Source organism: Citrus sinensis, chromosome 4 (genome assembly GCF_022201045.2).
Source record: "Citrus sinensis cultivar Valencia sweet orange chromosome 4, DVS_A1.0, whole genome shotgun sequence".
In the NCBI taxonomy this organism is placed as follows: domain Eukaryota; kingdom Viridiplantae; phylum Streptophyta; class Magnoliopsida; order Sapindales; family Rutaceae; genus Citrus; species Citrus sinensis.
The window spans coordinates 13,567,549-13,639,637 of NC_068559.1; the positions used below are offsets into that span (position 1 = coordinate 13,567,549).

The window sequence follows — 72,089 nt, forward strand, 5'->3', positions numbered from 1 at the left end:
AAAAAAGATAGAATTTGTGAAGCATGTCAATTTGGTAAACAAATCAAAACCTCGTTCAAAAGCAAAAATTATATTTCCACTTCAAAACTTCTTCAACTACTTCATATAGATTTATTTGGACCTTCAAGATATGCTAGTCTAAGTGGAAAGTATTATGCCTTTGTAATTGTTGATGATTTTTCAAGATACACATGGGTATTTTTCTTAGTTAATAAGGATGATGCTCTTGATATTTTTAAAGTATTTTTTAAGAAAGTTCAAAATGAAAAAGGATATGGTATTCCATGCATTAGGAGTGATCATGGAGGAGAGTTTGAAAATCATGCATTTAAAAATTTTTGTAATGATTTTGGCATTGAACATCAATTTTCATCACCTAGGACTCCACAACAAAATGGAGTTGTTGAGAGAAAGAATAGATTTATTCAAGAAATGGCTAAGACCATGTTAGATGAAAATGCATTACCAAAATATTTTTGGGCCGAAGCCGTCAACACCGCTTGTTATGTTTGAAATCGAGTGTTGATTAGACCTCATCTCAATAAAACTCCCTATGAGCTTTGAAAAGATAGAAAACCCAACATTGATTATTTCAAAGTTTTTAGATGCAAATGTTTTATTTTGAACACAAAAGATAATCTTGGTAAATTTGACCCAAAATCTGATGTTAGCATATTTCTCGGGTATTCAAACTCAAGCAAAACTTATAGAGTTTATAACAAAAGAACTTTAGTTGTAAAAGAGTCTATGCATGTTACATTTGATGAGTCTAACCCTTCCTCCACGTAGAAAGTTATTATTAATGATGATGCAGATGAAAAGCCTCAAGAAGATTCATCAAGGGATAGCTAAAAGGATGCACATCCTGAAAATCAAGAGGAGCAACATGAAGAAACAAATGCGGAGGAACAAGAAGGTACCTTTTAAACACTCTCCAAGGAATGAAGGTATGTTTCTTCTCATCCTAAAGACTTGATTTTAGGAGATCCCTCAAGTGACATAATAACTAGATCATCATTTAGAAATACTTGTGAACATATTGCATTTATATCTCAAATTGAACCAAAATCATTAGGGGATGAGGAAAATGATGAATCTTGGATTATAGCAATGCAAGAGGAGTTAAATCAATTTGAGAGAAATAATGTTTGGGAATTAGTTCATAAACCAGAACATCAATCCATTGTAGGCACTAAATGAGTATTTAGAAATAAAATAGATGAATCTGGTGTGGTTGTAAGAAATAAAGCTAGACTAGAGGCTCAAGGTTACATCCAAGAAGATGGAATTGATTTTGATAAAACATTTGCACCTGTAGCTAGACTAAAATCCATTAGGATGCTATTAACATTTACATGTTATAAAGATTTTATTTTATTTCAATGGATGTCAAAAGTGCTTAAATGGGTATATTATGGAAGAAGTGTATGTGAAACAACCTCATGATTTTGAAAATGAAAAATTTCTAAATCATATTTATAAGTTATCAAAAGCATTGTATGGATTAAAGCAAGCACCTAGAGCATGATATGATAGGCTTACGAATTTCTTGTTAAATAATGGTTTCTCGATGGGTAAAGCGGATACCGCTCTCTTTGTAAAGCATAAGAACTAAGATATACTTGTTGTTCAAATTTATGTTGATGATATAATCTTTGGTTCTACTAATGAATTATTGTGTAAAAAATTTTCATCTTGTATGAGTAAAAAATTTGATATGAGTATGATGGGAGAGTTGAAGTATTTCCTTGGGCTGCAAATAAAATAAAATGAGGAAGAAATTTTCATAAATCAAGGCAAGTATGTGAAAGACCTACTCAAGCGATTTGACATTGATGACTCAAAGACCAAAAGCACTCCAATAATCACAACAACTAAGCTTGACAAAAATGAAAAAGGCAAAGAAGTGGATATCAAAACGTATTGAGGTATGATCGGATCTTTACTTTACTTAACCACAAGTAGACCCGATATCATGTTTAGTGTATGTTTGTGTGCAAGATTTCAATCATGTCCTAAGGAATCTCATTCACTTGTTGTAAAAAGAATTTTCCGTCATTTAAGTGGAATAATAGATCTTGGCCTTTGGTATTCTAGAGGAACTCATATAGATTTAATATGTTATTCGGATGCAAATTTTGCTGGATACAAAGTTGATAGGAAAAGCACTAGTGGAACTTGCCATTTACTAGGTCATTTACTTGTTTCATGGTTTAGTAAGAAACATAATTCTATTGCACTCTCAACCACCAAGGCTGAATATATCGCAATAGGGAGTTGTTGTGCACAAGCACTTTGGATGAAACAAACATTTAAAGATTATGGCATTAATCTTGAATAAATTCCTATTAAGTGTGATAACACTAGTGCTATAAATCTTTCAAAGAATCCCATTCAGTACTCTAGAACCAAGCATATAGAAATTAGATATCATTTCTTAAGAGATCATGTTCAAAAAGGACATATTGCATTAGAGTTTATTTCCATGGAAAAATAATTTGCCGATATTTTTACAAAACCTCTTTGCGAAGATCAATTTTCAAAAATTCGGCATGAACTTGGGATGATGAAATTTTCACATTAATATTTCTACTCATGTTATTAAGTCTAATGAAATTGTTTGATCGATGATTTGATGATTTTTTATGACTATGAAGTGTTTGAGCATGATAAATAAGTGAGGTGTTTGTATTATTATTCTTTGAATGTATGTATAAATTAATTGTTTAAATACATGTACTTTCATGAATTATGTATTAAACTGGTCCTTAAAATATTTTGGATCAATGAAATGATCTTGAAGTTTATTATTTGTGGCCAAATACTAAAATAAATGTGTGAAATCATAAGTTGTAGAAAACAGATTGCCGTTATCTCAATAAACGACTAACCGTTTTCAGACAGAAACCTTGGCAAGCATTCTGGACGCTGTCGGTTCGCCGACATCACATTAATGGCTCACTGTTTGAAAGAAAATTTTTTTGGGATGCTTCCTGGAAGCTGTCGGTTCGCCGATATCTCTATAATGGTTCGCCGTTATCATGCGATAAGTGCACAATGACCAGTCTTCTTCTTCATTTAGTTTTTGAACCGTTTTTCTCTCTCTCTCAACCCACGACTGCAACTTCTTTTTTCTGTCAAATCCACCATTTTTTCCTGCTCTCTTTCACCAAATTGAAGCATTACAAACAATTTTTATCCTCTTAGAACCTTTCCCACCGATTAAAACTAGTTTTGCTTCAAAAATTGAAAAATCCCCTTTCTAAAACCCGAGCACCCACAGAGTCATTCTTGCCCAATTTGACCTAAATTTCTTCCATTTCCCATCCAATTTCAACTTGTAATCACTCTCTCATCTCTTAAACTTTATTTCTACCGATTTAAATTCTTCCAAAATAATTAATGGCTTCACGACCGGGGCGTGTCTGAACCAAGCAAGCAGTTCCAAGCAATCCCAATTCCTCCAGGCCTCTTTCTCAAGATTTTGACAGCCTACATTTTCTAAATGGTCAACTGGCTCAATGATTTCACGAGAACTTCATAGGAAAAATGGTAACTTCGTCATTCTATATTAATATTGACGACTTCTCTGATATTACTATATGTGCTAGAACTTTGCCTCAAATGCTAAGACAATGAGACGAAGCCTTAGGCATTGAAGAACGAGTCTATGAAAACTTAGTTAGGGCGTTTTACTCTAATATAGAGATTTCGGTTAATAAAAAAGATAGGGTGATCATGACACATGTTGGAGGTGTTAGGATTGAGTTTGATGTGTTTGAGCTTAGTCGTATTCTCGGAATCTCTAATGAGGGGCTAGACCTGTATACTTCCAGAAAAGAGCTTTATTTTAGCCAGTTTACTCACCTTGAGGGCGTTAGGAATATCTGTAGACGACTTGATCTCTCTAATGAGGTTGCTCATTGTCCTTTTGGTCTCAATTGTTACCATTCCTGGTCAGTATTCTTCACAATATTATACAACACATGATTACACCTAGGCAAGGACATAGTGATGATGTGACTAGATTATATGTTGGTTTACTTTACTCTCTCATCCGAGAAAGGAAAGTGGACCTTCCATTCCTATTATGCGTCACATGCTCTCTACCCTTGTTGTGTCTAACAAGTCTCTTCCATATGGTAGTATTATCAGTAAGATTCTTAGACACTTTCATGTTCCCTTGACCGAACCTGTCTATGTTGAGACCAAAAAGATGGGTAGGGAAATAATTTCGAGGATTGGTTTTCATTGGAGGCAAGGCAAGTGCATCAAGATTAAATCCTCTAAGAATAAGGATACTTTGGTAGCTCCGGATGATAACCGCACGCTCAATGACGTTTATTCCGATGATAAGTTACCTGACTTTTGACTTGGAGCTAGACCTCGTGCCCCTCGACGAGCAGCGGGGCTGCAGCAGCCCCGTCTTAGGATGAAGAGCCAGCCGAGCTAGCTGTGCCTCCTGCAACATCTTCTGTTTCTGAGGACCGCCTTCAGCAGTTCTTCTACAAAGTGGATGCACTCTCCCAGCAGCAACATCAGCTTCAATCCGACTTTGTGACTTTTCCGCAACAGATGTTAGATCAGCAGATGGAATTACTTGTTGGACAACGCCGTATTCTTAGTCACATTGGTTATGATCCCGACAGTTCCTCTTCACCACCCTTATCTTAATTTTCTGCACCTATGCATTTCGCACAAACATTACTCATCTCATGTAGTTGTTATAATACTATTTGGTTTTTTATTGTGCTTGTGATGCCTTTATGATGATTTTGTTGGATATGTGAATTTTGTTTATGATTGAGTTGATTTTGATGACATGTTTGGTTTTTGCTTATGACGATGTTGAATTTGTTGGTACAGAGGTTGGTTGCTAAATTGGAGTTTATATGGGAGTGTTTTAACTACTTTGTCTTTGGGGATATGTTCATTTTTAAGGGGAGATTCTGCTGAAATTTTTTTTACGACATAAGTAATCTCTGAACTTCTCTTTTTAATCTCTTTGGGTTCATTTCTTTTTTATGATGAAGGGAGAGATAATTTATATATAATCTGTTGAATAATTTTCTATTTATTAAATTTATTTTTGTGTGGTTAAAAATAGATGGGCACATATTTAGGGGGAGCTAAATTCTACAAATATTTTACTTAGAGGGAGCACATAATTAGGGGGAGCAAAATTGCACAAGCATTTACATGAAACGTTTGTCATCATAAAAAAGGAGGAGATTGTTAACATAAATATTTCTTTAATATTAATTTTGATGATAACAAACTTGATTAAGATTGATTTAAAAGATCAAATTATTCTTTCGTATAGTTTTCATACTATAAAGACTTTATATTTAATAAAAAGTAATTTTATGATTTTCATGTTAATGTTTTAAATTGAAAAAGTTTTAAGAACTTTGAAATTAGCAAATATTGCTTAAAATTCTGGAAATAGAATTATTTGTCAAGATTTATAAAGTTTTGGGACATAGTATAATTTTATGAAGTTTTGGGTCAAACTGTAAATTTTGCAAAAATAGTTCACTGTAGCAGTCACTATAGAAAACAGCGATCCGACATCTTGATAATGGCTAGCCGACATCGAACAGAATTGAAGATTAGCCTCTGGACAGTAACGACTATCCGACATCCTGATAACGACTAACCGACATTGAACAAAATTGAAAGATTGGCCTCTGGACTCTAGCGACGATCCAATATCTTGCTAACGGCAATCCGACAATTTAAAATTATGTCCAACGGTAACTTAGACTAGTGAAAACAGTGATCCAACTTCCAGATAACGGTGATCCGACTTCGTGCAGAAAGTCAATAACGGCTAGTTTTTCAGCTCCAACTATAAATAATCTCATTCAAATTCAAACAAATGTTTATCACAACACAATCATTGAACTTATAATCGAGAATACAACCTTCATAGAGTTTTAAACACATTTTTGCTTCATTTATTCACATATTGGGCATTGATTTGTAATCTTAAGTATTGTGTAAGTGAAGAGCAAATTTATAATTTTTGTTTTGAGTGATTGTAAGTATTGTGATACACTTGGGTTAAGAGATTGGAGATAATCCTCTTATTGTAAAGGTTCATTGACACCTTGGAAGTCAAGTGTAACCATTTGAAGCATTGGAGGCTTGCTTAGTGAAATCCTCGAGCCTGGAAAGCTTGGAGGCGTGGACATAGGCGAGGTTGGCCGAACCACGTAAAAATCTCTGTGTTTAAATCTCTCTTTCCTTATCTTTTTATATTGTGATTGATTTATTTGTTATTGCTTTAAATTCGTTGTAGATTTGCATTGAGTTTTTTGTTTTAGAATTGAATAATTTTTAGAATCTCAATTCACCCACCTCTTGGATTGCATAACTAGAATTTCAGGAATGACCTGGGATTCAGAATTGAGTGGAATTATAATGGGCTGGAATGAGAATGAGGAAGGGGAATCAGAATAAATAGTTTACTTTAGTTGTGGGAATCATAATCATAATGAACTCTATTCTCATTGATGTATTTATTTTATCTTGGAACCAAAATGAATTGTTGTAAGTTATTAAACTGACATTATCTAATTATTTTCATTATTTTTAATAATAATAATAATAATAATAAAGCAATGATAAAATGAGAATTTCAAAATTGAAGTAGGGGTAATATGGTCACTTTAAAGAATGAGATTATCATTCTCACCTCTCCATGGGAATGTGAATTCTAGTAATCAATCGCAATATTAGATAGGGCCCACCACTTTAATTCATATTTCACATTTCATTTAAGTAAGTAAACACATCATTTATTCTAATTCCTTAATTCCCATTTACATTCCCAATAAGTAAACACACCATTAATCTATTTAAGATTGATAAAGTCTCACCACTATCATTTCAAGGACCACAAATTCATCAAAAAACAGAATATAAGAATAATTACTGAACCACTGACCCATCTAAAAACACAAGCTAAAAAAATTCATCTTATTTATCTTGTCAAATCAACCTTTTAGTGAGAATCTTCCGACTGACAAATAATAAATAATAAATAATTTTACACTTAGAAAATAATGCAAAATCTACATTTTAAAAAATAAAATGTTTTTAACAAGTTCATGGATTAGCTTATAGGATATTAGGGGTTTAGTCTAACTGAACGCCGAATTATAAGGGCTTAGAAAAGCCAAAAATCAACCCACTCCATATAGATTAGAGTAGTAATATTCAATCCCCATATTTTATGTCACAAAATCCCACTTTCTTTTATACCCCATTAATTTTAAAAATTACCCTCTTATCTAATGGGACTCCACTTTCTTCCATCATCATCTACGTCTAAATTTACTTATATTTTGTTAGAATTATCTTTCTTTCTTTCTAAAGAATTGTATTAGCGTACTTAGAGCAAGCCTATCATCCATTATTTTCTTCTTTTTTTTTAATTATCATCTATTATGTAATTGTCTATTAGAGGCTCTTTTAGGCAAGTAAATTTCTAAAGTTCAATATTTTAGACTGAAAGAGAAATTAAAAAAGAAGAAGTAAATATGAAGACTAAGATTCTATTGTATTTCACATCAAATCACTATAGAATGAATGCATTATTTTATTTCAAAAAATAAAAATATTTGACGCTTATAACATGCAAGTAAAAATACGGAAGAGAAGAGATGCTATGTTAATAGATTTGATTGGAAAGTAAATACAACATAGTAAATACATCACAATTTTTTTCTTTTATGGTAATTTCAATATTACATGGATCTCATGAGATGAAAGTTGGGGCTTAATAACTACACTTATAGACTATAGAGTGTGGAGCCATTGGCATCCTTTTGAAAAACTCATAAAACCCTTTTTCTACATAGACAATTATAACCTTGGATGAAGTTACATAAAAAGATAATATATTTCTTTCTCTTTCTCTCTTTTTCTTTTTGGAAAAATGGATATTCATTTAAGAACTATAGAAGATTTACAGATATCTTCCAGAACATCCTTCAGCCATATTCAAGGGTATGTTAGCCATATTATGAGCAGCAACATTCCAAGATATTGGAAAATAGAGCACTTTAAATTTTATACTATCTTTAATTCTCTTAATATTTTATAAGATTATATACTAAATCTCCTTAAAACTGCTCATCTTCCTTAACACACGAGTCCAATATAAAACCAGGTGATACATGGGCCCCAATGGACTTTTGAAAAATTTCAAAGTGTGATTTTAAAAAGCTTTGGGGCCCGTTTGGTATTGTTTTTGAATTTTTATTTTCTGAGAATAAAAATGAAAATGAAAATGGTGTTTTGCAGTTACTGTATTTCAAATTTAAGTATGCGTCTGGTATTATTTTTTGTATCCTGTATTTTAAAACTGAAAACAGTAATATGCATTCGGTAGACACAGTTGAAAATGATAAAAACAGAGAATATGCGTTCGATAATACTTTTTTCAAAAACAATTTTTACTATTAAGAATTTACTGTTAACATAAATATTTCTTTATTATTGATTTTGATGATAACAAATTTGATTAAGATTTATTATTAATCTTTTAAAAGCTCAAAATAGTTTTCATATACTTTTAAATCATCATTCTCACTTTATAAAGGCTTTATTATATATTCTATGAAAATATTTTTTGGTTATTCTCATGTTAATGGTTTCAATTGAAAAAGCTTTGAGATTTTTGATAATAACAAGTATTACTTAAAATCCTAAAAATGGACCTAATCAATAAGTTTTATAAAGTTTTGGGCCATAGTATAATTTTACAAAGTTTTGTGGTCAAATTAAAATTTTACAAAATAGTTACTATAGCAGTTACTGTAGAAAACGGTGATCCGACATCTTGATAACGGCTCGCCTACATCTAATTGAAGATTAGTTTCTGGACACTAACGGCGAGCCGACATCTAGATAACGGCGACCTGACAATTTGAAAATTCAGCCCAATGGCGATCCGACAAATACAACATAATAATTTAAAACAAAATTATTATAAAAAATTTACATGATAATAAAGTTTTAGAATTAACATTAATTAAAAAAAATTACATTGTCATTGTTTTTACATCATAATTAAGATATATATTACAACACATGATTTAAACAAAATAATTATAAAAAAAATACATGATAGACATTATACATTACGTATGTAATCATGCCACTAGAAGCTGCAATTCTATCTCTTGTAGCACTCATCTCGGCGACACTTGCTGGAGATAAATCAATATTAGTAAGTGGCCTACTAGTGTCTCCTTCTTCGTTGGTAACCAAATCTTGCACATCAAAATCCCCAAATAACCTATCACTTGCATTTTCTTGTCGAATAAAGTTATGTAAAGCGCAACACGCAATTGGAATTAGACGTTGCTTACGTAAACTATAATTATGCATATCCCTTAAAATTGAAAATCGCGCTTTTAAAACACCAAAGCACCGCTCAATTACATTACGCAATGATGAATGTCTATTTAAAACACCAAAGCATCGCTCAATTACATTACCGTGTTTGAAACAGGATCCCAACCAAATCCAGTATGAGCTACTAAGTCAGAAAACTCTCGATGTTTTTTGCGCAACCTATTAAACTTGGACTTAAGTTGCCCTACATTGAATCTTTTTTGGCATTGTTCTAACAACTCATCACTTATAGTGTTCCAAATTTTCTTAGTGAAAGTTAATGTTTGTAAATCACCCTTTTTAACATGGTCATGTACAATACGAATAAAAACGGTTTCGGTCCGGCTAGACCAATCAGCCTTATCCTCAACATCAACATCATGTGAATCCATATCTTGAAAAATTAGAAAACATAACACATATCAAATAATGATCAAATTCAACATAACATATACATATTTCAGCAACATGTCATACATTAAAAACTGAATGGTACCCGAAAAAATAAAAAATCAAACATATATCAAATATTGATCAAATTAAAAACACTACTATTAAATTTTTAGATATAAACATACAATTTTCAGTACATGCTATTAATCCCCCACTCAATTTTCAGTAATGTAATAACCCCCAATACGATTAATCTACAATACTCTAGTTTCAGTACATGCTATTAATCTACAATATCATCGTATTAAAAACAATTAATTAGTTGAACAAAAAAAAAGAAGGGTGTTTCGGAACCTATTCAACCCACGAGTTCTATCACCAGTCATGACCAATTCCTTATTTTATAGGGTAATTTTTACCATATTTTATTAGAGAAACTAAAGTGAGATGACAAAATAATTGAATAAAAATTAAAACATTTTCCATTTCGTCAAATACGCATCATAATTTCACATTCAACATCTCCTATTTGTTTGAGGTCCCTTTAATAAACCAATAAACTCAAATTAAGCATCTGTATAAAAGAATTCCCACAAGAAATTGTTTGTTTTAATAGATTTAATCTCTAAAATAAATGAGGAAAAATCCTAGTAGGTTGGCCAAAATTTGTCACTATATATGAACAACCTCAGAAATTTCCAGAAGCTTTAAAAATCACTCAAATCATCTCTCAAAAATTTCAGCTCATAAACAAAATAAATACCGGCAAGTGACAGATCCGGGAGAGCAACAATGGTTGGGCAAGTGCAGATCCGAGTGAGCAACAACGAAGCAGCAGTAGACGAAGATCCGAGAGAGCAAGTGTAGATCCGAGAGAGGAAAGACGAAGTAGCAGCAGCTGGATGGAGACGCGGTAGCAGTAGCTGGACGGAGTCGGAGCAGTAGCAGCTAGACGGAGTCGGAGCAGCAGTGGTTACGGCGGAGAAAGAGCAGCGGCAGTGGCTAGCACACCAAGAGCGACCAAGAGAGAGTGGATCGGGAGAGAAAGATGTTGGGTGAAGATAGGGGAGGGAGAGAGTGCAGATTTGCTGCAACTGGATTGAGAAAATTGAGGGGAAAGAGGGAGCTGCAGTGAACTGGATTGAGAGTGAGGGCTGCAGTGAAGAGAAAAGTGAGAGCTGCAGGGTCACGATTTTTTTGTTGTTTTTTAATTCATTTTTAGGTTTAGTCTGTAAAATTTGGAGAACATGTTTAACTTGTTTTCAGTTGTGTAGTTATAATAATGAATCTGGATTTTGTGTTTTGTAATTTGTTTTGTGAAAAAAATCCACCGAACATGTTTTATGTCTGTATTATAAAAATGAAAACGAAAACATGGCTTGAAAAAGGGTACCGAACAGGGCCTTATTTTCTTTGAAAATTTTAAAATTGCCTTATCTACATTTTGAAACTAAGAAAATGCCCCAACTAATTTTAGAAAGCTTCAACCTACTACATAATTGAAAGCTCAATTCTGATGGGGGTCTCTTTTCTCATTTTTTTTTTTTATGAAAAACAAAATAGGAGTTCAGAGTGGTTCACTATGACTCTTCAAGTCACTCAATAAGTGTTAGGTAGCTTTATCAAAGTTTCACTCTCTATTTCAAGTTAAACTCTTCCCAAGTGGTTGGTAGAGATAAATAGAGTAATAGATAGTGGTAGGTAGCGAGTAAAGTTTCAAACATTTTGCTAGTGTTTTCAATGCTGTCTTAAAAGATGGACACTGAGAAGCTAATTAAAAAATGCAAAGCAATATCGTCGAATAGAGAAATAAAAGGAAAAGTAACTTTCAAAAGCAAAATGAAGGAAAGAAAGAAGGAGAAGATATTTGCAGGCTGCTTGGTGGGGAATGTGTTACTGAATAGAGAAGAGAGAAAGGAAAGCTTTAAAGCAGTCTTGCTGTCAGTGTGGAAAGCGATGAAGGAAGTCAAAATTAAGAGCTAGGGGAGAATATTTGTATGCTTCAGTTTAGGCTGATAAATGGAAAATGTTAGCAAGGGGGCCATGGCAGTTTGAAAAAGCATTGATTTGTTTAGCTGAACCAGTAGGAATAGGTGAAGTAACAAAACATGTCTTTACTCGTGTCATTTTGGGCTCAAATTCTCGATGTACCTGTTTTATGCATGGATACGGAGACAATATGGAACTGGGAGAAGATATCGGAAGTGTTGAAGAGGTTGCCACATATGTTATAGGGGCATGTTTTGGCAAGTATATTAGGCTTTGTATCTCTGTAGATATCACAAATCCATTAATAAAGGTTCTATCTTTAAAGCAAGATGATGAAAATGAGATAGCAAGAAGAGTGGATGAAAATGAGATAGTAAGAAGAGAATGAGAATGCAGTAGATGAAGAGAAAAGTAAAGAAAATGAAGCAAAGTAGATCTCCATGCCAGCAAGGTATGAAAGGCCACCAGACTTTTGCTATGTCTGCGACTACATTGGTCATCAATACAGAGAGAGTATTTATTATAAAAATCAATTGAGAGAGGAAATGGCATATGGATCAGGCCGAAGGCCCTTATAATAGTAGAAAATTTGAAGCAGAATAAAGGAAAAGAAAGTGGAAGAGCAGAATAGGATATTTAAAGCCAGACATTGCCAATAATGAAAGTACAAGGCAAACATGGTAATCTGGGTTAAAAATGAATGAGCAACCAAAATCTAGAAAAAATGGGTGCAGGTCAAGGTCTATTACAAGAGGGGGATTTTCTAAAGACATCAAACCATAACAGTAAATAGCAATCAGGGACAACTGGAATTAATTTGATTTTAAGAGAGAACCAAAATGAGGAAAATAAGTGCAATTCAAGGTCCACTACAAGAGGGGGATTTTCCAAAGATGACAAGTCATAATAGTAAATAGCAATCAGAGACCATTGGAATTAATTTGATTTTAAGAGGGAACCAAAATGAGGCGAGAACTGAAATACACATCGAGAGGGAGATGAAGTCCTCAAAAAGAAGTTGAATTGGGGGGAGGGGGTAGGAATGAAGGTGATTGTTTTTAGCTCAAAGAAAGTGGGAATCCAAGTAAAAGCAAACTTATATGTAGACCAAAATAAATCAAATACGGGAGAAGTAAATAGGCCGGAGGAAACCATAACAAAGCCCAATAAATAAAAATGGAAGTTCCAAGCAAAAAGTGCTAAAAAGCCAATTAGCCTCAAGAATGGACCTGTAACAATGCAAAGGCCCAGTGGAAAAATCTTTCGGAATAGCTCAAAAATAGAAAGGTAAAGAATGGGTAGTCCAACTTAGCAAAACACCTTCTCTTCTCCAAATGCTAATTGCAGATTGATGCCAGAGATGCAGAGTAATAGAGAAAATGGATTTAAATCAATGCTTATAGAAAAATTAACGGCAACTGCTGGTCACTAGCCTTGCTGATAGCTATAGAGTTCATAAGATAGATCGTTCGAGGGTTAGGAATGATCAAACATTTCAAGAAGCCTAAAAAATTCTCCATATGCATAGGCTGTAGTTGATGTTTCTATATGAAACAAAGATGACGTCTAAGCAAATCATAGCAAAAGGTAAGAAATTAAAATTTGATAACAGTTTTGTTATTGGTAGAAGTTAGCCTTGCTGTGGAATTCTGTAATTATAATAGATATAATGCCGTATGATAAGCACCGTATAGATGTTAATTTTTCATGCTGAAAATGAAAGTTTTTTTTTTTTTTTGATACATTGGAACCTAGTAAAAACGAGGCTAAAACAGAACGGAGAATAGAGGTCCCATATATATCATTACATAACCATTAAATTTCCAAAGATGGTGTACTGGCATATACGGACATCTAAATTTGTTGCAAAGATTGGTAGGTCTTTTATCATTGCTTGACTTTATTTTGGGGATTTCAACAAAGATTTTGTAGCTAAATTAAAAGAAAAGGAATGATCGACGCGTGTTCAGTAGTGAAAAAAATTAAAAGAGACCATTATATTTTGCGGTTTAGTGATTTAGGTTATAAAGGATACCTTTTTACATGGTCAAATAAGAAGTTTGGCCTTAAACTAGTAAAGGAAAGATTGGACAAATTTCTTTGTTGCAAGAATTTGGGAATGGTATTTCACAAAAATTTAGCTACAAATCTTGTGACATGGACATTTGACATAATCCAATCTTAATGGAAGTGGAGGAGAAAGATAGAGGAATCAGGTATAGTCGAATAACTTTCCCTAGAATTCATTACAAAGTTATGTGGAGTCCATATAAGAGGTGAAAAAGATTGTAAAATAGGAGTGGGTGGACAGTTATAAATGGAACTACGAGGATCCTATGCTATTGTTCAAGTAAAAGGCAAAGGATTTGAAGGCTAAATGAAAACAATAAAACAAGGATGAATTTGATGAAAGGAAAAAAAACTTAATTAATTGCTTCTTCAGTTACAGAGTAGAAGAGCAAGCCATGAGCAGTATGTATGTACGAATGAAATCAAGCACATTAATAGACAGATAGATGAAATTTTGCTAGAAGGAGAGATTTGTTAGAGGTAAAGATCCAAAGTAGTATGGCTTCAAGAAGGCAAATTTTTTTTTTTTTTAATTGCAAAGCTTCAGCTAGGAAGAGAAAGAATACAATTGAAGGGCTTCTAATGAGAACAAGAAGTAGATAGTTGAAGCAAATGAGATAAAAAGGTTTTTTTATGAACATTTTGCTAATCTTTTCACTTCAACACACCCTACTCAAAGTTAGCTAGAGAATGCACTCAAAGATATGCCAAGGAAAATGACTATGACATGAACGATCAGTTGAACTAGACATTTGCAGAGGAGGAAATAGTTGCAGCCTTGAATCAGATGCATCTAATAAAAGCTCTAGCCTTTATGGATTACCAGCTATTTTCTTTCAAATACATTGGAAAGCTATCAACGAGGGAGTCATATCCTTATGCATGCATATTCTAAATGAAAGAGGTAACATTGCCCTCTTGAATCACGCTTACACTGGCTTAATTCCCTAGATCAAAAGGCCTAAGAGAGTGGTGGATTTCAGAGCTAGTAGTTTTTGCAATGATATTTATATAGTAATAGTTAAAACCATAGCTAGTAGGTTAAAACAAATTTTTCATTTTGTAATCTCATCTGTTTAAAGTGCTTTCATTTCCAATAGATTCATCACAAACAACATAATTATTGGTTATAAGTGTTTGCACAAAATAAGACATAGTAAAAGAAAAAAGAGAGACTTGGGGGCTTTAAAATTAGACATTAATAAAGTTTATGGTAAGAGAGTAGAATTTTTTGAAAAGTACAATGGAAATGTTTGGATTCTCCTCAAAATGGGTAGGCTGTATAATAAGATATATTACCACTCCATTTTTTATGTTGATTAACGAGATAGCTCCAGGCTCAATTCAACCTCAAAGAGGTCTAAGGCAAGGCTACCTTTTTGTCTTCATATGTATTTATATTATGTGCAGAGGTTTTCTCAAATCTTCTCACCCAAGCTGAGAGAAAAAACTAATCAAAGGGCTAAGATTCAACGAAGAGTTATCAATCACCTCCTTTTTGCAGATGATATTCGCAACAACTACTATAACTTGAAGAATATATTTGATTAGTATACTATTGCATGAGCTCAAATTATTGATTATAAGAAATCTTCTTTGTTTTTCAACAGAAATACACTGCCAGTATAGATAGCTACAATGAAGAATATTTTTCAGCTTCAAGTTTTGTTAAAACATGAAAAGTATATTGTTGCCCATGATTGGTCGTGCGTGGCCATCGCAACCAAACTCATGGTCGCACGTGGCAATAGGAACCAAATCCATGGTTGCACCCAGCCAAGGCAGCCAAACCCTTGGCTGTGCGCCGTGCTCGGCCATGGCAAACAAACCTTTTGTTCGCGTGTGGCCAAATCCATGGTCGCACGCGGCTAAGGCAACCAAACCCTTAGCTGTGCTCGGCCATGGCACGTGGCCATCGGAACCAAATACATGGCCGCATATGGCTAAGGCAACTCTTTTTTTTTTGAAACAATATCTTTATTATTTTATTAATTCAATAGTATTTTTTTATGGTTAAAATCATTAGTTAACAAAACTATTAAAAAAAGATATTTTCATACTTTCACAGGTCAACGAAGTCAATCGTTAAGGTTAATTATTTTTAGGAGATGATTTGGTGTTCTCTAAAATAAGAGAAATCATTTGAAGATTGTCAATTTATGAGGAGATAAGTTAAAATTAACTTATATTATAATAATAGTTGAGATGTTTCTTGTGGTGTAAATTTTCTATTTATAATATATTTTGAGTGTGTTGGAATTGAATAAACCTGTCAACACTAATTTAATAATATTATGAGCATATGATTCTACAAGTAGAGGGGTTAGTCCTGATTCCACAGTAATTTGCAATGCCAAAATTCATTGCCTAACACACAAAAAAAGAAAAGAACATATAGCAGGGAATGTTTACAGCACACATTTAAATTTCATTTAATAGTTTTGCAGTTCTTATATTAGCCACATGGTACAGAACTAGCAATAGTATTTACTACCATTTTAAACTTACTCCGGAAATAACGTATTAATTAGTGGTAAAAACTATTTTAATATTTATAAATCTTTAAAATTTAAAAATTGCAAAGATATACTCATTCTATCTCTCACTCACATTATTGCTCTCATGCTCGATTTTCCACTCTTACTCTCACTTTACTCTTCAGCAAAAATAACTTACAAAAAAAAGTCCGTTTTAAGACAGTTAGCAAGCAATGGAGAATAGAGCTGGTAAAACGGGTCATCGGGTCGTATTTGTGTCGTGTCAGCTTCGTGTCGTGTCAAATTTAGGTCGACCCAAACCCGACCCATTTAATAATCGTGTCAAAATATTGAGATCCAAACCCGACACGGAAAAATAATCGGGTTACCCAATAACCCGTTTAATATCTATATATTAAACAAAAGTTACATCAAATATTTACACACTATCATACATACGTATGTATATACATACATACATACATACATAATTTATCGATATTATAAAATATACATATCTACCAATATATTACACATGTACAACATTGAGGTTTTAATTTTTTTTTTATATATATATATATATATATATATATATATATATATATATATATATATAATATTATATATCAATATTATAAAATATACATGTCTATCAATTTTTACACATTTACACTATTGAAGCTCTAAATGTATGTAAAATTTTATAAATAAAACATTGTGTTTATATTCACCCTTTTAAAGAATAAAAAAAAAAGAAAATCATCCATAATATTTGAGTTTTAATTATAAGAATATGTAAATTATTTTAAAATAGAAAATATAATCGGGTCATTGATCGGGTAAATGGGTCAAGAATTTTAACCCAAACCCGACACGGAAAAAAATCGTGTTGACCCGGACCCGACCCATTTAATAATCGTGTTAAATTTGACGACCCATACCCATTTATTTATGTCGTGTTCGTGTCGGGTAATCGGGTTGTGTCAAATTTTGCCAGCTCTAATGGAGAATACGCTAATATTGGAGTTTGAAACGTGATGTAGTTGTTGAGGGTTACTTTTGAAATTTAAACGAGTGTCATTAGATATTTATATTATTATAATATATTTTAATAGGGTAATAGAAGAAAAGGGGTTTTAAGTGGACTTTAAACGAGAGTCAATAGTAACCACTCGACCTTTGGCCGAGTGGCTAGAATCACTCTTTCATGATTGTGATGATAGTGGTTCGAACACCCCATAAAAGTATTATGGGGGTTTAATTCTTTTCTTAAATTTGAGTGAAAATAGTCTTTTCTTTTTTTAAAATGTGAGTGAAGTTGACATTTCAATATTAGAGAGGGTTAAAATTTAGACAGTGTTATATAAGATTTAATGCAAACTAGTTCCAGTAACTGTCTAATTATAAATATCAGTTGTAATCTCATGTAATATGAGAATCTAGGTAGTGTTATATAAGATTTAATATAAATTAGTTCTAGTAATTATTTGAATAATCTCATGTGATATGAATTATAATTTAAGTAATAATATCATGTAATTCCAAAAAAAAAAAGGAGCATCAATAGTGTCACTATAAACCCAACCAAACTACTAATCTATTTTTGGCAGCTAGTACAAATACAATTGTCCATTCTAATATTTATTACACATGTCAAATTTTGACATCAAATTGTGAAGCAATTTAATTATTTTTAGAAAGAAAGCAGTGAAACAAGTTAATATTATATTTGGTTAGAAGGTTTTGCCGACTGATTTTTATACAATTTTATTTAGTTATTTAATTTAGAATTATGGAAAGTTGACAATTTAAAAACTGATTTGAATTTTATTTGACCTCCTTTTTTTTAGTAATTAAAATTATATTTCACTGTTATCTATTTACTTTTTTAAAATTAGAATATGATTTATGTTTGATTTCTAACTATTAGTATCTTTTAAAAATAAAATAAGATTGACTAGTTACTTATTTGCGAAATCTTATAAGTTTGATTTGGGAAGATAGACCGCTAAAATTTTATGTTTGGGTAAGTTTGTTTAAAATGATTGGTTCGAGTCCACTAATAGATTCTATACGGCAGTGACGTTGGTCAAGTTTGAAAATTTTAAGCAATTTGACTTCCCAGAAACCCCGAACGCTTTGTTTATAAGATCTCAGATTCGCGGCCTAAAAACGTGGGTTTCCCTCCATAAATACACACAATTCAAGTCTTGCACTCAACACTCTCTATCTTTTGTTCCCCAAATAAGAAAAACAATGAAAAAAAAACACCACCTCCATTTGGAAAGATCAGAAATGATTTTGTTAGGCTTACTTAGACCATATGGAAGAGATGAGACAGTGGCACGAATCGTGTTATCATCATCAATCGATTGCTTTGGATTGAATAGAACTCAAGTGATTGACTCTGGATTAATAATATTCCTCAATGAATTCCGTAATCGTTATCATGCTCGTTCTCGTTTCCGCTCTTTTCCTGGAGATTGGTTCCGTCGTTGCGGTGGACTCCGCGGCGCCTCCGCCGTTCGGAAACCCAAGTGAGTTTTTTTTAAAAAAATTAATTCCCTTGGAATTAGCAAATTATGTGATGTACGTATGTTGTGTTTAATTCAGTTAATGTGATGTTTACAAGAATTGATTACTGGTGAATTTGATTAGTAGTATCATATGAACTTTGCTTATAAGCAATAAAGGTTTTAATACAGTTCAGTTTAGAGACTAATTAGGTTCCTAACCATATGAGGAACAAACAAAGAGATGATGGAGATATAAAGGCATGTCGGTTTGAGTATTGACGCAAGCATGTTTGAAATTTTCAGGCCTAGACCATTTACCAATAAGAAACTGCTCTTTATCTGTATGCTATTTCTCACCTATGAGACTATTAGATTTTGTTGCTTAGGTGGTGACTCGGTATCTCTGATTGGCCATGACTTCAGGCGTGGCCATGAATGCTGCTCTGTTAAACTGATTTGCTCCTGAGGACATACTGTGTATTGAAACTATTTGCGCTTTGGTGCTCTGACCTTGCTTAAAGCAGATTTGACAACTTACATTTGCATTAAAAATTTGCCACCCCTGTCAGCTTGCTCCCGCAATCCTCCTCTTCATTACCCAAGTTCAAATCCTTTCCCTGATTGCAATTATGATTATTATTACCAAAACTAGAACTGTATCCTCCACTTTATTGATAACCACCTCCATTGTTAGCACAACCATTTTTCTTCTGATTTTCTCAAGATTTAGCATGGTTTGCTGCAAAATTAGACTTAGCCTCAAGCATGCCTAGGCTCATTTCTGCTTTCATGAAGCAGTAATATGGAAGAAACTTCATTCCAAGTCATGTTTGCTAGGTTTCCAGTGATATAGATAGCAGCAACTTCATAATCTCCATTAAGTCCAGTCACCAAGTGCATAGCTAGATCATCATCTGTAATTATGTAACCAGCAGCTTCAAGACTACTAATCAAACCGCTTAGTTTCAAGTAAAACTTAAACGTTGAAAGTGATCCTTTCTTGTTAGTGTTTAGTTGCCACTTATGACTTATTACTTTAGCCTTAGTTTTAGATCAAAACCATTGATCAAGAATAGTCCACAGATCAATAGATGTCTTACAACTGAACTGAAATTTTAACAATCACAGTTGACATTAACCAGCTCATGATGAGCAGATAGATCTTGCCTTTTCCAAACATTATACTCAAGATTTTCGAAAGCTACTTGCCCTTGATCTATGGAGGTTTGAGCTATGTACTACTCTGGAAATGACTTTGATCCATTGCCTTCGAGAGACGAGAGCACTCGAGTCCTCCCTAGAATATAGTTGGATTGATCCAGTTTGATTGGAACTGTGAAGGCGAAGCGAACTGTGATGGTGAAACTTGTTGCTGAGGCTTGTATTCAACAGATGCATCTTGATTGGCCATGGATCTGTAGCTCCGATAACCGGTTAAATTAAATTTTGTATAATTGAAATATGTTTGTTAAGTGAGAAAATCTCTGGAAAATCAGGAAGTAATGAGTTTTATTGAAGACTCAGCCTCATGAAATGCTTACAATACACTGAAATTACAGTAGCAATTAGAAATATCTAGACATCCAACTAATTGATCTAAAAAGAATGGGAAGTCTCAAATTCTGTTTTGCTGCTATTCCATATGCATTACCTCCTTTGAAAGCTTATTGGTCCAGTTTATCAACTAGCAGTAATGTCAGTTAATGGCCTTTGCTGTGTTGACCAGAGTTGACCATATACATTCACAATGTCTGAGCTGTTTGTCATTTTATGTCAGTAACATGTTTTATTTTATTTTTTATGTCTGCTCAGATGTTTTTATATAAGTGGGTATGTTTAATTTTGTGCTAAACAAAAAGTCTTTAAGATATCACATGCCAAGAAGTGGTCCTCTGTCTTTTGCCATTTTATTAGAAGCATTTAAATACTGGAATAACTTATTTTCTCCATATCATTGGCCTTTTCAAACATTTGAGCAAGCTCTTTGTTACCTTGCGTCCCTTTGAACATATCATGGTTTGCGCAAGGCATTGGAATGCTTGAAGGTCAGAACATTTCCAACTTCTTGTTAACTTCCCTTTAAACATATAATAGTTTTTATAAGGTATGACACTGGTAGAGGAGGTAGTAAATGACAATGAGGGTAAATTAGAAGATCTGAAGAGAGAAATGGACGATGAAATGATTTAGTGATTATAGTGCTTCTCTACTTCTTGGAATTGTCTCAAAATTAAAATTTATACTACGTAGATTGGACCAGTAAAGCAAGTTAGAAGTAGAGACCTCGTGTATGCTGAGCATTCAAACTTCATGATGACAATGCCGGAGTTAGAGCATGTTTGGGATTTGTGGTGGATTCTCAAATAATCACCTATTTGAGAATCTACTCCTAATTATGTTTGATAATTATGTTTAAAAAAGAAACTCAAATTAACTTTGTTTGATAATAATTATTTGACAAATCAATCACAATTGGTAATGAATTCTCAAATAAGTGATTATTTTAGATATTAAGCAAGTATTGATTGCTACAAGCTATTTTGGAGGAATATTATTCTATGAAGAACATGAATAACAATGGAAGTACAAGCAGCCAAGAATAACGGGATGGTAACCGGCTGGTGAACGGGCTGCTGGTGTTATGGTTGTGTTGCCACTGAGATATAGATGAAAAAGAAACTTTTTGATTGATGAGTTTTTTATTCAATTAAATACAGTAGCTAATCACCTCTATTTATACTAAAACGATGAACATTTGTAGATGCTGAATAATTAATTTCAATTTTTCTGGTGAAAATTAACTGGCATGGTGAATGAGCCCGCTGGTTCTCCCTTGAGCAGCTATGATGATGGATTTCCTGGTGAGTTTTCTTCCAATCTTTGGATTCGATTTGTATGTTTACTGTTTCTCTAATTCAGTTTGATAAGTTTTTATGTCCTTAAGTTTTTCCGACCTTTTTTTTCTCCAGTAGCTTAGGGAGATACTTTTATGCTTTTCCTTTGATAGTGCAGTCATTAACACTCTTGACCGCAAGAATAAAACTAGACAAGCATAATGCAGAGTTTGTTTAATGTGATGGTTGGCCTATACATTCTTTTGCATGATTATGAGATGGAATGTTTTGAGTACTTTTATTATAGTTCTTTTAGCATATTGATCTCTTCTCCAAATTTTTGAATAGAGTGCTTTAAAACATTTGCAGTGTGCTGTTCTCTACATATAGTTTGGCATTGATTTATTAAAATAGTATGAGCAGTTGGACATTTTAGCAGTTGATGTAGCAGGAGACTGCCACATTTATGATTCCCATTTGGTCACTTAGATAAATTGTGAACTGATGTTATATTTTCTACGATTGTTGACGCCTAGAGCTGGAGCAACCGGGCTCATATGTTTCTATGTCAGTATTTTCCTTTGAAGCTGCTATCAATAATCAAGTCTTTTATCCAAATTTGAATAGTCATAATTCACAGTATTGTTATGGTTATCTCCTGCTGCAATTGTGTATTTTTAAACTGTATAGTACAGATTTGTGAATGTGTGAGCATGTCATCATAATTCTTAGTACAGTGATGACTGCGAATGTCACGCTCAGTTATTAGAATGTATGTATGAGCACATCATCATTATTTTTCTGAAACATGTACTTTTTTTTTTCTTTTGTCTGCTTACATGCTTTAATTGTGATAGTGCATATATTACGTGGGTATGTTTAATTTTGTGCTTTGAAACAAAAAATCTTTAAGATATTAAGCCAAGAAGTGGTCCACTGTTTTCATTAATTTTAATAGCGAAGCATTTAATTAGTGGCATAACTTATTTTCTCCATATCCTTTGTCTTAAACATTTGAGCAACCTCTTTGTTACTTTCCATCCCTTAAACATATACTTGTTTGCTTAAGGTATTAGAATGCTAAAAGGTCTGAAGATAAATATTGTGATCAAGTGACTTGTAAGCTGTTATTCTATATAGCGATTGTAATGCTTCTTTGATCCCATCTCAAAATTAAAATTTTATCGCATTTGGACTTTTAGAGCATGTTAGAATCAGAGACCTTGTGTTGGCTAAATAGTGACTTCCTATTTTATTATAAGAATGCTAGAGTTATTAAACATAAACCAAAATAATTTGAACGTAGAGTTTCGGATTAAAAGCCATGTAGTCGAGTCAGTTTCTCATTTTCTGTCAATTTTCCTGAACTCTTATTCATCAAAACTCAAAATAGTCACAAATGGCCCCTTTTTTGCTCAAATTAATTTGAAAAATAAACGAATTTCTTGAAATCTCTTAAACTTTCCCATCTGAACAATGCTCTTTCTTATAATGTTCTTTTCCCCCCTCCCGTTCTGGTTCAAATTAGCTCGCATGCTGAATGAACCTGCAGTTCCTCCCTTCAGTAGCAACGACAATGGTTTGTCCATTGGTGAGTTTTCTTCCATTCCCTTGACTTAGTATGGAGGTTCATTATTTCTCTAATTCCATAGGATTAGGTCTTGTTCCAATAATTTGGGATATCTGTTCTTTTGCTTCTTATAAGACATCATATGAATTGAAGATCTGGAATGCTACTTTGCAAGGATATTAGGAAATATTATTCAATTTGTTTGGCATGCAACAGAATGCAAGCATATTAGGACATGTCATTTAATTTGCATGGCATGTACATTCTGTTGCATGAATGTGGCTAAAAGATAATTTCATACTTCTTAAGTCTTATTGATCTCTCATTCTACTCTGTTTTCAAGCAGATTGTGGCTCTTCTTTGGATACATTTTCACATTTATATATTTTGAAAAATGAGAAGTTGGACCTTTTCTGCCAGTAACATTTATGATTCTTATTCTGTCACCAACATGAGTAATAATTGTTTGTGTACTAATTATTGTTGTTGCTGCTCAGAACTGGAGTGATATGGCTCCTTTCGCTTCCATGTTGCGTTTCAATTATCAAGTATCTTATTCAAATTAAAAGGTAGTAGTTATTAGAATTAATATGGCTACGCCGTGCTGATATGCTGTATTTCGTAGACCATATAGGCGGAAATTTGTGAATGTATTGTGGAATGATGTCTTTGCCTGTCATCAGTATTTGTTGTTGAAATCAAGTACTTGTTGTAATTAGTTTACACCTATGATGTCTATTTGTTCTAATCATATATAAGTAAATTTACAATGTTATCTGATATATAAAAATAGTGAACTACCCCCATACTTAAAAAATACTTTTAATATTTGTCAAAAACATATTTTTTCCCCCCCTTTTTCTGTTGCACAGATTCATTTACGTACGACTGTGCATATATCAGTGGCATTTGTTTGATTGTGTTCTTAGAAATGAAATTTTTTTGACATTATTAACAAGAAGTGTTCCGCTGTTTTCTGCAATTTTATAAGAGTGAAGCATTTTATTGGTCCAAGTTATTTTAACTTGAATTGGTGCCATCTAAAGATTCCATGGTCTTAAATATGGAACCGAGAGAAGAACAAAAATGTAGGACAAAAAAGAAAAAAAAAAGGCAAGCATGATAGGTCCTCAATTTGGAGTATAAAGCTAATTATACTGTATTTTGGGACCATATGACGTGAACCACTTTTTGTGCAGGCACACAAATACCGCTCTTTGAAAATAAGCTTTTCCTGCCGGACAGTGGGAAGAGAAGATTATGGCTGATTATGGTCCCGCTTGTGGTGGGGCTTCTCATCCTAGTTGTGTTGTTCATGCCACTTATCCGAGTTATTGAGCAACCGAAAAGGAATGCTCGTGTTTTTGATTTGGAGCCATAGTAGTTACCGTTTTCCTTGATAATAATTTGCATATTTTTCACTTCATATTCATATTTTTCCTCTGATTTACTAGAAATATAACATATAGAATTTGAACGGATATAGTGTCCCATTGTATACACAAATATCTTATCTCAGAATTTGAAACTTACTAGTTGTAAGTTAATGGGTGAATTGGTGTATAAGTACTTCACTGTTTTGGTCCAATGGAGAATGTGAAACTTATCCAATGATATGTCTTCTTAGAATGTCGGGCGAAAGTTCGAACATTTTTTTTTTTTTTTGGGGGTTGCGGTCAGCGATATTTTGGGTTTTCTTAAATAAGGAAAGCATCTTGATTGAGTATGGTCAGGCTTCTTCCCAGTGAATTTTTATGTGGGACTCGTACGTGCCTAGAATCTGTGAAGGAAGTCTATTAATCGGCCTAGTTGCTGTAGAAAAACTTCTACCGAGAAAACACTTCGGTACACGAATATGAAAGAGCATAGTCAAGCCCATTTCAGTTTTTATTTAATCTTTTATTGTTTTTTGCTCTCTCTCTCTCTCAACAATCTTGTTCTGCAGAAGTGCCCCTGGGAAAGATTTTTGAAACTCTTCATGCTCTTGCAAAGTAGTGATAGAAGTCCACGTCTTCGAACTCTCCTCAACCATCTGCTTGGAAAACTTTTTTGTTCCTATCATACTGATTCTTCAACGAAAATGCAAAACAATTTAAGATATTAGATTTTCTTCTTAACAGAAAAAATCGGGTGAGAATGCATTCATCAAACAAGAATGACATGAATATTGATCCTGTGAAAGGGATTGAAAGGTACTAGACCTTGCGAGTTACAATGAATATTAGAAACAGGTTCTCTCAGATAAAAAGTCTTTGCTATCATGCTCATTAATAGAGTTGAGTTTAATTATTTTTAAGATGACTAATTACATGTATTTTTGGGCAAAAAATTGGAAAAAATAATGAATGTTCTATTTTTTATAAAATCATTCAAAAGTTAGGAACCTTTTCTTCTCTTGATCATGTATACAAGCATAGGGTTACATAAATACTTTGGATTTCTAACGAAGAATGGTAGAAGAAAGTTGCAATCTTCTCTAATCTTCTCTATTAGGTACAAGGAACTCTAATTTTGTGTAGGATTGAGCAATTTTTCTTTTCTAAGAAAAATTATATATAAAGTTAAATTTCCATTCTAATTTTCTCTCCTTTATATAGGCACTTAGTAGAGTAAGAGTTTGACTAAGAATTGAGCTAATAGAGCTACAGATCTATGGGTTTTCTAACTCCAACTTAATAATTAAGACTCACTCATCTCATGGCACATCAAAACTATTAAGTTAGCTCCAGGCTATTCCACTAAAACCCCAAGGTTATACTCTGGTAACCTATGTAATTAAATAAAAGCTTAATTAATTAAAACTCTTTTTAATTAATTTTAGCCTTGGTCTTGAACCAATAATAACCACTTAATTAACCCTTTATTTGATACTCATAATTAAGGTTAGGCCCATGATGAATTCGTGTCTCTGTAATTACATATTTACTTGTAGAATACTATTTGTTCAAATGATCAATTTCATCATATCTATATTTGTAAATAAATTTACAAACAAATATTATTATTCAATAATAAATTAATTGAATAAACTGTGGCCACATATTTAAATGATTTAGTACCATAAACAACTTAGGTAAGCATCATTAGTATAGATTTCATTTTATAAGTATATGTTCTCACATTCATGAAACTACATCTCCAAGATATCGAGGTTTGGACCGTTTATATGGATCTCACTCCATGATAACTCAAAAGACAAAATATAAATGCAAGTTCATTACCCACTTAGGATTAAGGTTGATTAAGCTTATTACAACTTATGTGAATTATGATCATCAACATTGTTAAATTAGAACATAATTAGTTATAGACTAGTTCAATATGCATATACCAAACACACACTCACATATTAATTATTCTATTCAAAGTCTTCATTTCAGTGATAAAGATAAAATGTCTTACAATAGAAGTAGAATAGTTACAACTTTAAATAATGAAATGCCTATTTCATTAATATTCTCATTGCTAAGGGCTGCAAATATGTGTTGACCCAGCCTTGCCCTCCAGAACCAATGTTAAACGATTATAGAAATCAGAGGGAGCCTTATGAGAAATGGTGCGAAGCTAACAAAATAGCTAAACGCTAGATATTGGCTTCGATTTTTGTGGAACTGCATAAGAAACATCGGAGCATGGAAACAACCACTAAAATAATGGCTAGTCTTCATCAGATGTTTGGGCATAATACACATTTTGCCAGAGAAGTAGCGTTGAAACGTATTACGGATACTAAGATGGAAGAGGACACAAAAGTTCGTGATCATGTCCTCAAAATGATGGGCTATTTGAATAAAGTAGAGATTCATGGTGTTCAAATCGATGATAAAATAAAGATTAACATGGTGATTGAGTATTTGCCTGATACATTTAAAGAGTTTAAGGTCAGCTATATCTTAAACAATAAAGATATGACCTTAATTGAATTAATGCACGAACTACATGCTATAAAAGAATTTTATCATAGCAGAAAACTTCTTGAAAAATAATTGTTTTGAAGGCTTAAGTTGAAAGACAGGAATAAACAAGAAAGAGTTGGGATGAGCAAACTGTCCACTAAATAAGGTGGCAAGCCAAAAGGCAAGTGTTTCAAGTGTGGACATAAGGGTCACTGGAAGAAAGATTGTCCTAAGATTATTAAAATCAGGTATAGGAAATGTTTAAACTTCCTAATTAGTTAAGATTTCTATTGATTTATGCAATAGTGAATTCTGTGATTATTTATCTTATTTGTAATTCATTTATTTGGTTTTTAAGAAACCAAGAGATTAAGTGAAGAAAGCTTCAAACAACAGTTGAGGACATGCTAGTTTATATCAGTTGAAAGGCTAGATCAATTTTATGAGACTTTAGTTTTGATATTTGTCTTTATTATTCCAAATATTAGAGGAATTTAATTTTGGTGGCTTGTTTTAATACACAGGAGTACAATGTTAATTTTGGATCCTCTGTTTATTACTTATTTTGGTTATTTATAAAGATAATTTATATCATATAAGTCAATTGATCAATTCAAAGCAAGATATAATGATAAATAATATATGCATTTATCCAAGAAAAAAAAATGTTTCTTCTAACCAATATCACCTTTGATATTTATGCTAAAGTCATATAAGCTATAATAAGATTTTAAGAAAATGATTAATGATAGGCTTGTTGGCCTATTAAGATTGATCATTGTAACTCTATAAATCTTATTTAAAAAAGTAATATGACGGGGATGCTCTTTTTGAGCTAAAAAACATAACATTGTATTGGATGATTTAGCTCATACAAATGTATACGAACTAATCAGTTTACATGTTATAAGAGGTTATGAGTATTCTATCAATCTTGTTGATGAATATTCATTTCATTTATGTATGTCTAAATGCGTCATGATTCCATTGCTTTTGAAATTCAAAAGGGTACATGGATAAGACAGAAGCAATTAGACAAGAATATTAAAGAACTTCGATATGATCGAAACAAAGAATATCTCTCTGGAGAATTCAAGCTCTGTTTGGTTGTCAAATGAGATAAACTTCCACATATAATGAACACTATGATACAATAGTGTAATTAAATGGAGAAATACGATTCTTTTGGATAAGGCAAGATATATGCAAAGTGATTTATCATTTACCTTTTTTATTCCAGATACTAGTATTTAAAACTGCAAAGTTTATTGAACTTAATTTCATCCACCTCAGTGTCTACTACTCCAAGCAATTATGAAAAAGTCACAAATATAGTTTGAAACACATTCGTATTTGGAGTTTACTAGTATTTGTACTAGAATCAAAGGTGGAGAAGATGGATTTGTGTTCAGAAGCTTGCATGTTTTAGGTATCTTCAAGGAATAAGCGAAAGTCTGAATTATACTCCTCAAGATAGGAATGTATTTGTAGACATATTCTTTACTTTCTTTGAGGAAAACTATATAAATGACTTATAACCTAAGAGTAAGGTAAAACTAGAGAAATAAAAAAGAGATCAGATTGATGCTCAGCCTTCAACACCTGTTATAGAACAGAAAGAACAACAATAACCAGCTGATCAACACAGGATTATCCCTGAACAACCATCACTTTTAGAACCTCATCGTAATGGCAGGGTAAAATTAGGTTACCTGCGAGATACATGTTATTGGGAGAAACCTATACGGCTATCTCAGATGAACATATACAAGATCCCACTAGTTACAATGAAGCTCTAATAGACAAAGATGTTGAATTTTGGAAAAAGGCCTTGAATCAAGAAATTAAATGTATGTATTCCAATAAAGTTTGGGAACTTGTAGAGGCACCAAATGGGTAAACCTATAAGGTGCAAGTGGATCTACAAGAGAAAAGAGCAGTGGATGGAAGGGTAGAAACATTTAAAACAAGATTAGAAGCCAAAAAGGTTTACTCAGAAAGAGGGAATCGATTGTGAGGAAACATTTTCTTCGGTTGCTATGCTTAAATCCATTAGGATTCTACTCTCCATTGCTGCAGTGCTAGATTATAAAATTTGACAAATAGATGTCAAGATTGCCTTTCTTAAAAGGCATCTTAAAGAAGACATCTACATGCAGCAATCATATGGATTCATACAAGAAGGCTAAGAACACATGGTATGTAAGTTGAAATCAAAATATAATACAACAGGACTATTAGGACGTATCTCAAAAGTCATGACTCTTTGCACAACCATCCAAGACACAAAAAATTTTGTTATCTTTGTTTTTTTTTTTAAAAAATAAACACACCTATTTAGAATTTACGTCAACTATCCCTTCCCCCAAGCTAATCTAAACATTATTCATAAGTTAAAAATATGCATGCAAAAAGATAAAAAAGATAAAGAAAACATAAATAGGAAAGATCACACCTGAACAGGCCGCTGAAGATGCGTTTCTAGAGCCGTTACACCCCATATTCAAGCATCTTCAACATAAACATTACTAAGATTTGACATATTCTACAACTGTCAACTATTCCCCCCAACCTGAACAAAACATTGTCCTTAACGGCTTAAAAGAAAAGAGTTTATAAGACATTATCTGATCACTCCAAGAAGATAATTATAGCCGAAGAGTTAAGTCCAACTTGTACTTCTTACTAGGGCTAGGATCTGGCTCTGGTTTATAAGTTTGTTAAAGATCAAGTAACTCACTAGCAGTAGAAGCACAACTGTCAACTATTCCCCCCAACCTGAACAAAACATTGTCCTTAACGGCTTAAAAGAAAAGAGTTTATAAGACATTATCTGATCACTCCAAAAAGATAATTACAGCCGAAGAGTCAAGTCCAACTTGTACTTCTTACTAGGGCTAGGATCTGGCTCTGGTTTATAAGTTTGTTAAAGATCAAGTAACTCATTAGCAGTAGAAGCACAACTGTCAACTATTCCCCCCAACCTGAACAAAACATTGTCCTTAACGGCTTAAAAGAAAAGAGTTTATAAGACATTATCTGATCACTCCAAGAAGATAATTACAGCCGAAGAGTTAAGTCCAACTTGTACTTCTTACTAGGGCTAGGATCTGGCTCTGGTTTATAAGTTTGTTAAAGATCAAGTAACTCATTAGCAGTAGAAGCACAAATAAAGAGTTTTTTTTTTCACAGAGATTGAAATAAAATGATTCTTAATTGCATGGTTAATGAATGTGAGCAAGCCATCATAAAAATTACTAACATTTAGCAAACCGATGGGTTTTTTATGGGAGTTCAAAGGGGCCCAAGATGCAAATGTAATCAGTACCTCTAAAATTGCAGGATCTTCTGGCAAGAAAATGAAAGCATAAGTATGATTTAACATCTCAAATATTCGCTCTTGCATACTTAAGACAACTAACTCTTCTCCAATTGGTATGTCAAATAGGCATTCCACGGTTTGTGGAATTATACCTAGTATCTGGTTTCCTATAATAAAAATAGATTTTGAGACAAGTTTTTATAACCCGCAGTCAACTTCTCCATCTATAAGTTGTAGTTTCTTCTTATCTATAACACGACCAAGATCTACAACCGACTGAACGAATTCTTTGTATTTTCCGTAATGAAATCCAGAGAGCATACAAATGTTTTTGAATTGTCTACTCAAAAATGCTGCCATTGAAATAATATTCAAAAACAAGTTGTGAGTGGTTGGAAAAAGAGCTCATATTTAAAGATCTTAGTGACAGACAAAATGAGAAACAATTGTAAATGGGTTGGTGTATTTGTCAATGACCCGTAAAGCTTATGTCTCAGTAATTCAAAAGCAAACAGTAAAAGAAAAGTAAGGAGTGAAAAGAAAAAAAGTAAAAGAAAATAAATAATGATTAAATACAAAATCACACCATTAAACGCAATAATGCAAATGATAAAAGAATAATAAAATAAAAGGATATTTACTGGTAATTGTGATTGTGGTTCACATCTTCCTCTGATTTTACGTTCAGTAACGGCTTGAACACCCTCTATGGGTCGAGGATAGGTTTCTCATCCAATTTTCTTATGAACTAGCAAACATAGTCTTTTTGAGTCACATTCCCAAGACTAAACTGTGCATTTTCTTTTTGGAATAATCTCTATAACCTATGTATCTCACACTACATATGTCTGCTTCGATGTGTCTTAAGAGATCGTAAGATATCATCCAACGATTCTTTAATCAAGCCATCTTTAACGAAATTAATTTTATCTTCTAGATTATCAGAAACCATTCTTAAAGATTTATAAATTTCTCATTTGCAACTAAGTCTTACACAGTTATGACATTCTAAGCGAAGTCTTTTAGCTCTCTTTTTTTAGCAAACATGCTTTTACCAAAACCAGCCATGTAAGAAATAAATAGATCAGGAAACTCACCAGCTAATCGGACCTTTGCTTCAATTAACCAATGAATATCAGGAGAAATTCCATTGATCATTAATAAATGCAATCTTTGACAATGAGCTTTGTAAAATTTTTTTGAGTGCATTTTGAGGGAGAGAAGGAAAATGTTTATGCAATTTATGTTGTATTTCTTCCATGCTTGATTTTGGGATCTTAATTACTGTGGGAAACTGAGGATACTGACTTAAGAAGTCACAGAGTACCATTATCCGCCATTTATATGGGAAAATAAATCAAAACACACCAAAATGAAGAAAATCAAATCAAACATGCAAGTGAACAACAAAAAGAAACACACAATGTAAAAAGGAAAATGAACTCACATACATACTCTTATTACGTTAACCTCAAGCTCTAACTAAAATTCATATATACCACGCTCTATTTCTCTGAGTTGTCTTTCTAGATCCTGAATGTAGGACACTAATGTTGGTGGTTGTAGTTCCCAAATTGGATGTGATTTATAGGTTTGTGTCAGACATCTCAAGTGAAATTTAACTCGCAAAAGGTTTTTAAGATGTCTGAATAAAATCTTCCTTATTGAGGTGCTCATGATGTATAATGATGAAAAAAACACAATTGTCAAACACACTTAAGCAGGAAACATCATAACGCATATCATTCAAGATAGTCAAACCAAAAAAAAAAAAAGTAAAGCAACAGTGAAAAGTTAAATCACTCATTAGAAACTTAATCAAGATCTGGTGGGTCACTCAAATTTATTTTAGTGCTTTGTTCACGTGGTTGGTATTTTAGATATGGTTTTAATCTCTGTCCATTAATTTTAAATGTGACACTATTATTTGGATTCTCAATTTTTATGGCCCCATACGAATATAAGTTTTTTACAACAAATGTGCCACTCCACTTTGACTTTAACTTTCTTGGAAACAAATGAAAACGATAATTATAAAGCAATATTTTTTGACCAATTTCAAATGTTTTTCAAAAAATTCTTTTATCATGAAAAACTTTTATTCTTATCTTAATAATTCTTGAATTTTCATATGCATCATTCTTTAATTCCTTAAGTTCATTCAATTGCAATTTTTTCGCACATTACCAACATCATCCAAATTTGAATTAAAAGCTTTAATAGCCCAAAATGATTTATGCTCAAGTTGAACAAGTAAGTGACGTTTACCATAAATTAGCCTATAGGGTGACATTCCTAAAGAAGTCTTAAATGAAGTACGGTAGGCCCATAGTGTATTAGTCAATCAAAGAGACCAATCTTTGCGATTTGGGTTAACTGTCTATTCTAAAATTCGTTTTATCTCTCTATTTGCTAATTCAACTTGACCATTTGTTTGAGGATGACAAGCAAGGGGTAGCAATTTTATGTGTAATTCTATATTTTTTCATTAAAGACTCAAATGATTTATTACAAAAATGCTTACCTCCATAATTGATAATGGCTCGAGGAATTCCATATCGACTTAAAATATTTTTTCTTAAAAATTTAACCACAACTTTACAATCATTATTTCGATAAGAAATTGCTTCAATCCATTTTGAGACATAATCAACTACAACTAATATGTACACAAATCCAAAAGATGGTGGAAACGGATCCATGAAATCAATTCCCCAATAGTCAAATATTTCAATCTCTAATATGGGATTTAACGACATCATGTTTCTTTTAGTAATTGACCCCAATTTTTGATAGTTTTCACAAGTTTTGCAAAATTCATATGTGTCTTTGAATATGGTAGGCCAATAAAATTCACATTGTAAAATTTTAGCTGTAATTTTTCTTGAAGAAAAATGTCTACCACATGCTTCAGAATGACAAAAGTTAATGACATTACTTACCTTATTATCAGGAATGAATCATTGAAAAATCTGATCAGGGCAATATTTGAACCAGTAAGAATCATCTTAATAAAATATCTTTACTTCAACCAAAAGTTTCTTCTTTTCTTGAGTATTCCATTGCAAAGGTATTTTACATGTAACAAGGAAATTAATAAAGTTATCATACCATGGCATTGAAGGAACATAAAATAAAAATTCATCCGGGAAGGAGTCATTGATAGGTGTTATGTCAGTGCAGAATTCAGATGTGAGTCTTGATAAATGATTAACAACGACATTTTCGGTACCCTTTTTATCTTTGATAGTGAGGTCAAATTCTTGAAGTAACAAAATCCAACGAATTAGTCTTGGTTTGGCATCATGTGTAGTCATCAAATATCTCACAGCAACATGATCAATAAAAATAATAGTTTTAAAACGAAGGAAATATGAATGAAATTTGTTTAATGAAAAGACCATAACAAGTAATTCTTTTTCACTTATCGAATAATTAATTTAAGTAATATTCAATGTCTTACTCACATAATAAATCACAAATGACTTACCATCCATTCTTTGTCCTAAAATAGCACCAACAACAAAGTTACTTGCATCACACATTAATTCAGAAGGTAAAGATCAATCAGGAGATTGCATAATAGGTACTAATGTTAAAAGACAAATTATTTTCTCAAAAGATTTTTGACAATCATAAGTTCATTCAAATAGTGTATCTTTTAATAAGAGGTTACAAAGTGGTTTAAATATGACATTAAAGTTTTTTATAAACCTCTATAAAACCTGCATGTCCTAAAAAGGATCGCACATCTCTAAATTTTTTTGGTTGTGGCAATTTAGATATGACTTCAATTTGTGCTTTATCAATTTCAATTCCTTTAACAGATACAACATGACCTAAAACAATTCCAGAAGTAACCATGTAATGACATTTTTTCCAATTCAACACGATTTCTTTTTCAACACATCTTTTAAATTTTTTTTCCAAATTATCAAGACAATCATCAAAAGAATTCCCATGCATAGTCAAATCATCCATAAAGACCTTTAAACAATGTTCAACCATATCATTGAAAATACTTAGCATGCATTTTTGAAATATTGCAAGAGCATTACAAAGTCCAAATGACATCTTTTTAAATGCAAATGTTCTAAAGGGACATGTAAATGTGGTCTTTTCTTGGTCTTTAAGTGCTATAGGAATTTGATAACAACCTGAATATCCATTTAAAAAGTAGTAATAGGGATGTCCAGTTACTCTTTCTAAGATATGGTCAAGAAATGGTAATGGAAAATGATATTTTCTAGTGGCTTTTATTAACTTTCTATAATCAATGCACATGGGCTAGCTAGATGTAATTCGTGTTGGAATTAATTCACCGTTTTCATTTTTAACAACAATGATTTCATATTTTTTAGGCACTACTTATGTAAGACTTACCCACTTACCATCAGAGATAGAGTAGATAATTCCCACATCAAGCAATTTAAGAACTTATGTTTTTACTACTTTTTTCATGTATGGGTTTAATTTTCTTTGAGATTATTGACATGTTTTAGTTTTTTCTTTCAAATTGAATGTATGTAGATTAAAGGATTAATACCTTTAATATCATTTAAAGTTCATCCAATTGCGTTTTTATGCTTTTTAAGAACAAATAATAACTTACCTTCTTTGTTGCTTGATAGGGTAGAAGAAATCGCAATAGGGTAGGTTTGTTCTTCTCTAAGATAAGCATACTTCAATCCCTCCGGCAAAGTTTCAATTCCAATTTAGGTGCTTCTTGTTGTTCAATATTTTCAATGATTCTCAACTCGTCAAATTTTGGTTTCCTGCCATCATCATTTTGTAAAGTCTAACAAGAGTCAAACAACAAATTTATATTAGAAGTATCACTTCAAGTTGCTTATTTGATTAAATTAAATTAACCAAATAAATATCATTAAGTTTAGAAAAATTCCCTTTTTGAATATTTTCCTCTATGCAAGATTCAAACAATTCCTTTTGTTCATCAATCTCATGTTCATTCTCATTTTCTTCATTAAGTTGCCTACACATGTTAAAAACTTTAATTCTAGAGTCATATTTCTAAATGAAAAATTCATTTAACCATTCTTAGAATTAATCAAAGCATTAGCAGTTGCTAAAAATAGTCGACCCAAAATTACAAGAATTGGTTTATAATTATTCACAACAGGTTCAGTTTCTAAGACAATAAAATTCACAGAATATATGAATTTATCAACTTGGACTAAAACATCTTCCATTATTCCTTTTGGTACTTTAATTGATTTATCGGCAAGCAAAAGTGTAGTTACAATTAATTTTAACTCACTAAGATTAAATTAAAGATAAACTAAATATGGAAGCAAATTAACACTAGCACCAAGGTCTAACAAAGTATGCTCAGTTTTGTGATCTCCAATAATACAAGAAATAGACTAGGATCTTTATATTTCAAGTTATTATTAGTAAACAGAATAGTACTTACCTGTTCAGCCATGAAAGCACTCTTTCTTACCTTCAATTTCCTCCTAACAGTGCATAAGTCCTTTAAAATTTTTACATATGAATGTACTTGCTTGATTGCATCTAACAAAGGAACGTTAACTTTCACTTGCTTAAAGATTTCATAAATTTCAGAAGAGTGGTTTGATTTCCTTAGTTTATTCAATGCATGCAGAAATAATAGTTCAGATGGAACAATAATTATTTCTTCATTAGGTGTAAGGTTTTTAGTCTTTCCTTACCCATTGAATTTTCATTATCTTTATCTTCACAAGGTTCAGGAATAGGTATATCAGTAACCTTACCACTACGAAGAGTTATAACTGACTTGACTTGATTCGTGGGTGAAATTTGTTGAATCTTAGGATTTGGTTGTGGTTGAGCTGTAAATTTTCCTTTTTGTTGAATTGTGAGTGCAGAGACAATTTTAGCAAGAGTGTCTTTCAAATCAGAAAAGGCTTGTGCATTTTGATTGTTAATAGCTTCTTACTTCATAATAAATGAATGCATTGTATCTTCTAAATTTTTCCATTGTCGTGGAATATAAGGTGTATAAGGCTGAACATTTTGAAAATTTTGTGGAGGTGGTGCTTGTGAAGATTGTGCATTATTATTGTTCCTCCAACTAAAATTTGGATGATTTCTCCAACAAGAATTATAAGTTTGTGAAAATGAGTTTGTTAAAAGTGTTAATGGCATTAGTTTGATCATGCAAACATTCGTTAAGTGCAGTCAAAATGGGATAATCTTGATCATTAGAACTACAAACATCACATGTAATTTCTTGAATAAATTTTACTTGATCCATTTTTTTATTCTCCAAAGCTTCAACATTCCTAATTAGGGATGTAAGTTTTGCTTGTGAATCATGATATCCCCTAAGATTATAGATCCCTCCACTAGATGGAGATGTTTGTGGTTTATTTGTCAATTCAAAAGTTCCAATAGTATCCCAATGTTGTGCATTTTCAGCTAATTGGTCAAGGTAATTTAGTGCATCTTCAGGATTTTTATCTCTAAATTCACCATTACACATCATTTCTACAACTAGTCTACTTTGGGGTGTTAAGCACTCGTAGAAATAAGAGACCAATCTCCAAGTTTCAAAACCATGGTGTGGACATATGTTAAGCAATTCTTTAAATCTATCCCAATATTGGTATAATGTTTCTCCATTTTTGTGAGTAAAAGAAGTAATTTGCCTTTTAAAAGAATTGGTTCTATGAGGTGGAAATAATGTTTTTCAAAAACTATTCTTGCATGTTATTACAAGTTCTTATTGATCCAGATCTAAGGTTTTGTAGCCAAGTTTTAACTTTATCTTTTAATGAAAAAGGAAAAAACTTTAATCTAATTATGTTCATACTACAATTTTGGTCTGTGTATGTATTACAAACTTCCTCAAAATCTCTTAGATGCAAGTATGGATTCTCAGATCCTAAACTATAAAATGTTGGTAAATGTTGGATAATACCTGGTTTGAAGTTGAATCGAGACGGTTTTGGAGGACATACTATACACGACGGTACTCCAGTTCTTGTTGGATTCATGTAATCTCTTAAAGTTTTTGGTTGATTGTGATAATGTTGAGATGATTAAGTTGGCCCAAATTATTTTCATCCTGGATCTCGTCCATGATTGGTGGTGGTGATTGAGATCTATGAATTAACCTGCCACTTGAAGTTCGAGACCAACGTCTCATGCAATAATGATGATGATGTGTGTGTGAAATTATGTTGTAAAAATGATAAACAAACAAATGGATAACATAAAACATAAAAATAAAAATTACATAAATTAAAAAAATAAAAAATAAATAAAAAAGATAAATGTGCAAGGAAAAAAATACAAAATAAAAATAAATAAACTGAAAATTAATTAACTAAAATTAAAATAACTAAATAAGCGATAAACCAACATATAAACAAAGTAACTGTCAAAAAGAAAAATAAAATAAATTCAAAAATTAAATTACAGAAAAAATAATAATTATCTCAAAGTGAATTTTTTTTTCAAATTTTAAAAATTACCAACCGATGAAGTGATTAATTCAAATTAATGCCTTTGTATTAACTTTTAAAGTCAATAGTCTTTTTATTGAGTCTAAATAGGGTCCAAAGAAGTCCAAAGAAGTTCATGTTGGAGGTCCCAATTTGATTATTATGGGAAATTTTGACAAGGGACCTATTAAAAATTTCTATAATTTGTGGTCAAACCGTAGAGAATTTTTTGGGGCGAAAGTGAGATTCAGAAAGATTTTATGGATATAATAGAATTTGAGAAAGAAAAGGGGGTAATTGAAAATTTAAACAAAAAGTAAAAAAAACAAAAAAATAAAATAAATAAATACATGGCAACGACGCCAAAAGCTTAACACGACTTAAAAGTGTTTAATTTTATTCTCAAGTATAAGAGTGCCTAACTATGCTATAATTCGGTGAGTCCAAGGTCGATCCACAGAGAAAAGATTAATTTTGTTTATTTTAGTTTATATAAAAAAAATTAAAAATATGCAATTTAATTTGAGCAAAACTATAAAATTAAATTAGTTTGGGTTATGGATCCACTCTTAGCAATAAATAAAATTTAATAAATTCTTTTTACCATTTTTTATTTAGATTTATTGCCCAAAAGATTAATTATATAAATTATTATTTTTCTATAATTTTATCGTGGATTAAGTACTTAATGTGCTAAAACTTAACTTGTCTGCAATAAGTCAAAATACCATTTTACCATACATTATATTAAGATATTAAAAATTTATTGTGCCAAACTCCCTTGTTTGTCTACAATAAATCAAATTTTCAAAATAAAAAATATGTATAAAATTAAATAGAAAATAATTTATTTTATATAGTTAAAAATAGAATTGGATTAAATTATATTTATTTTCTAAGAGTTTCACCTTACCCTAACTATTATTATTTAGCTAAGTATAATTGAAATAAAAATAATTATTAAAATTAAAAAATACATAATTAAAAAATAGTTTTTGAAAATTAGAAATAAAATAATTTTATTTATTGAAAATATATTACAAAGGGAGATGAGAAGAAGAATTTGAAGGAAAAGAAGAGAAGGAAAGGTGTGGAGAGGTGTGTTCCTCTCCTTTCTATTTATACAAATATAAGATTAATCTACATCACATAAATAAATAAAACAAATTACATCTTAGCCTTACATTTATACCACTAAAAAAACATAAACATAACTTAATCCACTCAAACACATCCAACACATTCCACTAACAATTACAATATCAAATGTAGTAAAAACTTATAATTTCACAATTACCACATTTACCGTGGTAAAATCTTATAAATTTACTACAAAAGTGGTAGATCCTCCTCGCCAATGACCTAATTTCTCGGACTTCTGGAATCCAAATTTAACATCCGTACATTTGTTTGGAGCCTCAAATTGTGTGAAATTATTATTTTTACCTAATAAACGCACAAAATACACAAAATCAACTATTTAAAAAACAATTAAAAATTCATAATATATTACATCATTACAAATGTAAATTATATTATAAGCACAAAATAACATTTTTACTCCTTAATAAACATACAATTTTTAACACTAATCATATGTATTTTGTCTCTTTCTTTAAACCTTGTGGATTGATTTTGATTTTCTGACTAGTTGATGCCATTATATGTGACTGTTGGCTACAGAATATGAAAGAATGATGTAATTCTATCAAATGTATGTGAATGTTAAGTAAAGGGTTGGGCTTTAAGTTTTAAAGAAAAGGTTAATAGTACTATATATTTGTGAACATGTATATTATATAATGGTAGTTGTTGATACTTAATTTTTTTCCCACCTGAGCCGAACCAAGTTCAACTGATGGAGGTAAACCTGCATACACCGCACAAATAAAGAAAATGGTGAAATTGGGTTGGAAAGGGTAGTTTTTGGTCAGCCCACTCTGATGCTTAAGTCAACAAGGTTTCTTTGAGTTTACTTCCGAGTGTTTTAGTGAGTTTGAGTTCTCATACCTTTTTTGCATCACATTCCCTTAAAATTATCCTTTTTTTTAAAGCATGTTTTTAGTAGTGGGGGTTGTGTCCTTATTTGGGTGTTTTGTGGTCTTGTAGTCAATCTCTACCTGCATTTTTATTATGCTTCTATGATCCTCTTCAATTAATAAGTCTTATCCCTGCATTTTTGCCATGCTAGTTTAGTGCTTTGATTAATTCATGGCTTATATCCAGAGCTCCTCGTTTCCTTCCTTAAGGGATCCATAATTTCCATCTGGCATTTTTCATTGCTGACTTTGAAGGATCATTATCTCTTACTTGGAGATCCTAACTCCCTCGAGGTAATGCAGGTGACTAACTTCCACTAGACTCCCAGTTCATGAGAAGAGTTTTTGAAATTAAAAAATCTCTTGTTATAAACTAAGGATTAAATGCACCCTCATCCAGATTCAAAATTTAAAATTAGACCCATATTTAAAATACATGTTGTTCCCAAGCTTTTCTTATCTTTTCCTTGTGGCATTAAGGTTTTCCCTTTCTCGCTTGACTTAAGTTTTTCTTTTTTGTTCCTTCTTTCTTATTTTTTCCATGGATTCTTTTGAAGCTAACCATAATGAGTCTAGTAAAAATGGGGGGGGGGGGGGGGGGGCGGGGGGGCGGCGAGGGTGGGGTTATACAGATGCGTCGCTAGGAGCCCATGTGTCGCTCCTCTTCTATTTCTCCTGCTGCTGCTGTTATTGCTCAAATTGCTGACGACTACGATCATGGCGTTTCGATAGAGGGGTTTTCAATTGCTCAATAGGGAATCAAAAGCCACTTTGTGCACTATCGACAAGCTAAGGAAAGATTTTCATATTCCCGATTCCATAGAGCTTAGGATTCCACAACCTAACAATAACATGGTAGATCCTCTTGATGGTTTGGTAGCTTTGTATCCCTCTACATTCAAGGCAAGGTCTAGATTACCCTTGCACCTTTTCATTCGTTCTTTTTTAAGGTCTCTCAATATTATTCTTGCTCAACTTAACCCCGTGGTTTATAAAGCTCATCTTGGCCATTATGTATTGTGGAAGCGTTCAGGAATTTAATTTGATTTTTCTTTCAATGAATTCAAGAGGTTATATCAAATTAAATCAATGGCTAAAGAGAGCAGTTGAACTACTTAATTGGCTGGGTTTGTGTTGCTTCCATTATCCCCATAACTTCCTTGGTTAGATTAAAGGCTAGAAAGATTCTTGATTTTTTGCTTTTAGAAACTGTCGCTCTAATGACCTTAATAATGATGATCCTGCTCCTATTTCTTTTTGAATTCCAAGTCATGTTTGCCCTTGCAAATTTGAACACTTTATTTTTCACATCTAAATTTATTCTTGATATAGGGATTTGGCATTCTACCCTAGTCTTGCCTGCAAATTTGCTAAACAACATTGAATGCGTTCAAGTCAACATTTTACACCTGGATGTGATTTCTTTGTTTAGTAGGAGTTTGGTCTTATTCCAACTGGTGAAATTTCTCTTCAATGTCCGTGGTTGTCTTTGTTATTTTTTTTTTTGTTATGCTTAATTGCTATTGTTGGGTGCAAAGTTGCCATGTCTTAGATAGATAGTAAGAAAAGAAAGAGGCTAGTCAACTTACCTCCTAGTGGATCTACCCCTTGAAAGCATGAGGCTATTACTTCATTAACTCTCTCTCAGTCTTTAAAGCTGCCTCTACTCACTCGGTTCCATTTAGTAATCCATGGGCTGGGGAGAAAACTCACATGCCAACTTGTCCTAGATCCCTTGAGCATATTTCTGGGCTCTTGTTTAAAGACTTGGCCACTGGAATCTTTAACACAGTAAACTTGAGCATGACTTAGCCAACCCTTATCCTTAAAGAGAGCATTTTCTCACTAGGAATGTTTTTACCCAAAACTCACAGACCAAGAGGTTCAATTTACTGCCTTCATAGGCTACACATATAAGGTTGATCCTTATAATTCTTCCTCGAATCCTTTTACTGTTTCTTTTTAATGCCTCTTACTAGTGAGGCTTCTCATTTGAGTATTGTAAGCTATAATGAACATGATCCAAGCACACAATTTGCACTGAGGTTCGAAAAGTGAATATTTGAAAGCCAAAGCCGAATGAAAGAAATTCGCAACAAGGTGCTTCAATTAAAATTCGAATTGGCTACCTTCAAATTCATCCATGAGTCTCTCAAGTTGGAGTATAGCATCAATAATAGGGTCACTAAGAACAAAGACGAAGATCTGTCTCATCTGAGAAAACAACTCAAAGACAGTTACTAAAGCCATGCTGAGGCTTACCTTTAGTCAAATGAGTTTAGGCAGGTGAAGGGTAAAGAGTTCTTTGCTGTGGTTGATGATTGCAAGAGGGCGATGAGAGATCATTACCTCGAATATGATTTAAAATTTTTGGATGATTATTAATCTGAAGCGCCCAGCCCAATGATTTTGACTTGCCTTTAAATGATAAGGCAGCCAGGAATAGTAATGACAAACCAACAGCCCAATATAACGATCCAGTTCATGATTTGCTCCCCGTTCATTCCACCCGTAGATGTTACAACCGTTACTAGACTTGCTGGCAGGAGTGCAATCGAAGGAGATAAATCCTTTTTAAACATTTCCTTATTGACTACTATCTAACTCGATGACATCCCAAAGGACAATTAGGACCAATCTTTCTTTATCTATTGATGCCTTATTCCCTTGATAATGCTATTTCAAACTTTTGCTATTGGTGCTTTGTAAATTTCCCTTTTGGCATGTAGTTGCTTTAATTTGCACTTTTTGCACGTAGTGTTTCCCACCTTGAACTCTCGCAACATTATGCTTCAAATTCGGTAATGTTACTTTTTATAAGTGACAGCCTTATTAATTTTAGGAATTTCTTTATTGTTGATTCACTTCATTCAAGTAGTAAATGGTTCATAATCATCCTTATGTTTGTTCATATAATTAATAATTACATAATTTGAAACTAAATTCATATGATATGTGTTGCTACTTAAAAATCGCCATTAGGCTCAAAAGCCCAAGTCGACTGTAAGGTACATATTCATGGTGGACCCAAGTCCTCTATTTACTGGGGCATCCATTTTGGATTGTGGTTTGGAAGGCACATCAGGCCGATGTGCATTTAACTTTCGGCCAAACCCATTTTGGGAATGCTTGGCCCACAACGAAATGCCTTCTATAAAGGGCTAATAGAGAATTTATAACCTTAGAAAACTCATAAAAAGCCCAATACTATCTAATGGTGTGCATGCCTATAATTAAGTTGGAACAAGATCAGTATCTCCAATCTGGTGCCAATCTCAGGCTTAGGCTCTTAAACCTTTAGAAACTCTAATTTCATACTAAACTCAACCATTCCTTATAAGCCATGTTACTTGGCAAGTGGCGCAACCTAATCGCTAACATTAACATAATCTTATCTAAAGAATTCAGTCGCCTTATCACGGGAAGAAAGTAAAATCATAAAAATATCTCTTTCACTCAAGGATTTTATTTGCATTTTATGGATTAGTTTTCTACCCATGAGATATAAAAAATAAATAAAAAACTTATTCACTTTTAGAGGTTTGAACAATTTAGCAGCCTAGCCTACAATTCCTTCTAGTTCTTAATCATATACAACGACTTTGCAACTAGCAATCACCATAAATCAAGGAAAAAAACTCATTTTTGAATTAAAATTGATTAACACTAAAAAATGTCATTTAAGAAACGTTAAAATTGTCATTTTTCACTTACAATGTTGATAACGCTAACAATTTCATAACATTTACAAATTCCTAGCCCATTTTAGGAATTGTCTATTAGTCTGAAGTGTGATTCTTTTGTTTTGTAGGAATATCCCTAGATTCATGGTATTTGGATAAAAAAAACAAATGTAATATTTAGATTTGGAGACTCATAAATCTTTAAAAGAATTGCTACCTCTTTGGTCCAACACTAGGGATGGCAAAATGCAGGCTTGTGCCCGGGCTTGGCCTTTCACTTATTTTTTTATTTTTTTAAATTATCGTAAACTTGAAATGAGTTAATAATTAACAAATTGTTATAATAAAAAATGAATTGAAGAAAATAAATGTTTCATTTTAAAATAATAAATAAAGAAACTTAAGCAAAAGTTTGAAGCAAAAGTTTGATTTTTTTTATTTTTTAGTTTTATAAATAAATAAAACATACATTTTTCACTGTTGTAGACATTACCTCCAACAATCCATGAGGACTAAGTATTAGCTATTTCAATTTACAACCTACAAGTATGTGTCATGGCGTGTGTGTCCTGAATGGTTTAGTAACATCTGTCATATAATCAAATGAAACAAAATGGATGAGTGCAAGCTATTTGAAAGAAGAGCTCACAAATTAAATTAATTTGAAAAGAAAAGAAGAAAAATAGCTTTAGTTAAAAATATAAAATGATGTGTCTCGGGAGTAAAACCAAAAAAACTCATACTTCACCATCTTTAAACAAAAATTGGCTAGTTTGAATTTTGTTTTGAGAAGTGAAACAAATACAATTTTTTTTTAAAAAATATCAACTGTCCCCTTCCTTAACCAGATCGAGACATTGTCCTCAATTTCTAAAGAAAATGAGGTAGAGTTTAAAAGATGACACTTGATAAACGTGAAAGGAAAATAAACACCTGCAAACAAATGCAACTTAACTACCGCCCCCCTGGACAAACCAAAGGGGCTCACTCATCCGAGGTATACTATGAAAGGAATCAAACCTTTTCCGCAGGCGGAGTAGACGGTGAAAATCTGGATAAGTCGAAGGTGGCCCCCTGCTTAATGGAAGCCTTTTCTTTACGCTTACGCTAGGGGGGTCCCTTGAGTTTGCCCTGTCTCGGCCCCTTCCCTAATGGGTAGGGAGAGCGGTCTCACCCCCAAGCAGGACCTTTTTAGGTAGGCTTAGCGTAATCAATCCATTGACCAGGGATATTCACGATCATCCTAGTACTTTATAGGCGGAAGCTTCGAAACAAAAAGTATTCGATATTTTGAGCATCCAGGCCCGGTTCACTACCCATTAGTCTGGTTTTCATTATCAATCCAATAAGGTTCCTCCTAATAATGACTCTAGTTAGACTTCTTCTATGATGTTTATGAAGATAAGCATTCGGTATCCTTCCTTTATCTAGGCGGGTAGGTTAGTCAAGGTAAGCGCATTCACAGATTCTGCATGAAAGAAAGGGGTAGCCCTGGTTCCGCTGAGTAAGGCAAAAACTCGTAGGTGGGACTCTTTCTTTCATTTGAGTAGTAGTTCCTTAGGAGAGCTTCGAAGATCAATCAAAGACAGCTTTAATAGATTAATAGATTCATTCTTGCTTCTTTCATCTACCTTTGCAAACAGAAGAAGATCCCGTTGAGAAAGTAATAATGAAAGTTAGCTGACCCCATTCTCTACGACACATCCAATACACCGAGATAAATAAATACCATACCGAGTAAATGGGGATTCTCCCATGAACGAATGAGCAACTCGCCAGATTTGAACTGGCCATAGGCAGATTGGATTGATATTTGCCTCTCTTCCATCTAGAGAAATCGCTTTGGTGACGCAGTTCGGTTGGCGCGAAAAGCCATCCTACCTCTGCGGGGGGTCAGCATTTTACCCCAATCTTTGGGAGTCATTTTACGGGCATGCTGGATGGCCCAACGCCACCGATGATGGTGTGGTTGGTATGGGAAAGGAAACTCTCCTTGGTTCGCTCTTTCAGCTCACGAATAAGGCTGTTCCGTATTTCAGTACAGAGAATTTCATCTTTTTCTCTATCTCCTTTCGGTCTTTTTCTTGTCTTATCCTTGTTATCATCTGGCTCCCCCCTTAGTGTCTTTCCACTTCGACTTCTGTCGTTCAGGAACAAGCACTTCGCCTCATTTTTATCGGCCGGGGTTTTCCCCACTAACCAATTATGTTACGACCACTGAACAAACTTGGTTGACGAACATGGTTTATGCGCCGCTAATGTAGCGGCTTGTCGAGCATTTGACAAACTCACACCATCCATTTCAAATAGGATTTGTCCCGTGGACACACGAGCAATCCAACCCATAGGATTTCCTTTTCCTTTTCCCATTCTTACTTTTGTAGGTTTCCCGGTAATAGGGAGATCCGCAAGAACTCTTACCCATATCTTACCATTTCTTTGGAATTGTTTGCTCATAGCACGATGGAATTGTCTGATTATAGCCCGACGCGTTGCTTCAATGGCTCGATATGAAAGACGACTAGCTTTATAACTTTTAGTGCCATATCTTCCAAAACCAAGTTGTGTACCGTCCGGTTTGCAACCCCTACTACATCTGCCTTTACGATATTTACTATATTTCGTACGTTTCGGATATAGCACGTACTCCTTTTTTTTTACTATATGAAATCCACACTTTGACACCTGAGATTCCGTAACGAGTAGATACTTCCGCAGGAGCATAATCGATTTTCTGGTGAAATACATTACAAGAAGTTTTTCCATACTTTCCGCATTCAGTTCTAGCGATTTCTGCGCCTTCTAATCGACCTGAACAACATATACGGATCCCCTCAACCCCTTTATTCATTACTAATGGAATATCCTTCACTATTTTACTAAAAATGGAACGAAATGATCTTGTTTTGTTCCTCAGTTGAAAAGAGATGTCTTGAGCAATCGGGGAAGCACTTTGATAAACAGATTTGATCTTTACCGACTCAATTAAGGTATTAGTGTTTGTTCTATTAGACAACAAAGATCGCATTTTTTTGACTTCGTTTAAATAAGAGTTGTACCCGTACGGAATTCTTCTGTTTCTCAGTATGATCTCTATCATCATCTCTATTCCCTTTATCAATTCTCCTATCCCACCTAGGTTTATGAATTTTTCTATCAATTCCATTACCTTATCCTTACCCATGAGGTTCCAACATTTGATCCTTAATTGACCTAGGAGTTGTTCCCGGGCATCCTCAAAAAAAAGGTTATTATACACCCCAACCCCATCTCTTAGAAAGAAAAAGGTAGCACCGAAGAAAGGAAAGAGCGAGATGGTGGTTTTTGTTGTTCCCGCGAAGCGAAGATCATTCGCTTGGCGAATGAAGCGGGTCAACCTATTTTTGGATTCGGCCAAACACTTTTTCTCGCTGGTCAAGCTTTCTACAAAAAAAGCGATGCGAGAACGTATTCTCTTATCTAAGCTTCTTCCCTGTGCATTCGCTCCCCCCATCGTGGATGGTTCAGCCACGCCCGGGTTCACGAAATGATTGAGAACTACGACGGGGTCGAAATTGATTTTGTTCTTTGTATTCAATAAGTATTGCATGACCGAATAATTCAAGGAGGGGCGCACTGCGGGGAGGGTCCTTTTAAGTAGATGACTCGTCGGGCCGTCGGAGCGGGACTTCTTTGGAAAAAAGAACTTGAATAACTTTGTTTTTCTAAAGAAGTTGTCATTTTCTATCAGGAACGCTATGTCATTTACAACCTCGGCGTATTTCGGATGCTTGAAGGCCCCGCTGACCCGAAGTAATTTAGAAAGATTCTTCTTTATCGATGGTGGTCGGTCATGGTATCCATAGCGTTGCTTTTTTTTCGGCCAAATCCTGATTTCGTTTTGCTTCTTCCGGTCGTCGAGCCTGATCGACTCGACTCTTTTCCTTGCCCCCCAGCCTTTCACTTCGTTTCGTTCTTCTTCTGTATCGTCGCTTGAATGAAGACACCCGATCGGCCCGACTTTCCCGAATGTCCACCACCGGCCCTTCTCCTTTCCGGGTCTGGTTTTTTTGCGTCGTTTCAGTCGACGGGGAAGAAAGAAATGAATGAATGTTCTTTTGGGAAAATGTAGAATAATACACCTACCAAGACGAAAGCCAAAGGTGAGTCTCGTAGGTGGACGTATCGAACCAAAATAAGATCTCAGATTGACATCTTGATACACTAATTGACTATAATAATAATCACTAAACCAACTTGAATCTGAACTACGATTGAGATACATTCTTAACGAAATAGGATTTCCTTTGCGTGCCATATGCGCTTAGACTTTACTTTTTTTCCCCTTTTTTTCTTCCTGGTCCAATATTTTTTCTCGAAAGTCTTCGTTTCCGTGTTGGAATATACACTTATTATATTAGTTTATATTAGTAGACGAGATTTTACGAAATGAGAAAAAGAAGTTAGCGGATTATGATGCCCTATTAGATAGCCCATGCCTTGCAAACGATTATTTCTAATTAGACTGTGACAGCTGCTTTGCTGATAAATTCAAACCTTGTTGAGCCACGCCAAACAAAGGGATCGTACTCACTAATGGATCGCCTGGAGTTCTTTCTCGCCAGGTGGAAAAGCGCGTACAGATTTCCTCCCCTCCCCAACCCAACCAAGGGCTTTTTTATTCCGAGCCTCATTAGCATGCTCGTCGGCGAGCTATTCTAGTTCTGTAGAGTAACAGCGCGCAATAACAAGAGAGAGAGGCAGGCTTGGCGACCGATTCGTGTCACAGCTATTCCTTCTGTACTACAGTTTGGTGGAGGAACTGTAAAAGAACAATTTCAATCCGTGCTCTAACTTGACATAATCGTTTTAATCATATTCGAAATCTTCATATTAATCTTCTAAATCTTTGCCATCTTTATATTCTCCAGTTGATGATGCATATTCATATTGAACTTTAACTTGTTCAACAACTGCCTTATTTTCTTCCATAGTAGCTTCCTCTCCATCCTGAGGCGAGTCCACAAATAACATTTTATCCATTTGAATTTGATGAACAAACTAACTAGTTTGCAGCAGTTGAATCATGCCTGTTTGATGAATAAACTAACTAACTTGCAAAGCTGCTTGTATGAATAAACCAACATGCTATCCTTACCTTCATTTAACGGATCAACACATATAGATAACATGATAAAATCGTTAACGGCAGCGTCCATTAAGAGGGTAGTTGAGCTAGTAGTTCCAGCATTTTCTGTCCTACCAATCAAGTAAGGGAGCTGGCACTGCTTGTTGTGCAAATTTTATTGAACTCGCAAGCGCACGAATCTATTGTAGAATAGATCAATGGTGATGAGTATCGATTCCACGAGGAGATGGATTTTAATTATATGTAGAATTAATTTTCTATGAGGATGGTTTGATTTGTGGTAAAAGTAACTTAAATTATCCTAAAATTTGAATTAAAATGGCGGGAATGAATTAAAGCGAAATCTATTGAAATAAAGCACTTGGGTATCTAGATCTGCATCAACATGCACCATGAGATAAATATTCCTTATTAGTGCCAATTAAATCATGAGGGGGGAATCCACACCTCATGAACCACACTCTAATCAATATGGTGCTAAGGGCTTATCTTGCCAAATAATAATAACCTTGTACTAGGGAGTTGGTAAAATCAGGGCGGTATCTAGACAAGATTATTATTATTTGTCGACGAAAAGTCAAAACATCCACAATAATTAAAGGGTGAGAGAAAATAAATTTACCAAATAAAGCCCATGACACATGTTGAGACTTCACCTTCAACCCAAGCTTGAAAGAAAATTAGCTACTCATAATTGAACTAGGGGCAAAATGAGAATTTATTAAAATACGTAGAAAATACAAGATGGAGAAGGAATTACAGAAACTTGAACTAAAAAATGAATTCAAGGATGCCAAATTAGGGGGGAGAGCCCCCCTTTTTATAGATACACTGAGTAAATCGTGGCCATCGGATTAAAAACATTTGGACGCTCAGGATTGCGCCACGTCATTAGTCAACAGTACGCAGTTTGACCACGCAGTTTAAACAGTGAAATGGTTTGACCACAGGGTTTGAATAGTGACGCGGTTTGAACAGTGACGCGGTTTGTTTGAAAATAATCCTGTGTATATGCATGTATCGTACGCACGATTTTTGGTCCACTAACATGCTGCCACGTCACTGATCAACAGTGCATAAGAATTTTGTCCAATAGAATCGTGACACCTCATCAGTCAATGCCACATCATTGCTCAATGCCACGTCATCGTTCCATATATGTGAACAATGTCGTGAACAGTAATATAGACAATACCGTACATGTGAATAGTACCGTACATGTGAATAATGTCATTTTTCCTTTTATACTCCTCCTAAGGTTTTCGACTGTCCTGAGTTCAAAAGTGATGTATGTTTTGCTGTCTGATCTCTCGTTCATTGTGAAATGACCATGATGCCCCTAAAATACATAAAATACTTAATTAAAATAAAACACACATAATTAAATTACAAGAGACTTAAATACATAAAAGTAGGAATGTTAGTAAAACTTGAAGTATAAAATGATAATTTTCTCCTTTATAAATATATATTTTCTAACACTTAACACTACTCTCCCTATCAGTTGAGGCTTTCAACTCCTCTCTTTCCGGATGTGAAATTTAGAATATATCTTATCTTTTTCTTTTTAGTGGTGCAGTAGAAGAAGAGAGCGACTTCCTTCTGTTTTATACGCTGGGTGGTGCCACTAGAAGTACAAACCTTAGCCGAGAGCGAGTTCATCATGCGTCTTCGCTTTGCCCCATTCATTCTGTCCGGGAATGATTCAATCGAGAAAGCTTATCCATCTCTGGCAAATGACCCGTGGCAAACTACTGAAAAAAGCAACTTCTTCTAGAGGAAAAGAAAACTTCATTCCTCTGACTCATATACCATACTCTGCATTTCAGTAAACTTTCTTTTTTTTTTGGAAACCGACCCCCTCCTCAATAATCTCTCCTCTCTAGCAGCCAACACAAGAAGCAAAGCTAAGCCTTTTCTTTAATAAAGCTCTGATCTACGACCACCCCTTCTTCTTCTCACTAAACTGAAATTAAAGAATTCCTTGTAGGGTCATACTAATGGCCTTATTTTCTCTTTTCTTTCCTAGCCCCACAAATAACCATCAATTCAAAAGACTTTTTACAGTGACAGTGATAGAAAAGCTTAGAAAAAGATTGAGCACGACCACGGAAAGCATGGTAGTAAAGGAAACTGTCTTCGTATCCGCTTTTAGACATAAACAAAAGATCGAAGATCTCGGGCTTGGTGAACCTTTCTATAATCTTATCATCCAACTGGTAAGGAAGGGTGTTCACACGGCAACCCAAGGGTTGTCTCGCTCAGGTGATCTACGAAGAGTAGACCTATAGCCACGAGTCCATAGACTCGCCCAGATTCAACGACAACTGATTGGAGCCTACATAAAGTGGTTTCAACAACGAAACTGACTGAAACTTGACATACTTAAGAAGCCTACCCATTGAAGAGGGGCCTTTCTTCTAACAATCTTGGAAACCCTTGAGAAATGACTGATTGACCCGATTACGGAATAGAGTCTTTGTTATAATCTTTTCTTGTCTATTATCCTTGATTCTTTTTGGGGAGATTAGTTAGGCCAAGGGAACCAATGAATCCTTGAACTACCAATTTGAATACAAGACTAACTTGAGGTTCACGCCTATCACTTGTAGGGCGGGCCACCAGCCACTTTTTATTTTTTTGGAATTGCACCTCAATATTAATCTACCTCCCGGGAAGTGCTGCATTAAGCTGATTCCCCATGCGCAAGGCCCATTCTTAGTTTTCAATTTCAGCAGAAACAATGTCATCGTGACATCTCTTTGAGCACAAGTTACTATTTTTTATTCAATTCTGAGAGTGGGAGCCCCTTTTGATATCATATCAATCTACCAACAAATTGCTTAACCTCAGCTTGAGTATGATCCATTCGTTACCACCCTAGCCTAAGCTTATGCGCTAAAGCTTAATATATAAAGGAGAAAGAATACTCATTTTCTTTTAACATAGTTTTTTTGTTCTCGAAAGTTCAATGTTTTATTCTTCCTACGGTTCGTAGCCAACGGCTACTGGCTGCGCAGGCTCATTGGGCGTAGGTTCAAGTCCTGCTATACCCACAAAGAGGAGAGTTGGAATGGAAGAAAACGAGGCTTTAGATGCTTCAAGAATAAAAGACCTGCCCAGTTGGATTTCTTGCCCGTACCATATGTCATTCAAGCCCCTCGATTGGTTGTACCCAAGTTGTAATACCCTCAATCGGCTGTAATAAATGAGTTTGCCTCTTCGCGATCAATGCCTCCCTTCTCTACTTTGACCTTCCTCCGTCGTATGATAGGTGGTGTAGTCATCTTCTTTCGTGTGCAGGACACTTGATAGTGGTGGGGTGTCTATCAGGTAGGGCTGTGGGGCCGGATCCAACTAAATCGTTCTGGCTGACTATTCATCCAAGCTCAGTCTCCTCCGAGCGATCTGTCACATCCCAGTGCTGTTCGTTGTGTTGAACAAGATTCTTACTGCCTAAGCTTGAACCCAGAGCTTTACTGTTTATATTTACGGATTTCTCTCCTACTAATCGCTAGGTCGTGGTTATAGAGTATACAAACCCCCACCTCTCGGATCAGGGTTTTTCTCATCTCTAAGTGTGCGGGAGAACCCGCGCAGGTAAGGGTTCCGAGAAAGGTATGTCCATAAGCCGTTCCAGGAAGAATCAAATCATTCACGACATACTTTTGACCAGAAGTGGCTAAGGAAAGGCACAAGCCCCAATCAGCCCCTCTCACGGTCGAAGAACAGATAATGACTATTTATACAGGAACGAAGTGCTCGACTGTAAACGAGAGGAACTTAATGTGGAAAGGCACGCCCTTGAGTAGTACCTCCTCGGGTCACATCCGTCTTACACATCCGAAGACGAATATATCACTCTCAGGTAATAGAGAGGGGCAGGATACGGTTGATAGATTGAAGTAAAATACTGAAGATCCCGGTCAGAGCGGGCATATGCCAAACGTGAAGGTGACTCCCTTCGATACCAGTGGGAATTCAGGGCTCTCTCTGTCTCAAAGAATTCAAATTAAGCCAACTCAGTCAACGAAAAGGGGCCGGGGAGAGACCTTGCAACAATGAAGCTCATTAGGCGTAGCGTGTACCTTATTGGCATGTATTTGGCAACTTGTTTAGGTGACTTCCTCCTTTACAAATGAACATGAATCACATATTCATCATTCTTATAGAGAAGCTTGCCCTTTGAGCGCATGCTATTTCTTCGTTAGTGACAACTCCGCGGACTCAATAGGGAATGAAGAATCTATTTCTTTCATCACTGACAACTGGAACAAAAGGATCAAAGCCTTCCACGACTGGGCAATAGTTTGTATTTACTATATTACTTTTTCGAAGAAAGAGCTCGGGATGGTCCTCTCGCATCGGAAAGCCATATCCTTGGTTCTACTTGTCACTATGCGGATTATAAAAATGGATTTAGGTGTGGGGGACGCGTGCCCCCGAAGAGACCTTCCACATAGCCAATTATGAACCAAGCGAGGCTACGATGTGATGGGTTGAGAAGATGATGGTGTTTGCATCAGAAGTGCCCTTAGCCTACCTGCCTGAGTATGCCCGGATTCCCTGATCGTTGGTATCGCCCGTCCTGTCCTGGTCTTCCGGTCTGAATACCTACGACGAATTCTTTAGGGAAGCTGTGGGAGTAGATCGGTCGCCAAGACATCGTCGTCTTACTCTATTTATTTCATACTCTCGGAATAGATGTGTCGGTGATTCTAACCTTAGTGAAGCCGGAGATGATTGCTCAGATAAATATGGTTTAGTTCGTGCGAAGGGAGTCCCAATGTGCCTGTCAAGCCTTTGCCGACTGGTCATTACGGATTAGGTCATATAATTGAAAGTCTTGCGTCTTCCGCTCAGTCTGTGTGGTGGAACTCCATGGTTACTCGTCCAGAGATTAGATTGGTAGCTTTTGAGTCAAGCTCGAGGGCTGTGGGAAGAGGAAGGTGTTTTCAATTGCCAACCCGTTGTATCAGGCCTTGGTTCGGCCTTTACACGATTGGGTGATGGAAATCCTACGCCGTCTTCCGATTCCGACAGATGGGACTTTCAATCAAGCGGCCCCTCTTGCCAGATTGCGAGAGAAATCGATTTTCCTTCGATCTTTCTTAAAGCTGCTACTGACTTTTTGCCTGTAAGTATGAGCGCGGGGGTGCTGTTTAGCCTGTTCGGTCGGGAGTTGGCCGAGACCTAGACGCACATCATGTGTGGTCCCGGTTTCCGGTCCCCCGATCCGACGAGAAAAGAGACGCGCGCCTTCGTGTTTCGCTTGACAAAGGTCAGCCTGACGGTTACTACTCTTCGTGGCTTGTTGACCCATCATATGGTCGTGTGGCTTGCTGTTGAGTGTTAGAAAGTGTATATTTATAAAGGAAAAAATTGTCATTTTACATTTCAAGTGTTACTAACATTCTTACTTTTATGTATTTAAACTTCTTATAATTTAATTGTGTGTTTTATTTTAATTAAGTATTTTATGTATTTTAGGGGCATCATGGTCATTTCACAATGAACGAGAGATCAGACAATAAAACGGACATTAGTTTTGAACTCAGGACAGTCAAAAACCTTATAAGGAGCATAAAAGGAAAAATGGCATAGTTCACATGTACGGTACTGTCCATGTTACTGTTCACGAACTATTCACAAATACGGATCGATGACGTGGCATTAACCGATGATGTGGCATTGACTGATGAGGTGTCACGATCCTATTAGACTAAAATTCTTATGCATTGTTGATCGGTAACATGACAGCATGTTAATGGACCAAAAATCGTGCGTACGGTACATGCATATACACAAGATCATTTTCAACCAAACCGCGTTATTGTTCAAACCGCGTCACTATTCAAACCGCGTGGTCAAGCCGCGTACTGTTGACTGATGACGTGGCGCAATCCTGAGCGTCCAAAATATTTTTAATCCCTGAATTCATTTTTGAGTTCAATTTTCTGTAATTCCTTCTCCATCTTGTATTTTCTACGTATTTTAATAAATTTCAATTTGCCCCTAGTTCAATTATGATTAGCTAATTTTCTTTCAAACTTGGGTTGAAGGTGAAGTCCCAACATGTGTCATGGGCTTTATTTGGTAAATTTATTTTCTCTTCCCCTCTAATTTTTGTGGATGTTTTGACTTTTCGTCGACAAATAATAATAATCTTATCTAGATATCGCCCTGGTTTCACCGGCTCCCTAGTACAAGGTTATTATTATTTGGCACGATAAACCCTTAGCACGATATTGATTAGAGTGTGGTTCATGAGAAGTAGAATCCCCTCTCACGATTTAATTGGCATTAATAAGAAATATTTAGCCTATGATGCATGTTGATGTGGATCTAGAGACCCAAGTGCTTCAATTATAATAATTTCCACTTTAATTTAATTCTGCCATTTCAATTTAAATTTTAGGATATTCCAAATTATCTTTACCATAAACCCAACCACCCATTTAGAAAAATTAATTCTACAAACAATTAAAATCCACCTCCTCGTGGGATCGACACTCGTCACCATTAATCTATTCTACAATAGATTCGTGCGCTTGCGAGTTCAATAAAATTTGCACAACGCTTGTCACGAAAGGGCTTTATCCCGGGAAAGGTTTATGGGATTGCACGATCTTAGGCGATGATACTGTTATCGCTGATTCGGCTGTAGCCCAGTCGTACCTGGAAATCATGGCGGAATGAATGTGAGGTGACCATTTATTTATGAGAAGTCCCTCATATCTCATCGTGGAGCTTGCGAGTTCGCTAAGCGCTTTATGGTTTAAGGCAAGCAAGACAGACATACTAAGGACTTCAGCCCCATCTCGCTTCGTGTCTTATGGGCTTTGCCCTACGGCATCTCTGCTGTATCGTTCGCTAAACTCAGGTCAGAATTGGGCAATTGGCCCAGTTGGAGTTCTGACTATAGCTGCAACCTATCTCATATTGGGGAGAACCTTAGAAATCTTATAAGAGAAGAAATCTCGTAGTTCCGAAAAGAAAGGAGAAATCGTTTTGATTCGAGGTAAATCCATATAAACTTTGCCTTTGCGAGTTGAGTAAACATTAAAAAAAAAAAAAGCTTTAGGTTATATCACTATAATGTCTAATGAGAAAGTGCTTGTTCACATATTTTAGAGAGGTTTTTTATGTAGTTACTTGTAGCTGGTAGTGTCGTTAAGGTGCACCAAATTTAAAACCTTACCACTAATATAAATAATTAGTACAGAATGAGTAAGGATCGATCCCACAGAGACTATGCTAGTTATATTTATTATTAACTCCAAAGCAAGATTTAAAATAAAATAATAGTAATAGTAATAATAATAATATAAATTAATCTAACTAAAGAAAATGCCAATTAAAAATAAAAAGGGGGGTTTATGAATTTTTAACTAAATAGTAAGAAATAAAGAAATTAAAATTACGAACAAGAAAAAAAAAACTCTAATTAAAGGAGAAAGAAATAAGGGAAATTATCATTCATATACCCTATATTTGTTCTGTTATAAAAAATACTACAATACTTTGAGGGTGTATCAATCGTCCACCCTTAGTTGACAAAATGTATCAGCCGACCACCAAACCGTTAGTTTCCGTTTGAAAGTTAACGGAGTTACAGTGAATTGACGATTTTACCCTTAAAAATTATCACTTGTATCCCCTTAAATTCTCTTTTTATCACTTGTATACCCTTAAATTATCACTTGTATCATATGAAAAGACCAAATTACCCTTATGACGTCATCATACTTAAACGGCAACTAACGGTTTAGTGGTCAGCTGATACATTTTGTCAACTTAGGGTAGACGATTGATACACCTTCAAAGTGTTGTAGTATTTTTGATAATGGAGTAAACTAAGGGTATACAAATGATAATTTCCCAAGAAATAATAATGACGAAAACTTTGGTTAAAGGATCATTCGCCACCACCAAACATGCACATAATGTATCAATTCTATTATCAATTTATATTGAAATTATCAACCGTAGACAACAATAAGCTCTGTTAGTCTCAATCTTTCCTTAGTGTGTTGTTAGGCAAAACAAGCTCTTCACCTAATCTCTAACCATTAAATAATTTAAAACAAGCTCTTTAAATTTAAGATAATGGAAGCATTAAACAAAGAAAGATATTAGGTTGATCTAGGCAATAAACACACAAGCTCGGATTATTTAACCTAGGTTATGTTCTTCAATTGAAATCACTAATTCCAACCTGCTACTAATGATTAAAATATCAAGACAATTACGGATCAAGATTTTTAATCTAGCAATAATATTTATTCAAGTCCTATCTAATTGGCCACTTAAATAAAACAAGAATAAACCATGAACATTAATTATAGAAGAACATAAACAATCTCAATTAAATAAATTGAATGATAGAATTTAAATTTAATTGCATAGCATGTTTAGGGTTTTGAATTCACCCTCAACCAAATAAAAATTTAGCCTAACATAATTGAATTGGGAATAAGAGAATTGACAAAACTAATCATGGAGATTAATTCAAGCGGCTGCCTTTTTCTTCAATTTAATTACAGCTGTTGGCTTTTTTTTCTTCTTCTTGCTGCCGAATTGGATCTGCCCTGCCCTCAAAGTCTCTTGCTGCCCGAATTCTTCTTCTTCTTATTGCTTCCGCTTGATCCTATTTATAATGCTTCAATTGTGGCTTTGTTTAAATCCTTGCCTGGAGAGAATTAAATTCCAAGCTCAAAACCGCCACCTCATGCTTCAATTAATAAGCCAATAATGATTTCCTAAAGCCAAAAGGCTTTATTATCTTTCCTTTCACGTGGCCACTTTTGGTTTGCAATCTTTGTTTTCCAATTTTGCTTTCAAGTGATGGCTTGGCTTCCTTTTTGACTTCCATTTTCTAATTTTAGCTCCATGTGCAACATTAATTTTGCTCGGCCCATACAAGCTTTAATTAAATTTATTTTCTAATTCTTTCCAATTCTTGGTCTCTTGTGCACTTTTGTCTCTCAATCTTCAATCAAATTTCTTTCCTGAATGCTCCGATTTAATTTCTCTTTAATTCCAGAATATACCTAAAATAAAAAAATAAATAAAACTAAGATAAAAATTAACACAATAAAATATAATTTACTAAATTAAAAATTAACTAAAATAACTAAAATATTTAAGACCAAAACAAGAAAAAGATAGAGAAATTAATAGCAAAATATATGGAAAATATACACTTATCAGTAGCTTTCTTTTCTTCATTGAGATTGGGTTGGTGTAACAGTGTACCTATCGATTGGTAGAGTACAAGATCGAAAATCATGCTCTTCGGAGCCCAAAGATTCCCATGCTTTCCGTTGGTCAACAACCAACAAAAGTGTTCTATCCTTCTTCACTACTCCGACTCTCTTTCTCCCCCTTGCAAGGCCCAATGAAAGCTATCGGAGTCCTATGAGGTAAGGAAGCCCCCAGTGATCGAAATAAGTCGTTTAAAACCCTTCTTACGGTCCCCGTCCCCGAGGTACAACGTGATGTGCGAAGGTTCGAAACCGGCCTTAAGCGTGGAAAAACGGTCATACCGAAACCTCCGGCTACCGAAGCATTTCCAAGGGTAGTTTACTCACTTGATGATTCTGGATTAGAAGGTAAATTCAATCTATCTCGACACAGGCTTTATTATATGGGCGGGGCCGGTCCCTCCCGGGGAGCAGAACCTGAGAATTTTAACTCAGCTTATGTGCGCCGGGATAGCATGACATAATGAGTTCAACCGTTCCCTAAATATGGATCTAAATATGGAGAATTCTCCCGCTCTGTCCCCATTGTCCCACGGACAGGGGGTGTGTAAAGCCCGGCATCGTCCTATCTGCCAACTTCATTCTTCATTGGCTTTCTCGGACGGCTCTTTTCTTTAGCCTCTTCTTTTAGTCGAGTAGAGAACCCGTTCCTCTGTGTGAAACCTACCCTTTTAGGGCTTCCCCACTATGCTCTAGCCAGGGATGCATTTAGCAAGACCGATTGTATAAGCGCTAAGCTTTGCTTATCCGTTTACCGGCTAACTACATTCGTTTGCCAGCCTTGCTCGTGATGAGCTATTGGGCATGACATGAACATATGCCTTGACATTATCCTCAAATTACCCATTTAGTAATCTTCAGGCGAAAACGATATACATTGAGATTTCTACTCTCCCGTGGTCGAGCAAGGAAACCTTGAAAGGGGACGAAAAGCGCGTTATCGTCTTGACCACAAATCCCAATCGACGCGGTGTGCTCTGTCACAGGCATTGAAGCCGTAGATTCATACATGAATTCTTCGAAATTTTCCATTCTGGGGACTATCACAAGAGTTGCAACCTTAAGATTTAAAGACTTTTGCCACTTTTCTCATAGGCATCGGAGTGCAGAAAACCCTAAAAAAGGCTAAACTCGTTGAGAGGCGCCCAAAGAAACTCAAGTTAGCATCTCCAAGAGAAGACCTCAAGGACCTAAAACTAGCAATTTTCTTAACAGGATTTTGGGCATCTCCATTGGGGCTTCTTACAACCTTTCATTCAAACTGGTAAACTTCTTCTTTGGAGCCACGAGGCCTCTTCTTTTTCTTTTTGTAATTTCTAGTCCGATTCCAGTATGATTTTACTGATTAAGTGCCCATCTACACCTTCGACCCAGGCCAGTACTTAATTAAAGGCTATTTGAAAGAGATTCAAAAGGATTTCAAGTGATTACCCATTAAACGAGATTGGAACTAGGCCAAGCTTCCACCTCAAGCCATTGATGCTTCCACCTTAAGCCATTGATGCTTCCGCCCCTTTATCGGGGCCAGATCTTAGACCAATGAAACTACCGAGGAAGTGGTCACATAAAAGAAAAGGGAAAGATTTTACATTTACTAAAATAGAGCATTCATGCAAGCGTGTCTAATCTTTTTCTTGAAGCCGCTTACCTTACTTACCTTAATACTCCCTCTTGGGTTATTCTTCTCCACTAACCAGTGCGAATTAGTAGATCTATAATCTACTTATAGTATAGTAATGGAGTCTCTAGAAGCCTTCCAGTTGGGATGTCCCAGGGACTATAACTAAGAAATAGCCCAATTCTAGATTTTGAAATAAGAAGAGGAATTCGTATTCTTTCATGTTTGATTATACAGATGATAGGATAGGACGGGCCTACTCTACTCGCTTATGGTTCGATCAAATAGCTCAATAGTTCCGGGAACGGAAGCGAGTCACTTTGATCATGACACAAGTGGAGGCATTACACGCCGCAAACGATCCAATTCATTTTTTCCAATTGCTCCAATTCAAAAGCTGAGCTATCACTATCTGGGCGCTTCTGCCGTATGGTTATCACGAAAGGGAAGTCTCTACGCCTAAATTGGGTTCATTTTTCTAAATTGAGTATAGAAAGGAAATTCTGATCAGTTTATTAAAGAATCCAATTTTGTTGTTGCATCTTCCCCGCCCGATGACTAAGCTATTTAGCCCACTTTTGAAACTGTACCAGCCACTACTTTTCTTAGAACCCCCCACTTTCAAGAGAAAATTCTCAATGGCAGGTAGGTAAGTAAATGATTAGGCATCCCTAGATGAGAGGGACAGTCTTTCTCAGGCATGATTATCCGCCAATGAAAACTAGGAAAGCTTTAACCCTCCACTAGAAGAGAAGCAAGTCTGATACGAGGGGTTGGCCAGAAGGAAGAGAAGCAAGTGAAAGAAAGAAAGGTTGAGAAATCCATGGTTGGGGCGAAGCACCCAGGGTTTGATTGTTTGATAGAAGGGAGGAAGCGGTTTATTCATCAATCTTCCAACCCTTCTTTCTGTTGTTTGATGTCATTGCGTCGCCTTGTCATCTGTTCCTCCCTCAATGGATTCTTATGTCCCTGGGGGTTCGGGTGACAGGCAGATGTGGGAAAGGTTGGGCCACCTTCCTGGAGCATTTAAGCGGTTGGGGCAGGGGCTCATGCAACCAAACATTAATGAATTCATTAGCATTCCTCTTCGGGTTCATTGGAGTCTCAGGTAAGGCCTAGAGAAGGGAGAGGAAGCAGCGCTCTGAACTCATTGATTCAGAGACAATATTTGGTAAATTGCAGTGCTTGCCGAAGGCGAGGTATGCTTTTAGGAGTGAGAGTGAACAGCTTTTTTTGCTGAGTTCGCAGCGTACCCACCTTACTGAGTACGAGAGACCTCTGCTCGAGAATAGGAATTGACTCTTAGTAGATAACGAGAATCGATGTCTTTGACATCGCTGAGAGAAAGTCCTTTGCCGATGTTGCAGCGGGACTCCCCATCAAAGTGAAAAGGAGAGTTAGATTCCGCCGAAGAAAAAACTGCTGAATGGGAGACTATTGAAAATAGAAAGAATGACATAATCTAATTCGGGTGTTTTGTTTTGTCCTCGTCTTTTCTTGTGGATAGCTCATCTCTTTGTTTGGAGAGATCCATCTTCCTAAGGTTGCCAGGTAAGGCTTTAAATGGAATTGGCTTAACGCGTAGTGATATATGTCCTTATGCCTTTAAAACCTTTCTTTGAATTTGATCCTTTCACTACATTTGGAATGGATCGCCCATGTGAGCCCAAGGCCTAGATTCAATCTTATTGGGCAAGGTTTTGATTCTTTCGCCTCATATGAATGATCGAAATCATCTGTATTTGCCCTCCTCAAAACCAAGAGTGGAGCTTGCAAGTGCACGACCCATCACCCTGTCATAATATCTATTGCAACTAGTCTTGAGTCGGTGCAATCGTGAGTGGAACTGGTCAGACTCTCTCGTGGAACCCATAGGAATCCATAATAGAACCTTTCAATCAGAATTTTAAGTTTCATTAGAATTTAGAGTTTTGCTTGCAGGATCCTATCCGACCATGTCCGAATTGATGGTAACCAGTAACCTAACCTCGAATCCAAGTACAACATCCGCTGAAGTTGGGCCAAGTAAATCGAAATCGAAGTAGGCCAATGGATCAAATGAGACCGAACCCCTCTCTTCTTGAGGATTGCTTTCTTGTCGTGGCTTACCCTGAGACGGGACAAACTTTTCAGTATCATAGGAGACTCAGGCTAACTATAAGATTGCCCAACTTAATCTTGACTTGCTTCTTTTATGGCATCTCAAGAAAGAGAAGAGCACTGAATCTCATCATTTATATTGATTCTTTTTTGCTAAATATTGACTTAGTCTTCAGTCCTTCCACTGGCGGATCCCCTTGTAGATCTACTGATATGTGGATTTCTTTATGATTTATGATTTATGATTTATTCAGTGTTCCCAGCCGAGCTACTTCTTCAATGTCTATAATCTGTGCCCACGGACGAGTTAAGGAATCAGCGCCCCCGTCCTCATCCTTCAATGCCCCGGTGGAACCTCATCTTCGGTCACATTCTCAATGAAAAGCGAGTGCCCGGTAATTTTACTTCAACCGGCGTGAATTCCTCTGTCTCATAGGTGTTGTGTTATAAACACGAGGGAAAGAGAATCACTCCTCATTGTCTACATTCATCTACAATCCGAGCTAGTACCGGAGAAAACATATCAAGAGCTAGCCCACCTGGACTCGAGCCTTCAAGCACCCCGTACTTCTGCTCATCCCGGAAAATCTATCTGATCAATAAACGGTATTTATCTTTCCCAAGCTCGATCAATATCCACTTTCTGAGGGAAAGAATCCACTTTCTGAGCTCAACGGTATCACATCACACTTCCTAGCACGGAGAAGGTGTCTCATAGGCCAATCAAAGACGTTTTAAGGCATAGTTCAGGCAGAAGACGAATCAAATAAGGAAAGTGTTCTTTGATCACTTACTGAATTTCCTCAATGAGATCACTTATGAAATTGCATAACAGAAGAAGACTGTTAGTACAAGGAAAATGAAAGGCAAATGTGAGATCAAGCAAGAAATTTGTTTGTTAGAAACTTTCCTTCACTTTCATCAAGATTCAATTTGTGTTTAGTATACCTTACAGTATAAAAAAGAATGGCATTGGATGCAAGCTAATATGGTCAGTGCAGTGAGATTTGAGATTCTGTAAGTAACTCAGTTAGTGCAGTGGTTAGTGAGTGCTCTAAAAAGGGAAAAATGAAGAACGAAGAACAATAGGCGTAAACAAAGTAAAAAAAAAAATGAAAACCTTTCATTTCCATTTCATCATCTTCTTAACTAAACCACTGGTTAGACTTAGTTTTCCTTATTTTTATTTTCTTTTTTGTAATTACCTCTTAGGGCTTGACATCAGTGTGATGAATATTTTCTCAAGCTCTGAGGATGTGAACTATGCCTTAAGCGCTTATTCAAATTCGCTTATGGGGCCGGGGCCTTTTCATCTTATTCTTAATGTGGAGCCTGCCTCGGCCACTTTCCATTATATTCCTAATGTGGAGCCTACCCCGACCCTTTTCCATCATATTCCTAATGTGGAGCCTGCCCCGGCCCCTTTCCATCATATTCCTAATGTCCCTCCTTTCCATAATGGTAATAGAGGAATCCCTTTGCCCATTCTCGATTAATTTCATCTCCTCAATTAGGAGACAGAATTAGAACTTTTTGTACGGATACGACTTCTAGAAAACCGTTTGATTGAAGGCTTGCTGCCATAATTAAATTTAGGTGAGTACGAAGCCTTAGTCAGAGGTTTTCTAAAAGACATAGTCAGCGTTCGAGACTACTGTAGTGTCCTAAACAATGAGCTCTTTGACATTATCATTTTCGAATTAAAGGCCAATCTCTTAGAGGGATTAATGAATTTGTTAATGAGTGAGCCAACTGATCGACTCACTCAAATATTCTCAAATTTCCCTTTTGCTGAACCTGACCGTGTCATAAGGTCCGAGGCTCTTGAATTCATCAACGAATTTATGAGTCATTTTTATATTCAAGAAAATGCGGCACAATCCCCTTTTGAAAGAAGGTTGGTGGTATCCATATTAAACTTATGCATCATGTAATGTTGTATGTATGATAGAGGTGGTGTGGTGATTGACCTCAATGCTAAATCCCTAAGGTTCAACGAATGAATGAAGCTATGATCGTACCCGGATAGAGATGATGGTCTTCCTTTGATGTCTCCAAGCCGGCCATAATAGAATAGAATAGATAGGATAAGAACTTTCTCTTTCATAAGAACCAGAACCTGACCTGCACTTAGGGCTTTCACCAACACGGCTAGATATAACTAACTCTTAAGATTTCCTTTCATAAAAATAGAAATCGAGGAACTTTGACTTCATTTCATCTTTACTTTATATTAATATTAAGGTAAGAAGGACCTAGCTTTAAATTTGTTGCACGTTTCCACTTTGATTATGATGACAGGGTAGGCGGGGCAAGGATCGATTAATCTCGCATTTGTTTCAGAATTAGACTTTCTTTAGTCAAACCTATTCTTGTTCATGTCCGTCCTTGCCTTCCTTACTTTAGGTTAGTTAGTCTAGTCTAGGAATCCTTCCTAAAAGCGGTCTAGTTTAGTTAATACATTAGTGGATATCTCAGTTATTAATAGCACGCCTAACAAGAAAGGTAAGGGTGGTCGTACATTAGTGGATCAGTCAATAAAGCATTTCCAGTCAAAGAGGGGAATAGATCTCAATCGAGAGGGTGGCGGGCTCATGCCACCAAATGAAGAAAATACAGGTTCTAAGGGTCCTTCTCAAACATGTAATTCAGGTTCGTCAGGTGATTCCTCTTTTTTCTTTTCTCTTGAACCTCGAATAAAAAATTGATCTCGCCATCAACTCAACTAAGAGTTTTGAATCGAAAAAGTAAATTAAACTTGACTTAAGACGAAGGAACCAAGTGCCGAAAAAAACTGTAAAGGCTTCAAACTATTAGTCATTAAGACTACTAGAAAAGAAAGTTAGTAATTTTCTTGACTTGGCTCGCGGTCTAACGACCCTCTACCCCTTTTTAAATAACTTGATTTCCATCTCAATAAAGAAATTAAAGCATAACTCTTTGCTTGTTGTCCTCTTACTCTTTTAGCCTGCCTTGTGGAGGCCTCTCGGGTGTCTACGGCAGATCCGATCTATCTCGTGATAAAGAGAAGTCTTTCCGATCTTCCACTAAGAAAGGTATCGTCACAATAACTAAATTAGCCTAGTAAACTACTCGGGGCTCCTCATAGTTTAGTAAAAGGGAGAGGTAAATAGTAGTTGCTTCATCCAAATGTTCATTTCATTAATTATGAACTAAAAAGTGTAAGGCTGATTAGTGAGGTCTTAAAAAATTCATACAATGAATGATCAGCCATTCCATTTATACTTTCAGCACGTAGGCAATGGTTTTTATGTTTGGATGCGTTTATTTGAAAGCCTATGACTTGACTTGAAGATAAAAGAAGAGTTTGTCTTGTGTCTCCATAACAAATGGTCCATTTATTTTTGGATGGGCAAATGACGAGGATTGAACCTGTGCGTGGTGGATTCAAAATCCATTGCCTTGATCCACTTGGCTACATCTGCCCTTACCCCCACACAGGTTTCAGTCTCTATCTATGATAAGATCCTTTCTGAACCCCCCGCTATCGATATCAAAGAGCAGTTTTTTCCTATACTATAGTTGTATTGCAAGTCTGTTGTTGTGTTTTGGGGAAGAAAAGCTTCAAAATAAAAAAACAAGTAGAAGTTTTTTCGAAAAGCTTCAAACTAAGAGGTTGGGCTGTTCACTTCATTGATTTGACTTCACTTTACTTAAGATTAAAGATAAGGGCCCTGGGCGGACAGTAAAGGCTCGTTTAGTAGACAGCAAGCGAGCAGCAAGCTACGGCTTTAACGAGCAGCAAGCACCTACTCTTATCAAAATGAAAAGCAGTAAGCTCCGCTTGAAGAAGCGAGCCCCTATCAGAGAAAGCCATTTCGCGTTAGCCCTTTGTATAAGTTGGGCCTTCTTGTCCCACCCCTAAACTATAAGCCTTGAAGCCTTTACTTTATTTATATATTTCTATTTTATTTTTATTTTTATGGGATATTTGAAGAAGCCCCTTTCTACAAATGTTTCTATAATATAAGGGAAGCTCTTCGAGCTTTCTTCGCATGCTTGAGCGCATCTTTATCTTTCCCCTTTCTTTTCTATTAGTAAGGTTGTCAAAAGGCGAAACTTGAATTCTTTTATAACTAAACTAATCGAGTAGAGGGCAAACAAGAGTAAGAAAAGGCCTTTAGATAGGCTAACGCGCCCTTTTTAATTAACATTCTTATTTCTAATATAAGGCCCTTCATTTTTATTAAAGTAAAGCCAAGTTTCTCACTATTGCTTTAGAAAGATTGCAAGGTGCATTAGCACCCTTCCTTCCGACGAAAGAACAGAAGAAGACCAAAACAAAACAAAAGCGCGAACAATCACTAGAATTTCGTAGGTTGGAAAGAGCGCATGTATTCGCCCGCATCCCTTATCCCGCGGCATAAGGAAGCGTCTCCTACCAGATTAGGTTTAGTTTCGAGAGATGGGCTATCTACGACCAAAGGGTAATGATGGCATTTCTAGTGAACCCAGAAAAGTCAAGACTAGTTTTTTCACCATAATTTGGTTGTAGCCGCGGTAGGGCAAGCCCAGTCTCAGTCCCTTGTTCTCATTCCAGTCATTATGGGCAAGAGAGTCTGTCCATGCAAGCAAGCAAAGAAGGAACAGTAACCATAAGGCTAGGAAGGCGGGAGCACAAAAGAGGAGTGATGCTAAGAATTTCTTCATAAAGTAAGGAATATGCAGCCTAACTACGCAGAGCCTTGTTCTACGATGAAAGACTTTTTTGCCGAGCTTGACGATTGACAGAATTGAGACTGATACTATAGTTGCTGCTACCTGCTCTTAGCTGTGCTCCTATTTATCAAGTTACTCCAGTTTGAGTTGCAAAATGGATTTGTTTTACTCTTGAAAAAGGAGAAGTCGAAATTCCAGTCTCGATTGCCTTCATACTTAGGTATTTGTTTTTTTTATTTGTCTCACTTATGGGGTTTTGACAAACTTTCTTCTTATCTAATCCCCTTAACTAAACTAATAGATGCTAGTTGGGGGGCCATCTGCTAAACCCAGCCCCAGTCTAAGGGGTTTGGCTCCAGGCTCCAACTCGATCTTGTGGTAGACTGCCCTAACTAAGTTGTCTAATCCCAAACGTATATATAAAATGAAAAAAAATTACAGATGAAGATTCAAATACATCGTTTTGCACTTATTGTCATTATCAGTATCTGATGAATCTAGTTGGTAAGCGAGGATATTGGTGTTAGATTGATATTTTTGGAGTCGATCAATTAATTGAGAAGCACTTTTGACATGCATAATGATTTTTTTGGTAAAGCAGAAAGGAAAAGGAGCCTTACAATATCATCAAGAAATATCATTAAGAGACCATAGTAATGATTTACAACTAATAGTCCGATAGGTTTTTGGTGGATGCTTAATTGTTCCTAAGGTGCAATGGTAAAAATTTCCTCTAAAGTGCCAAGTTTACCTCGAAAAGCAATAAAAGCATCAATAAGTTAAATGATCGCAATGAGAAGATCATGCATATCTGTGACAATGGGCTCTTTGCCATTTGTTTTTCTAATGATGTTCCTTTAGCCAAAACTTTTAGGATTATACCCAAAACTTGACTTCCTTTAATATTTACAGCTTGCGAGACAACCACCATTAGTCCAAGATCACCATTTCGATTTATCAAATGTATTTTTTGCTCAGACAATACCCTTCTAAGGTCTTTGGTAGCCTTAACAAAAATTGGCATATGTCCAAAAATTGATCCACAAGATACACAAAATACTTTTAAGCTGTCGAACTAGAACTGCTACCATTAAGGATTTTTTTTAAAGATTTGGATCATGCAAGAAAGATATATATATATATATATATAACAAAGTATTTATAAATCAAAGAAAGGCAATGCATCGACGATAATAAATACGGAGGCTGGCAATTGTCAAACAGAGTGTTAGAAAAAGTATAAATGATAATTAGTCAAATGCTATAAGATATGTTAGATCAATAAGTCAATAAAGTTAGAGCAAAATAATCATAAAAAAATTAAAAAATAAAAAAGGATATGCACTGGTAGTTATGATTATAACTCACATGTTCCTCTTATTTTACATCTAATAATGGCTTGAACGCCCTCTATAAGTCGAAAATAGGTTTCCCATCCAATTTTTTTTTTTTATAAATTAGCAAACATGGTCTCTTAAAGTCATATTCCCGAGAATAAATTTTATATTTTCTTTAACAGATTGTGTCCATAAATTTTTAATCTAGCGTTGCACATTTCTATTTGGATGCGTCTCAAGAGATTGTAAGATATCATCTAACCATTCCTTAATGAATTTAATTTTATCTTCATGATTGTCAAAAACCATTCCTAAAGTTTTACAATATACTTCGTAAGAAAGTCTTGCACATTTATGGCATTTAGAGACAAGTAATTTAGCTCTTCTTTCTTTAGCAAATATGCTTTTCCTAGAACTAGGCACGCAACAAGCAAATGAATTAGAAAACTCACCAGCTAGTCAAACCTATGTTTTAATTAACCAACGAATATCAGTTGGAATCTCATGGATTATTTACAAACGTAATTGTCCAACACAAGCTTTGTAAAATATTTTGAGAGCATTTTGAGAGAGAGGGAGAGAGAGAGAGAGGGAAAACACATATGCAATTATATTGTATTTTTTCTTTACTTGATTTAGGATTTTAGTTATTGTGGGAGAACTAAAGGAATTGACTATAAGAGTCACGAAGTATCGTTATCTGCTATTTAACTAGGTGTAAGAATTAAGTAACCTGAAAAACATAAAAATACAAAACGTAAGCACAAGTAACAAGATGAAATTTGACCTCTATAATAATAAGGATCAGAGAGAAGAAAGTTTCCTCGAGACATTGAATTTTCCAATAATAGTTTTAATCTTTGTCTTTTTACTTTGAATTCATTACCATTTTTTAGATTCTTAATTTCTACGGTCCTATATAGATATACATTTTTCATAACAAACGGACCAACCCACTTTGACTTTAACTTCCTTAGAAACAAATGAAAATTATAAAATAACATTTTTTTTACCAATTTTAAATATTTTTTGAGAAATTCTTTTACCGTGAAAAGTTTTGGTTATTGTCTTAATAATTTTGGAATTCTCATATGCATCATTTTTTAATTCTTCTAGTTCATTCAATTGTAATTTTTGCACATTACTAGCATAGGCAAGATTTGAATTAAAAGCTTTGACAACCCAAATTGATTTGTGCTCAAGCTTAACCAGTAAGTGACAAGATTTACCAAAAATCAACCGATAAGGTGACATTCCTAAAGATATCTTGAATGCAGTATGGTATGCCCAAAGTGCATCATAAGTCAAAGAGACTAATCCTATCGAGATGTACTATCTTTTCCAAAATTTATTTTATCTCCCTACTGGCTATGAGGGTGATAAGGTGTAGCAACCATCTATAATTCCATATTTCCTCATTAAAAGACTCAAATGACTTGTTACAAAAATGCTACTTCCATAATTGATAATGGCTCGAGGGATTCCAAATTTACTTAAAAGATTTTTTTTTCTTAAAAGAAGTGGATCGTAGTTTTATGATCATTGTACTGTCATAGAATCGATGCAATTCATTTTAAAACATAATCAAGCAACCAAAATATATATAAATCCAAATGATGACAGAAAGGGGCCTATAAAATATATTCCCAACAATCAAATATTTCAATAACAAGGATGGGGTTTAAGGGCACTATATTTTGCTTTGAGATCTACTCTTAACATTTGACACTTCTCACACATTTTACTAAATGCATATGAATTTTTAAATAATGTAGGCTAATAAAATCCACACTAAAATATTTTTGTAGATGTTTTTTTTAAAGAAAAGTGGCCACCACATGCTTCAGAATAAAAATGGATGAAACTATTTGCCTCATCGTCTGGTATGCATTTAAAAAAAAAAATTGATCAAAGCAATACTGAATAGGTATGGATCATCCTAGTAAAAGCCTTTTACTTTTGTCTAAAATTTCTTTTTATCCTCTTAATTCCAATTAGATAGCATTTCACATGCAGCAAGAAAATTAACAATGTTAGCATACTCAGGTATATTGTGTATAGAAAATAAAAACTCATCGTTGATGGGCGTTGTATCAAATGAAAACTCATTTGTAAGTCTCAACAAGTGATCTACAACAATAGTTTTAGCCCTCTTTTTATTCTTGATTGTGAAATTAAATTCTTTGAGTAGCAAAATCCATCATATTAATCTTGGCTTGGTATCCTATTTAGACATTAAATATCTAACAACAGTATGGTCATAATAAATAATAGTAGATGAACTAATCAAATACGATTGAAATTTATTCAATGCAAATATTACAACAGGTAGCTCTTTTCCAGTGGTAGTGTAATTTATTTGGCACTATTCAAAGTTTTACTTACATAATAGATAATAGAGGGCTTACATTCCTTTCTTTTTCCCAAAAGAGCTCCATCAGTGTAATCGTTGGCATCACACATTAGTTTAAATTGAAAAAACCAATCAGGGAATTGTATTATAAAGGTTGATGCTAAAAGATTAATTATCTTTTCAAAGGCTTTTTGACATTCTTCAGTCCACTTGCATGGTGTGTCTTTTATCAAAATGTTATAAAGTGGTCTAAGTATATTACTAAAATCTTTTATAAACCTCTTATAAACTTTGCATGTCCTTAAAAGAAACAGACTTCCCTAGCTGTCTTTGGTGAAGGTGAATCAACTTCAATTCCATTTTCAAACACAACAGGGCCCAAGACAATTCCAGAAATAATCATGAAATGACATTTTTCTTAATGTAAAACAAGACTTTTCTCTTTACACTTTTCCAAAACTCTTTCCAAATTATCAAGACATTTATCAAAACAAAATTTCAAATACAATTAATTTGTCCATAAAAACCTCCAAATAATTTTCAAACATGTTATTAAAAATGCTTAGAATGCATCTTTGAATTTTGCAAGAGTATTATAATAAAAAGGCATTATTTTAAGTGCAAATATTCCAAATGGGAGTGTGAATGTGATCTTTTCTTAATCTTCTAAGGCTATAAGAATTTAATAATAGCTTGAGTAGCCATCAAGAAATAGTAGTAGGGTTTCCTACTACTATCTCGAGAATTTGGTTTAAAAATTAAAGAGGAAAATAGTCTTTTCTATTGGTATCATTTAATTTTCTGTAATCAATGCACATGTACTAGCTTATTTTTGTTGGGATGAATTCATCTTTTTTATTTTTAACAACAATTATTCAAGATTTCTTTGGTACTACTTATGTTAGACTTACTCATTTACTATCAAAGATAGATATTTCTACATCTAGTAGTTTGAAGACCTCAATCTTTATTACTTCTTTTATATGAGATTTAGTCTTGTTTGTGGTTGACAAGTTGTTATGGTATTTTCCTTTAAGTATATTATGTGTGTTTAAGTAAAAAGATTAATTCCCTTTATGTCCCTCAAGGTCAAATCAATTGCAGTTTTATACTTTTTTAAAACAATCAGTAAATTGCCTTCTTTGTCACTTGTAAGTCGAGAAGGAATTACCATTGGATAGATATATTGGTCTCCTAGGTACGCATACTCTAATTCTTCTGGTAAGGGCTTCAATTCAAGTTTTGGTGCTTCATCTTCTTTCATCTCTTCAAATTGGATCACTTTATGTTGTGTCCGGGGTTTTTTACAGCGCTCGAGACATTTATTTTATTTGCTTTGCCTGGGGTCATTTACCGCGCTTGGAGTATTTATTTTATCTTTTGCATTTAGGGGCTTTTTACCACTAATTGGGAAATTTATTTCATGTGCTGCACTAGAGGGCCCTTTATCGCACTCGGGGCATTTATTTCACGTGCTGTGCTCGAGGGCACTTCACCAAACTCAAGGCATTTATTTTACCATCATGTGGGTTGGTCCCATATATATACGATTTCTGGAGATCGTGCGAGATTGACTTATCATCATGGGGGCATGCCCCCTATATAGATCTATGGTCGTTTAGTAGAGAGTTAGGGGGTCCCTTAAATACCATGTGAGGAGTTCCCATCATGTGCAGGTCTTTTGTATGATGGTGTTGAGGGCTTAGAGATAACGCCCATTTCCATGTGCGATAGCCACATTAATAGATAATATACATAGTTTATGGCATATATCTATTAAATATCACTTCATTGTAAATAAACAGGGGGTGGTATTTACGCCTCATCACGATGACTATAACATTAATAGAGTTGCATGGTGATAAAAAAAGCCCCAAATGTAGTGCATAAAGTAAATATATCGAACAACGCAAGAGCCCCAGGCACACCAAAGAAGGACAAAGCATGCCAAGACAGATA

General features: G+C 34.7%; 2 protein-coding genes and 1 non-coding gene across 22 annotated transcripts; 2 read left to right on the forward strand and 1 right to left on the reverse strand.

Moving 5' to 3' along the window:
- Positions 1–18,394: 18,394 nt before the first annotated feature.
- Positions 18,395–24,868, forward strand: LOC102628796 (uncharacterized). Of its 20 annotated transcripts, none has more exons than XR_003062262.2 (6): positions 18,395–18,874; positions 20,830–20,898; positions 21,695–21,714; positions 23,216–23,278; positions 23,755–23,826; positions 24,457–24,868. XR_003062262.2 is itself a non-coding variant. In XM_052439505.1 (4 exons), exons 1-4 carry the CDS (start codon positions 18,594–18,596, stop codon positions 22,308–22,310), a joined length of 453 nt encoding a protein of 150 aa, XP_052295465.1. In that variant the 5' UTR covers positions 18,402–18,593; the 3' UTR covers positions 22,311–23,081. The 20 variants fall into 20 exon arrangements, 6 of the variants coding, with proteins under 6 accessions (XP_052295465.1, XP_052295464.1, XP_052295466.1 ...); XR_008054101.1 differs by having other exon boundaries at positions 20,834–20,898; positions 21,615–21,714; XR_003062261.2 differs by having other exon boundaries at positions 18,396–18,874; positions 20,834–20,898.
- A 12,164-nt stretch (positions 24,869–37,032) lies between these two features.
- Positions 37,033–37,141, forward strand: LOC112495885 (small nucleolar RNA R71). Its single transcript, XR_003062278.1, has one exon. It is a non-coding gene; the product is annotated as a small nucleolar RNA R71 (small nucleolar RNA).
- Positions 37,142–46,177: 9,036 nt separating this feature from the next.
- LOC127901729 (ribosomal protein S3, mitochondrial) lies at positions 46,178–48,610 on the reverse strand. Its single transcript, XM_052439159.1, has one exon. It carries the CDS (start codon positions 47,943–47,945, stop codon positions 46,263–46,265), a length of 1,683 nt encoding a protein of 560 aa, XP_052295119.1. The 5' UTR covers positions 47,946–48,610; the 3' UTR covers positions 46,178–46,262.
- Positions 48,611–72,089: the final 23,479 nt, after the last annotated feature.

Excerpts from the sequence above, each read along its gene's own strand:
- LOC127901729 (XM_052439159.1), bottom strand. The coding sequence starts at position 47,945 with ATGGCACGCAAAGGAAATCCTATTTCGTTAAGAATGTATCTCAATCGT.
- LOC102628796 (XM_006491680.4), top strand. The coding sequence starts at position 18,594 with ATGAAAAAAAAACACCACCTCCATTTGGAAAGATCAGAAATGATTTTG. Across the intron at positions 21,715-23,215 it reads CTATGATGATGGATTTCCTG|CTCGCATGCTGAATGAACCT; the intron begins GTGAGTTTTCTT and ends GGTTCAAATTAG. Across the intron at positions 23,279-24,456 it reads CGACAATGGTTTGTCCATTG|GCACACAAATACCGCTCTTT; the intron begins GTGAGTTTTCTT and ends CTTTTTGTGCAG.